The 57,153-nt window shown below is 39.0% G+C and overlaps 2 protein-coding genes across 7 annotated transcripts; both read left to right on the top strand.

The window, feature by feature from the left end:
- The first annotated feature begins 2,936 nt into the window (after positions 1-2,936).
- Positions 2,937-12,567, top strand: spi1b (Spi-1 proto-oncogene b). Its single transcript, XM_012850738.3, has 5 exons — positions 2,937-4,788; positions 5,321-5,411; positions 6,724-6,920; positions 8,924-9,074; positions 11,376-12,567. Exons 1-5 carry the CDS (start codon positions 4,747-4,749, stop codon positions 11,687-11,689), a joined length of 795 nt encoding a protein of 264 aa, XP_012706192.1. The 5' UTR covers positions 2,937-4,746; the 3' UTR covers positions 11,690-12,567.
- A 5,579-nt stretch (positions 12,568-18,146) lies between these two features.
- Positions 18,147-52,664, top strand: mybpc3 (myosin binding protein C3). Of its 6 annotated transcripts, none has more exons than XM_012850739.3 (32): positions 18,147-18,315; positions 23,085-23,354; positions 24,527-24,655; positions 26,320-26,397; positions 26,854-27,002; positions 27,427-27,544; positions 27,641-27,689; positions 31,320-31,379; positions 31,490-31,492; positions 32,966-33,138; positions 33,233-33,365; positions 33,512-33,514; positions 33,604-33,728; positions 33,807-33,912; positions 34,282-34,448; positions 35,430-35,595; positions 35,679-35,785; positions 35,894-35,923; positions 35,999-36,138; positions 36,548-36,619; positions 38,317-38,476; positions 38,566-38,670; positions 39,524-39,712; positions 43,920-44,054; positions 44,285-44,452; positions 45,312-45,400; positions 48,060-48,255; positions 48,365-48,504; positions 50,022-50,181; positions 50,274-50,410; positions 51,439-51,625; positions 52,275-52,664. In XM_012850739.3, exons 1-32 carry the CDS (start codon positions 18,291-18,293, stop codon positions 52,313-52,315), a joined length of 3,810 nt encoding a protein of 1,269 aa, XP_012706193.2. In that variant the 5' UTR covers positions 18,147-18,290; the 3' UTR covers positions 52,316-52,664. The 6 variants fall into 6 exon arrangements, with proteins under 6 accessions (XP_012706193.2, XP_021165264.2, XP_021165265.2 ...); XM_021309589.2 differs by lacking the exon at positions 23,085-23,354 and having other exon boundaries at positions 18,149-18,315; positions 52,275-52,338; positions 52,425-52,664; XM_012850741.3 differs by lacking the exon at positions 23,085-23,354 and having other exon boundaries at positions 18,150-18,315.
- The last annotated feature ends 4,489 nt before the right edge of the window (positions 52,665-57,153 follow it).

Below are 57,153 nucleotides of genomic sequence, written 5' to 3'. Positions count from 1 at the left end.
TGACTCTAACGAGCTGTAATTAGGTTGAATTGAGTGGTGGCAAAGCAGTGGAGCAGAAAATGGAGGGTAAAAGTTCAAAGTCCAAAAAAAAAAAAAAACACAAACAAACAGGCCTAGATATGACGATGTTGATATGTTGTGCATCTTTATTTTGCTTACATATTTTGTTCTACATTTGCTTGTTGTATGTGGTGGTTTTAGGTCATATTTTAATTGTGGGGTATTGTTTTAAAAGACAGCCAAAAATTATATGTGTTGCACTATCATCATTTCCAAGAGAGCCGGATTTTTTTTTTTTTTTTTCCCAAAATGAACGATAGGGAGGAGTTGAGTGGTCAGCAGAAAACTGAATCAGCAGATGGTTCAACAATCCAAGTACACAGTTTCTTAGTACAAAAGTGAAAATAGTGTGGGAGTGTCGTACATTGTGAATAAAATCATCAAAAGATGAGAAGAGTGAAGCAATCCTTGTGCACGCCTGGAAAAAACCCTGTTTGGGATCTGAGGCGTCTTGGCACTGAATTTAAAAAATACTATAATTTGTACATGGAACTTATTTAGAAAGGTTACGACTTGGTTTGAGCATATTCAAATGCAAATTAAGTCTCTCTCTTGCAAAGAATAAACTAAAATATATTTAAAGAATACATTCAAAAATACAGTTTGAGGGTCATAAAGTAGAGGGTCCATTAATCTGCTCCATGCTGGCATATCAGGCCATTTTAAAGATCTCCTGGTTTGTATCACATCAGCAAAAACACTGTTTATTAAGATGATCAGTGTTTTATTTAGATGTGGACACTCACATGGCAGTATCTGGAAAACTTGGCTGTTCTGTTACAACTGCTAACTGAATTAGTTTGGTGTATATTCAACACCATGGTCAGTGTTAGAAACAAATGTTTAAGCTGCTTTTAGATGTTATCCTTTCGGCTGTACTGTGGTGTGTTCTTTTTAACTCATAATAAAGAAGAACAATTCAATCAACCTGCTTAGGTTGTAAACGAAAATAGCTGTTTGTTTTTTAAAAGAAAAATTAGCAATCAAGGAGCCTTGACGCAACTAGCTGTAATTCTTGTGAAATTAAGAATGAACGTTGAATGAACAAGTGGTGCTTTTATAATGTCAGAAGTTCTTGCATTTTGCCTTCAGAACTGCATTGATTATTCCTTGGATAAATGCATAAATGCAGTGTTGAAAACATTCGTCTGAGTTTGGGTTAAAATTGACTTGCTTGGGTCCTGTAGCTGATGCTGATTCAAATCTCCTGTTCCACAATATCCAAAAGGTGCTTTGTTTCAATTAAGATCTGGTGATTTTGGAAGCTTTTAGAGTAATTTTCCAGTAAGCAGTTTGTGATGATCTGAGCTTTCAATGTGGCGCCTTATCCTGCTGGAAGTATCCATCATAAGTGAGTACAGTATAGTCATAAAGGGATGGGCATAATCAGCTACAACACCAAGACAGTCTGTGACATTTTAATAGTGCACTATTGGTGGTAACAAAGAAAACATTCCCCCACGCGATTACACCACCGGCAACATGCTGAGCAAGGTAGGATGGATTGATGCGTTCATGTCTACACCCTACCATCTAAATGACAGCTGAAATCGAGACTCATCAGATCAGTCACCAACTTTCATTTTTTTTTTTTTTCAATTGCCCAATTTTGGTGAGCCGTGGATTGCAACTTCAGTTTTGTTCTTAGCAAACAGGAGTGGCATTTGGAATGGATGCTGTAGCCCAAGGTTGAATGTGTTGCGTGTTCAGAGATGGTTTTCTGTATATCCTGGTTGAAATGAGAGGTAATTCGAGCTGCTGTTGCATTTCTGTCATCTCAAGCCAGTTTCCCCATTCTACTCTGACCTCTGACATAAAAAAAACACATTTTTTTTCCACAAAATAATCACTAAGAGGATATCTTCTCTTTTAAGAACCATCGACTGTAAACCTGAGAGATGGTTGTAGATGAAAATCCCAGTGGACAAGCAGCTTCTGAAACACTGTGACTCAAATTCCTGTCTTCCCCATTATGCTGCTGTGGTTAAACTTCTGCAAGTTAACCAGTGCTAAATGCGCTAATGCTTTAGGTTACTGCCATGTCACTGGCTATTTTGCAATGCAGAGTAACCAGCAACTGAGCAGATGTACCTAATTCAGCGATCAGAGACTTTAGCATGACCATCTAGTGTGTAAATATTTCGTCAACTTAGTCAATATGTACGATTTTTTAAAACATACATGTATCGCATCTCTCCACAAAGCTCAATAAAGAGCTCTGTCTACCTTTTAGAGCTCAGAAACAAACTTGCAAAAGGAGCTTAGAATTTGGTGCTTCATACCCAGACACCAAATTCGGCTGATTTACATGGATTTTACTTGTGCTAAAGTAGTTTTCACTACTGCACATGTAACCTTCATCATAAATAAATTCTGAACTGAGTCAATGTTACACTGGCGTGCACCGGCCTTCGTAGATGTCAGATAACATTATTCCTCTGTCACTGGCTCAATGTTTTATACTTTCTGTGAGAACATCATAGGAGTTTAGCTCATTTCGGTGATAACACAGCTGACACGACGTTTTATTTTCAGTCCGGCTGCATTAAGCAGGAGACAGAAAACGTCTTAAGTTCTGGACACACTGAAAATACTCGCAGTGGAAACAATGCCAGTCTAGCTGCAGCTCACTCTGTTTATTAATACAGTCGGAAAATGCTACTGTGTATTTCATCGGTTATGCTCAGCCAGCTGTGATTAAGACGGACCAGTGGAGGGGTTTGGCCACAGTCTGTGTGGTTTTAACAGCTCTCCGAACGGGGGGACTCTAACAATGATGTCCTCCCTGCAGTTGAGATAAAAACAGCTTTTTCACAGCCAGTCAACAGGACTGTTTATATATAAACATATCTTTATCTAAAACTCAGTCTGCTGAACAATTTCAGTGACAATCGCTCTTCTGCTTGCTGTATGTGTTTAAAATAAGGTTTGACTTTGTATTTTTCAAGTAAAGGAGAAATCTGCACTTATATTGACCCTGGTTAGGAGATCAAGATAACCTTTAGTATTTTAATCTTACAGCAAGTAATCTATTTACTGCTTTGCCTTATCACGGAGCTGCATTCTTCCTCTTGAACACGCAGCCCTACTAATAATACACTTTCAGATTTGTGCCACATGCTTACTGTACCATTCGACTGTTATTTCAGCATCAAGGATATGCGCGTTCATTTTCTCTGGTGCCATCCTCAGAGACTTGACGAAAACACGCCCAAACCAGAATGTCACCTGAACAGTGTGGCCAGAGTTTAGCAGAGCATGTTGCATACAAGTATGCTGGTTAATGAAAACAAACCACCTTTTCTCGGTTTCCTAGCATGATATCAGTGGTGTTCGCTTCCTCATGTTGATGGTTCCAAGCAGCGGCTTCTCTGTGAGCTGCTCCAACACTGTAATCCTAATCTCCATTCACGGCTCAGAGTGGTTACAGCACAGAGACTGTACCTACATCTTATCTTCCAGCTGTGCATGGGGCTGTGTGTATCTGAGGAGAGGATGGGACGGGGATGGCTTGTTTTGCTAATTTAAAGTGGTTTAGGACTGTAAATCAGAAAACAGTGGAATTTAATCCAAACATCTAGTAGAAATATGGGATGAACATAGGATATTTCTCTCAATTTTATATCTTAAAAGCAAGAAGGCAATTTTTCCTGCTATCTTCATGCATTGCAGCCATATTAAAAACGAAGCTCAGGGTTGATCGGCCTGCACCGGCTTTCCCAGCTGGAATTGACGTTTATTCCAAAGATTTGACTTCCGAGTTCAAAGAGATTGCATCACAAGTCAAAGTTTCTGGGATGAAGCTAAAACCTTCTTCCTGCCTTGTGAGTGGTCCCATGTGAGAGAAACAGGAAGGAGACCCTCTAGATTTGTTGCACAAGTTAACGACAACACGAGCAGTGGAACAGATAATGATTTTAAAATGTGAACTTCGTAGGAGATGAACTGGTTAATATGGTTTTAGACTCTCTTCCTTTGGCTTTCATGCACACTATCAAATGTTTTTGATTAAACCTTACATGTTTACAACTGTGAACAAATTAAACTGTCTTTAAATTAAACAAAAACTATATCTATTGTGTTAAATATGCACATAAATAAATGTCCTGATGCTATATTTCAGAAAGTAAACCCCCCTTTAAAATGTATGTGCAGAGTATATAGTTAACAAGTTAAATATATTCACACACTTCACAGTAGGCTGTGTTTATCACCTGTGAAGCAGATCATTGAGTGAGAAACTGTCACTGCAGAAAGCCCTTGATGATGATTGGCCACCGAGGGAGGAGACAGTTTATTCTCCGCTGATAAATGTGAAGCTTCATGGTCTTCTCTGACAAATCATCAATAGCCAGGAACCTGTAGCAGGCACACTTGAATGCTCCCACCCACAGACGTTTTACAGAAGTAAAAAGTTCCTTTTTCATTTCACCGGCAAACAGCAACGAGGCCTGGTTCACTTTGACTTTGCCTGAAAAAGCTTCAGGCCTCCGAGCGCAGCTAAGGTCACAAGCTCCGGCTATACAATAAGAGCGAGGGAGACATCTTTTTGGGGGGGTTGGTTTTCGTTGAGTGAGAGGAAATTTTGAAACATTGTGCAATGGTGCCACAAAAGTTTTGAAAGGTTGTGAGAGCGTTTTTGCCACTAAAGCGTCTGAGAGTCGGTTTGTTGGAGAAGAGGTCTCCATGTTGCATCCATACAGAATGGAGAGCTACCTCATCCCTCCTGTAAGTATATTTTATTTCTATATTTTCAGTGAAAACCCTCAGGAGACTCGGGGCGTGACAGCCGAAACAGATCTGGTCCGGTCTGATTTCACGTAGCTTTAAAAAAAAAAACGACCAAAACTCTTTATTTTATAGACATGAGAATGGATGATAGAGTTTTCTTTTCACATTAGTTGACTTATTGTGGTCTCTGCTTCAAGTTGAGTGAAAGACAAAAAAGCGTAAGAGTCTTTTATACTACAGGCGACATGAAAACGAAACTCAAAAGTTCGAGGGAGTTTCAGAACTACAGAGACAAGAAAAAGAAAAAAAAGATTATTGTCTGAAAATTATTGTCTGATCTCGTGTAAACATTGACAACTTTATTGCTTTTTTGAAGATTTTATAAAATAAAAGTCTTGTTTAATTCATTTTAAGGGTTTATGTGTGTAAGAACAGGCTCGGCACAGCATGAAATAACAGCAGTAAAAAAGTTTTTTTTCCCATATGTTTCTGAAACTGTTTTTTTCTCTTCTTTCATCTATTCTTTCAGCATACAGAAGAAATGTACGAGTCTGACATCTACAGACATCAAATTGCAGAATATTATAATCCATACGTACTAGATACTGATATCCAGGCAGGTGAGTTTTACTTCAACGTAACTTTTCGGTTCAAAATAGCAATGCTATATTCAGATTACAAAGGAAATAACAACAGCAAAAAAGCTCAACCACTGAAAATAAAAACAATATTATTCAGGTTATACTTTTTATGAAGTTATATGGTTTCCAAAAAATTGCTTTTTTTATTAGAAAATATTATTTTTCTTTTAACTTTTACTAAGTTAATCATACAGACCTTTTTTTTTTTTTTATTCTAAGTCCATGACCCAATGTGGAAACACAAACCTTTTGGTTTACTGTACATAAAAAGAAAGCATCGTGTGCAGCTGGAGCGCACCACATTAGGGTGTATGGAAACACAGGAAACAGATGCCTTTTCTTTCGGCCGCTACAACTACAGACATAGAACAACTTTCGCCCCTTGGGGTTTTGTTAATACATGAGAGGCTGCTTTACTTTCTCTCGCAATCAACTGTTTTGAATGTTGCACCAAAACAACTAAAATTCTAAAACTGGGTGTAGGTGGGAGGTAGTTTCTGGTTCAAATGGCTGATACTGGGTCTTGAGAAAATGTGTAAATTATCCTGAAACAGCATCCGATAATGAATAATGTGTAGTTGGATGGTAATGTAGTGAATATGTTGCTTTTATTTATTAATTTATTATTTTGGAAAATCTGCCAAATGCCAAAAGTTTGTATTTCATTTGATTTAAAAAAAAAAGTTGTTTGCGCTGTGGCACCCTCTATCTATTTTTAAATTTGCTACAGTCAAACATTAGGAGCAAGAAAATGGTCCAGACTCAAAAAAGTCTAATAATAATCATCTTTATTTTGTCATTGTAACATATTCTAATAAAGTCTGTCCTCTGCATTCAACCCATCTGCCTTAGGGAGCAGTGGGCTGCCCCAGTGCAGCACCCAGGGAGCATTCTGGGGCCAAGGGTCTTGCTCAGGGACCCAGAGTGGCAGTCTGTGGGATTTGAACCAGGGAACTTGCAGCCATGCTCTAACCACTTGGGCACCCCGCAAAATAAATTGCAAATTCACAGTGGAAGTGTTGTTGTTGATTCCAACAAGCATTATGAGTTAGCAGGGTGCAGTGGAGTTTACTTCTGATAGGGTATTTTTAAACATGCTCAGTTCTTCATCTGCATAAGTGTCCCCACTTTATCAACTTTGGCCAGAGACATTTTGCTTGTGTGGAGGTGCTACTCTAAATTAGTATCCGGGAGCTGGTGTCTGTAACAATGCAGGCGGTTCAATCTTGAGAAACAGGCTTCTGCTGCTGTCATCATTATTGTTTCTTTCTTCTCCTTCGACCTCGTTTAGATCACTGGGATTACCACTCGCATCCCCACGTGCACCCTGTCGAGTTTGAAAACCTCCAAGAGAGCAACTTCACAGAGCTGCAGAGCGTCCAGCCTCTCCATCCGCCTGGCCTCATACGACATGACCCCTTGCGATACGACGCGGAGACCCTGCTCGAGCCGAACCTAGCCGCACATCCACATGTGCTGCAGCAACAAGTGAGTCTTCCTGCTAGCAAACAGTTTGAGCAACACATTTTGGTTGTGTTGTTGTCAGGGGCAACAGTGAAATTACTCTTTTTGAGTCTTTTCGAGTTGGACCGATAATGTGAACTTGCCACATCTCTCTGTGGGACGACTAAGAAGTCGTCAGTGAACAGAAATCTTCGGCTTGATATAAACTTTCTCCAAGTACCCATTAACACACAAGGACTATTTTAGTTTAAAGTTTGGATTAAAATCAGGACGAAAAAGGAAAAAGAAAAAAAAAAAGATCTGAGGCAGTAAAGTCCGTTTTCAGGACTCGTAGCTAAAATCAGGAAGTGAATCTTCGGGTTACCAGAAACACTTTAATTCTGGTCGTCTTACTCTTTTTAATCAGCTCAAAAACAGCATTTTCTCCGAATAGACCCTGTCGACTCAGCTAGGCTCAGTCAAAGTCACATCTGTCTGCCTCGACCTCCGTTTGGGAGCCAGTGAGCTAGAACACAGGCCTTTACTGCGCCATGTGGCTGCAACGTTTTACAAGCTACTTTTCACATTAGTTTGAGAAATGCTTAAATATAAATAGCCTTCACTGTATCTGTGTGGCAAAATATACCACCAGGATTACTCTTTATATCTGAATCAAGATATAAGAGCTGGAAATAGGAAAGATTTTAACACACTTTTGGCTAAATGAGCAGAGGGCATGTGTACTTTCAGTTAATTTTGTAAGTTTCAATTTTAATGCTTTCTTCAAAAAAAAAAAATCTTTTTTTTTTCAATGTTTAATGTGAAGGCAACGTGTGTGCATTTCGGGGGAGGTGAAAACGAGAGGTGTCACTTCATCAATACAAATGTCATACAAAAATACATTGTGAAAACCGCTGTTCCATTGCGGAGCTGCAGTCCACCATGGACTGTTTTATTCTTTCTTTGACAGATTGTTAATAATAGATCGAGAAGCTCTACTCGGCCAGACGCGTCCACACATCACAGCTCATGCAGAGAAAAGTTTGTGCCAAACTCTTTGACTCAGTGACAAACACATAATAGAAACCCAACGGTTTGGTATTTTTGTCTGCTGCAAGGGGTATGGTGTGAAATAGTGTCAGTTACAGTGATGTATATCTCACCAGTCTGAACGCAGTCAAAAAAAAAGTTCTCAAATTTTAAAATTCATAACATTTAAAAGTGTCAGACATGAAGATAAACTAGAACAAACTTCAACAAAAAGAGTACATTTACACTTTCATACCTTAGATTCTCTTCAGCTTGTTTCAGTATTTTTTATTTTTTATTTTTTTTGCGACAATTGGGGCATTTTGAGATTTCCGTTAGAGGCCTGCAGTTAAAGCTGAACCCGTGATGGTCTAAAGTGAGATGCGCTGCAGATCTGAAACAGCAAAAAACTATTTTTAAAAGTAAAATTGCAGTTTCAGTTTCTGGGATAATCCAATATTTCCTTTACTTTGAATTTACAGGAGAGCAACATGAAATTTACTGCGCAGTTTAACAAAAGCTGACCCACACTACAGACAGTAATTTAGATTGGGAATTTAAAATAGGGTCTGTTATTTATTTGTTTATGTTGGACTACTATCTTAAAGCATATGACGATAGGTAAAAGGGGGGGGGGGGTGGTATGAGGGGCATCGTATCTCTTAGTGCAGCATGATGCGTGACGGCTCTGGAGCAAGATGTGCCGCAATCCAGATAAGTTTTGTTGTGTAAGAGGAAGATCTTTCTTATTTAGGCAAGATAGTGCAACTAACAGATATTTCAACAGCATGGCTTCTTAGAAAGACAAACTGCATTGTTGTTTGTACTATGAAAAAGCTACATACATTTTTAAAGAAAAAGTAAAATGAACAAATGTTTGAAACTGCTACCTTTGTAGAGATTATGCATACTCTGTAAGGTGCAACCCTCTAATAGTTACACCGGGGCAGGTTTTTTTTTAGGGTAAGTGAATTTGCGACTGAATTATGCTGATGTATGACTCTTTGATTCACACATAGGTAGCCTTCTACCCTCGGGCTATGTATCCACCTCGTGTATCTCAACGCAGCTCTGATGATGAGGAGCATGGAGGAAGGAGTCCCCCGCTCGAAGTTTCAGATGAAGAGTGCTTGAGAGACCGAGTCCCTTACGTCACATCAGCCGAGCTAGGTAAGGATCCATGTCACCTTCACGTTTGGTACGCAGTGAGAAAAATTCACAAAGCTGTTTGTGAGAGCTAAATGTCTGCAAAGCAGGATTTGCATATAAAAAGATCTGCTCCTAAAATTGCAGATTCAAGCTATCTCTCTCTGTACTAAACTTTAAATAAGGTTATTTTGGATACATTAAGGCACAGCCAGCACGCCCCAACCAAAACCAAAGATCCAATTTTCATTTATTTAGCAAAAACAAAATAATGTAATAAAAGTCAGGAAAGTCCATTTCCATTATTTCATCATGTTCAAACATAACAAATTAGCAAAGTGTATATCATTAGAGACTATGAGCTACGATTTCTGATTTGTTCCTGAACTTCAGCCACTGCCTTGTTATCTTGTGCTCTTTTATGTAGTGAATAAAGTTAGCTGGTGAATGATTTTTACAAGGTGTAGGGGTCACATTTAAAACATTGTCACTTTGGAAACAACTATACAGCTAGCTGCGTCATCCTGTCAGGGCCCTTAGCTCACAGTGAGCAAAGATTTCCCTTTGTCTTGTTGAACACCTCTACACCTGCTGTGTTTGTGGGCAACTAGGTCCAGATTGTTCACCTCCACTTGAATCAATGTGCGTGTTTGTATCTACTGTACATGCATCTATTTGCCACTATCTGCTTTTTAAATAGTGCAGGGTAGACTGACTGAGCTTATGAACAGTCATACTGAAGACTTAGAGCGCTTTTACACTGGAGACACATCCAACCAGCAGCACCCACAAATGTGCAATCATTCATGCGCAGATATGAAAATCGGTTTGCTTTTGGGGGTTAAGTGCCTTTACTGGGCAGAAAAAGAGATGTAGCAGGGGAAAGAGCTGGAATCCAACGCACAACTTTTTGGTTGCAAGACAAGTGCCGATCCCATTGAGCAAGTCCTTGATGCCTAAATAGAAGGCAAGTGGAAGTCTTTAATTTTCCAAAAAGACGTTTCTCTCATTCAGACTACATCAACTCTAAAAATGGGTTGGAAGTATCAGGCTTATACAAGGTGGTGTGAACAATTACACTAGTTGTCCACCCTTTAACGGCCCCTTCAACTTGTTAGCCCGACACTTTCTACTCATTTTTGGAACTGAAGAAGTCTTTTGGATAAAAGATGAAACATCTTCTGGAAACAAGAGTCTGATTGCCTTCTGTTCAAGCAGAGGATTGTCATGCCCTGGGTCACTGACAATTTACACAAACATACTAAGCTATAGTCACTCTGTGAAAACAGTGCAGAAATGAAGCAGGTAATGCACACAACAGCTAAGCAAAAAAATAAATAAAAAATGGAAAAAAATGGAAAAAATAGCACGGCTTTGTGAACTGACACCCATGAGTCAATATGTTGACATTTTGAGGTTTTTCAGACATCAGGAGTTTTGCTGCATAAGTGTTATTTATAATCTGTCAAGTAATACAATGTTTGTGTTGATGTTAATAAATGGCACCAACATACCAAGAAAGGAAAGAGGCAAAGTTGTCAAAGCTTTCTTTCTGAAAATAAGTTTTTTTTTATTATTATTTATTTATTTTTATATTTTTTTGTCTGTTTTGGAGCTTTGTCATATACCTTAGTCAGCCGTTTTTGACACTGCTTGGTCTGCATTTTAAATGTAAGTGGACCATAAAAAGTATTGTATGCGAGCACATTTTAAACTAACAAATCAAGTGCATGCACGCACTTGATTATGGAGCAAGTGAAGTTTGTATATCTTGACCTAATGACTTGTTTTGACATTAGAAAAGTTTGAGGGTTAATTTTACCTTATCTCTAGTATATATAAACCTGTTTGTGTAACTATGCTTAACTCAATCTCTTTGTCATGGAAACATATATGTGTTTTTGTCTTTGTGTTTATGTAAACTTATTTGCCACAGCAGGACCTCCGCTGTGTCTGTCAGCAAGGTTAAGGTCAAGCTATTTGAGAATAATATGCTCTTCTTATTTCATGCATTAGCTCATGTATTAGCTCTTCAGTTTTAGTTGTGTTTAAATTAGTTAGAACTTGTCGCAGAGCATATTTTTTTAAACTTTGTTTTGCCAGTTTTATTCTGAACTAGTCAAACAGACAAAAGGGAAAGAGGGTTTGTTGGGGGTAGGTGTTGATGATTTAAATGTGAGGAGATGCGTCATTGACACATGTGCCTAGTGACTATAGGCCTCCTCATAAACACATGACCAAATAAGTATAGAGACAAAGTTTTTCTTTTGTCAAAGATGTCAAGCAAACAAGTCCTAATGATGTCACGCCACCTTGTTTCCGAAGGTAACAAAAAGAAGATCCGGCTGTACCAGTTCCTGTTGGACCTTCTAAGGAATGGAGACATGAAGGACAGTATCTGGTGGGTGGACAGAGACAAGGGGACGTTTCAGTTTTCCTCTAAACACAAGGAGGCTCTCGCACACCGCTGGGGAATCCAGAAGGGAAACCGAAAAAAAATGACATATCAGAAGATGGCTCGCGCCTTGCGCAACTATGGCAAAACTGGCGAGGTGAAGAAAATCAAGAAGAAGTTGACGTATCAGTTCAGTGACGAGGTGCTAGGGAAGAGTCATCTGGAGAGAAAGTCTTACATTTAGGCTGTAAAGGTCTTCTCTAGTGTGTCTGTAGCCACATCGTTAAACCCGGTTATCTGTTAGATAGCATTATAGGAATTTAAAAAAAGATGATGCTGTACAGTACCAGCCCTCCTGAGAATATGCTAAAATTTTTAGTCATCATGCTTGCATGGTCTCCAGGCTCATTCTTCGAGAAAACGTGGAGGGAAACCACTTGGTGAGAGTTTTAAAAAGTCCGTAGAGGGGAAAACTCAGTACCTACATAAAAAAGTATTCCTTTAACGGAATACAATACTATCGTTAAATGAGGTGTTAGAAGCAACAGAAAGCAAAAGCAACCAAAGCTATTAGAAATGGGGTTTTCTCCTATTTCCTTCATATTTCCTGTAATCCATTTATCTGTCTTTTTATAAATAAAAAAAAAAGACTTCCTAGATTTGGCCAGAAGTGAATAGTACTGAGGACCCCATGATAAAGAGTTAAGAGTAGTTTTGTGTCTGTAGCTAATTTCTACCTGTAACAGTTATTCTGTCTTTTCTGAAACTGTCCCGATGTTATCAGGCTGTATATTTATGCATTAATACGAGCAGGCTCTATCTGAGTGGCAGCAAGTCCTCGGTCCTCACATCTTGCTGGGCCTTGCCCATTTTCTCCACCGTGTTTAGCACATGAATAAGTTCTCTTAGTTGTGTAAATTTACTGTGTTTATGTAGCCTCCTTATACGTGCAGGTTAGTATTTAAACAGCCTGAATGCAAATAGGTGATTAAGTAGAAATACATCCTCTGTGTTCAGGTAATATATATTGTGCCTTACTATATACCATGAACTGTACAAACTGTATGGGTGAGAGTTGCTTGTAAAGAATAAATTGTGCATTAAACAAATGTGTGTGGCTCCGTTTGCGAAGATTATGTCGAGCCAACTTCAACAAACTTCAGAAATAAAAAAAGAAGAAGAAGAAGAGACAGACAAACTGTGAAGTTAAAGAGTGTTAGGTTTTACAGATGAAGTTTATTATCTTTCATTACATCTTAAAGATAACAGCTACACATTGAGGAACTTTGAGGTTAATGAAGGCCTGAGGAGGCTAAGTGTCTTGTCACTCAATGCTTGCATATAACCGAATCCTGACAAACTGCAGACATCAGCTTTCCGCTCGTGGCTGGTTTGAGGACTCTACAGTGACACATCTGGTTTGTTCATGTCAGTCGCCACGAAAACAAAGTGTGTGTTGATTGCCTCTTTGTTAAGGGAAAGTGTTTCATTCAAGACATTAAAAAGACAGCGCAGGTTTGGTTTTACTTTACTCTCTTCTGAAGAAATTGTTTTGTTTTCTGCTGCATCACCAATGCAAAAGAGAACTAGAAAATTTTAATTTTTACAACTTTATTTGTTGCACTTCAAAACTCATTTAGGTATAATACACTTAGACTTCAAATAAACAGTATTGCTCTGTTATATATTAAAAAAAAGAGTTGCCAGTTTTGTTAACCTGTGCAGTTCAGCATATAAATTGTCCACAGGCTTCTCAAGAGCCCCACGATGGTCAGTATAGATCCATAATAACAGATGACCGGACTGAATGCTACAGTCTGCCGAGCTGATACATTGATTTATCTAAGATAGGCCAGTGCTGTACAAAACAACTCTTATTTCTTTAAAATTTTTTAAGTATTTTAAAATCGTCAAACATCTGTTCTATAGGTTTTCTAACACTCTGTCCTAAGACTCTGTGTCCTTAATAGATAAGCAAAGGGGACAATATTTTAAGTCTTTGGTTTGAAAAACCTGACAAAGAACCTAACATATGCATTCCTCACTGGGAATCACCTTGAAAAACATTTTCTTCTTGGAAGCTGAAATGTACAAGAATAAAACAAACACTGTTGACAAGTAGAAAAAATACGATATACCACACTCCAAATGTATTGACTCTCTGAAAAAAAAGTTTATAAAGCCTTAAAATTAGCTAACGTTTTTAATTAGTAGCAACACTTCTCACTGAATTTCATTTTTAAATCTCTATTTGGAGTATAAAGTATCTCACAAAAGTGAGTACACCCCTCATGTTTTTGTAAACATGTTATCCTATCTTTTCATGGGATAACACTAAAGATATGACACTTTGATAATGTAGTCAGTGTGGAGCTGACTACATTATCGCCGCCTTTTTGTTGCGTTCCAGTTTCCCGCTTGTCGGACAGTAGGAAAAAACATGGACGCCCACAGAAAAGCAGGTATTAAATATATAACTACAGCCAACCTGAGTCTCATAATGTGTTTTTCAGTCATATTTTACTGCATTTACTTTATTGTCTTTTTTTAAGCCATGCTGAACTGTTCAACTTAACATGAAACGTTAAACACCAAGAGGTGACACTTTTTCATTGCTCCGTTAGCCACCAGGGACACTGCTTTTAAAACAATAACAAAGACAGTAACACTGTTCTACGCTGTGTATCGTGCATATAAACAGCACAGAAAAATCCCGTCTGATGAACACTGAAAAGTATCTTGTGTACTTACAGGTCGGAAACTCCGACTAATGAGGAAAAATTGAATGCAGCATTAGCGTACATTTGATGTCCCCCCAAAACAACACACAGACATTAATGTCTAAACCGCCAGCAACTTAAATGAGTACACCCATAAGTTAAAATGTCCAAATTGTGCTCAAAGACTCAATACCTTATGCTTGATTATTCCAGCACCTTTACCCTCAGTTTCTTTAGCAAGACAATGGTCTTGGAGGTGTGTTTGGGGTCTTTTATCATTTAGAAAAACTGCCCTGTGGCACAGTTCCCAAAGGCAAGGGGATCATGTTCTGCGTCAGTACGTCACAGTCCATGTTGATGTTCATGGTTCCCTCAATGAACTGTAGGTTCCCACAGCCGGCAGCACACTCATGCTTGACTGTAGGTAAGACACATTTGTCTTTGAGCTCCTACCCTGGTTACCACCACATATGCTTGACACCATCTGAACCACATCAGTTTATCTATGTCTCCCCAGACCACAGGGCTACCATCCCTTATAATCCCTCATGGGGTCGTGGGGTTGCTGGTGCCTATCTCCAGCGTTCACTGGACGAGGACCACAGGGCATGATTCCAGAAATCTACGTCCTTAGTTTACTTGTCTTCATCTTTAGAGGAGGCTTTCTTCTGGGACAACAGCCATGCAGAGCAGTTTGAGTTTCAAACCTGGTAGCACTCATTCCTTTATTTTTTAAAAGACAACCTCTGTAAAAGGACGCTGAGGAGATGCACTTTCCTCCTTTGGTGGATCTGGCGAGGCCTGTTCAGAGTGGAACCCGTCCTGTTAAACCACTGCATGGTCTTGGCCACGGTGCTGCAGCTCCCCAGCAGGGTGTTGGCAGTCTCCTTATAACTTCCGCCATCTTTTATGTAGAGCAATTTCTTTTTCAGCGCCTCAGAGAGTTCTTTATCATGAGGTGTCATGTTGAACATCCAGTGATGAGTATGAGAGACTGTCAGAGTGGTAACACCAAATTCAACACAACCGCTCCCCATTCACACCTGAGACCTCGTTACACAAACTTGACATCCGGGGTTGGGAAATAGCTAATTGGGCACACTTTTGGACATTTTTACTGAGGGGTGTACTCACTTTTGCTGCCAGCAGTTTGGACATTAATGGCTCAATGTTGAGTTATTTTAAAAGGACAGAATATACACTGTTATACAAGCTTTACAACACAGAGGACTTTTTCAAAGTGATGGAAAATGGATGGATGGATGGATGGATGGATGGATGGATGGATGGATGGATGGATGGATGGATGGATGGATGGATGGATGGATGGATGGATGGATGGATGGATGGATGGATGTGAGGGGAACAATAAACAGAGATTTCTCAGTAATAATGTTTTTTGGGGGGGATGCCACAGGTACAATAAAATAATGTGTTGTGATGGAACCTTCTCGGTATCATAAACAGTATACTGGTTGTTAATATGGCCAGATGCATTTAATTTAATGGTTCTAAAAAGTTATTGCTTATAGGGTGAAATATAATACACATATTGGTTACAGTCAACAAAAAACATTGAATCTGTCAGAAAAGTTTAGATTTGCATGGCATTAAACAGGCAGTCTGTCACAAGATTCAACCAACGTGATCAGGTGAACAAAATCCTGTCTGATCCCATTAAGTTGATGTGAGTCATTCTATGGAGAAAGACAGGCCGGCTCAAATTAAGGGGGCGAGTCGGTCTCTGATCCATTCTGTCCAGATGCTGCCGGCCCCTCCATGGGCTCTGTGACTGCTATCTGTGGTGGGTAAGGGTGTAAGTTGAGTCTACCATGAGGGGGCGTTCAACTCCCTGTCCATTTATTTATTTATTGACTCATTTGCTTTTGTAAAAGGATTCAGGCCAATGTGACGTTCCTGTATCAGAACTACATCGTAATGCTTTTACTGTGATTTACAAACCCTCCAGTTTTCTTTGTTTTTTACTCTGAACCTTTTCTGTTCCACATCAGTTCAACAATTAACAAACATTTTTTATTCTGTCATATTTTTTTCCGAGTATGCTACCAATATATTACATTTCAAGGATGTATTTTACTGCATACCAAAATTACCTGATTTTTCAGGTGTATTCACTTACATGGTGTGATGTAATTTGGTAGGGAAAAACTTACAACACGTGGTTCAACACGTCCAACCATAAGTAATTAGACAAGAGAGAACTAAACCTAAAAATGCTTACGTGGACTAATTATATTTTTAGGTCTGTTACCTGGTCATCTGTGCCTCCTGCGTTGTCTCTTCCAGTCTTATCTCTGCGCCTCTTTGGTCACCTATTTTTTCTCTCTCTCTTCAACTGCTCCACTTACTCAGTCGCCTCCTTCTCCTTTTGTCTCTCTCTGCTATCATACTCTTCAACCTGATATTTAAAAAGCTCAGTTATTGTTCAAACATCTCATCAAAAAGTTGGGAAGCATTTTGTAAGAAAACTGGTGCCGACGTGTTAGAATATTAATTATTGGTGTTCACTTTTTTTGTGGTCAGGAACTGCAGAATTTATAGAGCACCTGGTTTTACTGTTCATCATTCCTAATAAATGACTTGACAGGGAGCGATAGGAGGGCTCTATCTTTCCGCTGCAGGGTGGATTCTTTCAGCTAAATAACTGCTACATCCTCCTTCTTTCTCTCTGTCACCAGAGTGCCTTGCCTCGGCTTGCTCTCCTGCTCCGCTCTGACTTCCAGACTGGCTCTGTCGTCCCTCTGGTGTCTGTTCTGTCGGAGCCACTAAGCTCAACTGTGGCTCTTAAAGAGAATGTGGTGTGTCTCCCACACTGGCTAATGGATGCTAAGCCTAAAAGCTACATTGATAAACACTAAGGGCTGCATTGCTGCTTACCTTGTTCTGGGTGGGAATCATGTGATTCCCTTCCTGCTGCACTTCCAGTCTCATCCTCATCTTTTTAATCTATATTTACTCATAAAAATCCCTCAAACTTCTCTGTTCATCTTTTCTTATCCTCTTTTCTTTCCTGTGCACCAGGAAAACCAGACATTCTGATGTTAGGCTCGAGCAGCTAAATTAACTTCAAAAGTTACAGTGAAAACCTGTCTCTTAATGGCCCATTAAAAAGCACACACAAACACACACACACACACACATATATATATATATATATATATATATATATATATATATATATATATATATATATATATATATATATAGTCATCCATCCTTTGTCATCCATCCATCCATCCATCCATCTTTCAGTAATGCATGCTTATCTTTCATTAGTTGACAAAATCAAACCAAATCTCCAGTCAGTTATATGCTGCCCCTTTTTGTCATGCTTAGAAAATATTTCTAACATTTAAATTATGTCAGAAAATGTAAACTTTATGCATTGACAACCGAACAAAGCAATACAATAAAATAACATGTACACATTTTGTTAGTTTTTCTTTATTGAAACATTCTGAAACCTTCAATGAACCATGAATTTGTAGCTGAGTTAAGTGATTTTTGGGTGCAGTTACACCCATAGTCGCCAGACATCTACCCACCTCTGAAGTACAACAGTGGTCGAGCTAAGTGTTTCAGCAATGCAGAGATTTCCCATTTGTAAATGAAGTCTTACAACTATCTTTCAGCTGAAATTAAGCGCACCATGCAGCAAGCATGGGGCAGATAGAGACCAAAGACAAAAAGAAACAGGGAAACTGAAGACCACCTTCTAATTCTCCTTGTTAGAGTTAGATGGAGACAGGGTGCAGCAGAGAACAAAAACTTCTTCTAAATTCTTTGTTCTAATTATAACCTCTGTTTTGCATCCCTTCCCCACACTCTCAAGGCCTATCATTCAGCTGAGGTGGTGCAGAAAGGATGGTCGAAATATAGCTCAAGGTCAGACATAAGCAGGGTGGGGTGGTGTGAGCTAGGTCATTGCCTCTGGTGAAGGAACAGCGGGTTTTTAATACACTGTGTGTTAGGTCTGGCCTGGAAAATGGCTGCAGGAGTGGGTTGGGTTTGGAAACAGGACCACTATTAAAGGCCGGGGCTTGACCCTGGGAGCAAACCGGAGCGGCTGAGTAACACTACAGAAGTGAGAGGATATCGTTCAGGATGCCAGAACCAGCCAAAAAAACAGGTATGTTTCATTTAGCTGCTTTGTGAGACGATTAATTAATTAATCGATTATAATAATAATCGATTAATTAATTAATATTCACTTAATGGATTACCTTGATTTACACCAGTTATTGTTACTGCTACACCAAGAGTACGTTTCTTAGTTAATGTGAAAAATAAGTGCAAGTCATTAGACTTTTTTACATGTTTATGTTAAATATTTGTAAGATATGAGACAAATCCAAAACTGCATAACTAAATAAAAAGCTCATAATTAAGTCAAATCCAAAATGCCGACAACATATAAGGTAATAACTATAACTAAATAAAAAAAATACTTTATTAATCCCAAAGGGAAGTTACACTAACATTTGCATTACGAGTTAAGCTAATCTAATTCTACTGAATTCATTTCTTAGTTTCGTAATCCATACGGCTTGGTTTTGTGATGTAACAGCGCTCACATGGGAGCCAAAATAAGCCCATACCAGGTGCAATAACGTGTCCAATGTTCACAGCACTTTCAGCAGGAAACAGCTCCGTCATGTCAGGAACTCTTGTCAACGTGCTCCTGTCAGCTGGAGACATTGTACGAGGTGAACCCGATACTTGTCACATTTCCGACATCGCTGCATACGCAAAACCATCCCGAGATCCAAAATCCCCAACAGGATTACAGCGTGACAAATGATAGCCACAGTTTTCCCTTTGCGAACGACGATAAGTTGCTTGTTTGTGCTATCAGATGGCACAGTGGTGTCCAAATGGGCCACTCGCATGTGGTAAGACCTGCAGTGTGAAGGATTTGAGCAGCACAGTAACCGTTTGGATTATCTTGAGCCTGTAGTTATACTAATAGCTGTTATTAACACCCCGCGGCCTCTGTGATGCAGAAATATTTTGGCAAGCAAACCTAAATTAGGAATCCACCTGTTAAACTTTTTTTTTTTCAAACTAAATCCATTCAGCTTTTAATTAGCTTAAGAAATAAACCCAAAGTTACAAAACTAGGGAACAAATAGATCGTCTGCTTTTGCTGTGGGCCGTGAGGCACACCATCCAGAGCGCCATGTTGTCAGGGGGCGTTACAGGTGCTCGGGCATATGGATATTGTGGATGTGAGACCTAGGAAGCGCGGTTTGTTGTACCATCGAAAGCATCTACTACATAGTTCATGCGGTGCCTTAAACCAAACACGTGGACCTCTAAGAAAAACCTGTCAAACTTTACACCACTGGTGAATAACAGTTCAAACACATGTATGCTGTCTTAACTGGAGATTATTAACATTTTCAAAGAAGTGTTGATCATGTTATTTTGGACCCTGATCAAGTGAAAAGCTCAGATTTAGACAATAGATGGCAATAGGTGCTGTACCATTAGTTGTAGCACCAAGTTTAGGTTCCTCTTTGGGTTGATAAAGGTCTTTTAAATATGTTGTGATGACTGACAATAATCTAAAATGACAATGCAACCTCGTTTTATTGTTTCCATTGATAAGATGGTTTGAATTTACCCTTTAGTTATTTATTGTTTGTTCCACGTTGTATTCCCGTGTGGAACTACCCCACATTCAAATCTGTAAATAGTATCTGTATCTATGTAACGCCTACATATAGGTCAGGATTCCAGGCGCGCTGTGCCATGTGTGAAACACCTCCACCATCAGAGCTTTCAGTTGGACTATTTTTAGACCCCTTTTGAAGATGGCAAGTGTTCGATAGTGACAACTTTTCCAAACAGGGCTAATGCAGGAACTTTAACAGATGGTCTATTACGCAGGCACAGTGAGAAGACCTTTACAAGGAAATATCATAGTGATCTTTCCATAGATCACTAAAGACACCTGACATTGCCATCGGTTCTAATATACATGTTGATGTGTAGTTTTCTAAAACATCACCTGTTCCTGATTTTATTTTAGAGCTTTATGGTTTCATTTCTGACTCATTATCAACAAATCTATGATTATTTTTCCTCCTAACCTCAACTTGGAATCATTTAAGCATAAATATGTTTTTTATCTTCAATCTGGATCTGAGAATACGTGCTGGTCAACATATTTTTACAACTTTTATAAACTGGACGGACATTGCTTCAATCTTCTCTCAATGGTTCTGCAAATACCCAAATGCTTGAAGAGGTTATGGGTCATCTTGTTGTTTTTAAATTTATTACATCTTTGGGAGACATGTCAGGGCACCAGACAGGCTTTTCCGATGTCTAAAGCTAGTTCCTCCTGTTAAAATAGTTGGATGGTCATAATGGAGGGACAGAAAATCAAGAAAGTTCAAACATGCAGTGTCAGTACACATGCCAAGAGAATGAATTATTACAAGAAAGGAGTACATCAGAGGGACTAATATAAAACTGATAAACTTTACATAATACTAACACTACAGAGGCAAATATAGCAACAACTGAGAAATCAAAGAGTTTGAGACAGGTGTGATGAATCAAGATCAATATGTGGCGCGTGTGGAGGCATAATACAAGCAGACAGAATTAAGGCCTGTACATACTCGGCATAAACCTAAGAGAATATTTACTCAAGATGGAAAGAACATTTTTATTCCTAATGAAGCATACGAGTGCAAACCTTTTCGGAAATCTGCACCAGCAGTAAAGCTGGGATAACCAAATCTCTCTTATACCAAACAAGGAAACACTTTTTGTTCAGCTAATTTTCTAGAACAAGCTGAGAGAATCCCTAACCTAGGGCTGCAACAATAAAGTTAAATTAGAAGTGAACATTGTTACAGAACGGGCAAACGCTGCAGAGGAAGGGACACAATGAAGACTTCGCAGGAGTCCTACACTTGAGTTCTTGTGAAGTATGATATGTCCAGGCCAGAAATGTTCTTGTTCTTGTTCTTGCCACCTTGAGTAAAGGCCAATACATACTACGCAAGAACAGAGTACGCGCTGCCAGGGCTGTAAATATGAGAACAAAATTCTTTCTGACCAGGACATTTCATACTTGACAAAAGCCCAAGTGGAGAATTGGGCCTCTCATGCTTCTGCACAACAAGCTGCAAAAAGTCCAAAACCTGGCCTACAAGAAAAGAGTGAAGTTTATTCTTGCAGCCCTGGGATAGCAATCAAATTCCTCTGTTCGTTTGAAGTCTGTACAGGCTTCGATGGAGTACATACAGCCTTTAACACACAATGAGAGTAAAATGTATGTATTTGTTGGCTTCCTAAAAAACAATTTTAAAAGTTATCAAGGGAACAGTGTTTGTTATAAAAATGTGTGTTTGTAGTCTTGCAATATATTCTTTCCAACTTGCTTTAGTGTATTTTAAATTAAACTATAAGCCCCAAAGGGACCTAAATGTGATTCCACATGCTTTCCTGCTTATCTTTAACCTGACAACAGCCAGCTGCATGTATCGCTCCGCCTAGCTCCACTCACATACATCTGGGACACGGCCATAGGAATTGCCTTTACTGAAGGCTGGGCCTTATCAAAACTCCTTGCATATGATTGGATAAGCCACTTGTCTGTCATCTTTATCGACGTGCTATTTCAACCACTCACACCGAAGCTAACCCGTGACGCTGATGAGACCGACGCAGGAAAAAAAAAACTTTTTTTTTTTTTTATGTGTTTGCGGCTCTCTAGTGCAGGGTTTCCCGCAGCGCTATCTCGGCGAGGCGGCCGCGGAAAACGTGTCGTCCAACCCCCCCCCCCCCCCCGCAAGTCGGTCCGCCTCGCATAAGCAAATTCCTGCGGGAAACACTGTAGTGGCACACCTTTTATTGACAGTGAGCTGACAGGAAGAGGGGGGAAGACAGGCAGCAAAGCGCCGCGGGTCGGAGTCGATCCCGGGCCGACCGCGTCGAGGACTAAAGGCCTCCCAATATGGTTCGCGCTAACCGCTAACCGCTCCGGGGCGCGTCCGCGTCCGCGCCCCGGAAAACAAAACTTGCCAAATCCGGTCGGGAGAAGGGCGAAAACATGGTTTCCACCAACAAAAACCTTCAGAGCCGTTCTCTGATGTTCTTTTAATGAAACAATATCAGATAGATTGGACAACACGGAAGAAATAGCAGCATCAATGCTAACGCTTGCTTCCTCGACGCGAGCCGCCATTGTTGTTGGAATCTCACGGTGGCTTCTCCACTACGTCACATCCATGAAACACCCGCCCTGCGTCCTGATTGGCCAGACCAAAAATTTGGTTGGGGAAATCATTTTCAATGAGCGATGTCCCAGATGTATGTGAGTGGAGCTAGGCGGAGCGATACATGCAGCTGGCTGTTGTCAGGTTAGCTTATCTTAGCTCCTCCAAGACAAAATCTGTGCTGAGTCACCTGAATACAAACTAGAGATAACTTTCACATTCACCTTTTCCTTTACCTTTTAACTGGCCTTTAGACGAATGCATTGCAGACCTGAAATGTCAAAGAAAAAGAGTATTCATCTTTACTGCTATGGCCGCGTAATATACTGTTCTAATTACTTGAGAAGTGTTTAAGGTTAATCAGAAGAACTGAGCTTTAAAGGTTTCCCTAAACAGTAATAAACATGCTAAACTACAGCACGCATAATCAAAAACCTAGTGAATGGTAAGAACCTGTGATTTTATAATATTCTTTAAGTGCAACAACACTTTTTCAGATTTCGTCTAACTTGTGTTTGGTTACAGCATATCTGCTGAATGATCTCACATAGTGCTCAGTCGATCAGCGAAACAATGAAAAGCTGAGTTTACTGATAAAAAGATCACAGTCCCATTTTTTTTTTTTTACGCTTCAAAGTGTTTACTTCGACCCTGTCTCTAGTTTCAGCTTTTTCCAAGAAACCAAAGACTCAGGAGGCAGAGGTAGGCTCCTCCGTGGCTTTTGAAGCCGAGACCGAGAAGACTGACGCTAAAGTAAAATGGCAGTGCAACTCGAAGGATATTGCCAGTGGCAACAAATATTCAATCACAGCAGATGGAAACAAGCACTCCCTCACTATAAGAGACATCAGCCTGGAAGATGCCAATGTCTATGCTGTGATTGCTGGGGGCTCAAAGGTCAGGTTTGAGCTGCGGGTCATATCAAAGCCAGGTGGGAGATTTTGATGCTGCAGCTGTGCATTTGAGGCCTCTGATCATAGCTTGTGTAGTCATCACCGAGCACAAAGCGGAGCACTCAATTTAGAAAACCACTGAGGCAAGAAACACTGGATGCACGGCATGCGCTTGATGTTTCTCCACCGCGTTCTCCATCCTTTGATGAAATCTGTGAAGCACTACGTGCTTTCTGTTGGCTTTTGATAGCTTGGTAGGAAATGCTGAGATATTAATAACTTTTCAATTAATATATTTAAGGCTAGGCTTCAGTATAAATACTGAATAAGTTATTCAAATTGCTAGTCTAAACACTTGGTTTAAAGCTGGTAAAAAATGTTAATAATGTCTCATCAGTATGATTTCCGAGGGCCATAGTAAAGCGCTTAGTGAAACATCCAAAGCTTTGCTGTGCACCAAATTTTAATCCCAATACAACACTTCTTTATAACATTTTACATGCTTTTAAATGGTTGTTTATAACTCCTTTACACAAACAACTAAATTCATAACGGAGAGCCCACAGGTACAAGTATTGAAATGTATGGAAGTAAACCAGTATCTGTGGTTGGGGGAAAAAACCTGTTGATTATTTGCTGTAAATGTGCTCAATTTCTGTTTTATGTTCTCATTTGTTTAAACAGTCCTCAAATTTTCCAAACACTTAATTTAAGACTGCTGATGCTGAATCATTTTCTTCAGAGGATATGAGCACTGTAGTTTCCAATGTTTACTTTGTGCCTCTGAGCAACATCGCACCAGGAGACTGTCAATGTGACGTGCTAAGGACGTTTTCATCTCATAAGAAGAAAGCAAATGTTTTGCAAAAAAAATAAATGGCATGCTGCAAATGCATGGCTGCAGCTGTCCACGCCCCACTTTGCCGCCACGTTATTTCCTCATGACTAACCACCACTTGACAGACCCTGAGCACCACAATGAGAGGCAGATGATAACATGTGGAAAGTTAGCTGGCCATTTAGAGATGATAAGACGAGGAATATTTAATAAAACGCTAAGCTCAGCATATTTTCACTTTAACAATAACATGACCCGTTAAAGCAAACGGTCACCTCAAAGGCAGAAGCAAAGTATGTTTTTTTTTATTTTTTTCACTGTTTTTTATGTCTTGTGTGTGCTTTTGATACCGCCATGATGAAATCGACGCAGAGGCTCCAGCTGAGGCCCCTGCTGGTGGACAGGATGATGTTAAGGCTGACCCGGCCTCTGGTCCGCCTCCTGCAGCTCCCACGCAGGGAGAGACTTCTGCTCCAACACAAGATGCTCACCCAGCTGAGGGTGAGTTACCGGGTACCATTATCAGGGCTCCTACACGTTTTATATTTCAAAATGTAAAACTTTCCCAGACTTTTATAGAGGAGATTTGGATATTTGCCCACAATAAGGGCAAAAGTTTGGGTTTAAATATTAGCTGTATGATCTATAAATCATGAAACAGCTTCATTTATTGATTTACTTATTTTCAGCACACTAAATAAGGTCTGTTTTTAAATCTATAACAGATTTTTGTACTGCAGCATGTTAATCACTGCCATATTTTTCTGTTAAAAGCAAAATAAATTAGGATTTTCTTGCTTTGTTTGATGCTTAAATCAGACCCACGCTCAAAAAAGTGACCGATAAGTTACCTACGTTATATTAACAATTAAATTGCAGTTAACACATAAAAAAGGTGTTTGTTTTGTTAAAAGCAATCATGTAATGCTTGCTAGGAAAATCTATTTAACCCAACAAAGACCTTTTTCATGTGTTAACTGGAAATTGAATGTTACTATCAAGTAAACGGCTGCCCTGGTTCACTTTTTCAGTGTTTAGTTTCAAAAACGTGTCTGGTCCAGCGTAATAGTTTGCTCTTCATTTTAGCCTTTTCAGAGGACTAGGAATTATATTCCACTGTTTAATAACTTTCCAAACCCCAAGCATAGTTTATGCACAGAAAAGATAAATATGTCTGCTGGAAATTAGATATTTTTTTCTATGCTGGATTATTAATTTATTCATTTATTTATTTGGGTGGGGATGTCTTAGTTTCAGCACCCCTTAGACTGAAATATAAAACTTCCACCTATATCCAGGTTGTCTTAAATAACAAAAACAAGAAGGACTCATGCAGCTTAAGCGAAAATTCAGACCGAAGAAACTCTATTGCCTACCTCCATCAATCAGGGACTCATCCACCTCTGACACAAGCCAATCAGCTTTGAACTGCTCCTCCTCAAAGCCAATAAGCATCCTGGGTTCATCTTAAAAAGAACTCCACATCCTCGTCTCGGCCTTCTGCTCAGCGAGCAAGCAGTGGCTGCGCGTGTTTGGTTTGGACTCTGTCGACCGGATTCAACCCACCTCCATCCCCTTCTCCACCATTGTAGCAAGCTCCGCCTGGCTTTCCTATGGTCCTCCTTCAACCTCGTCCCTATCAGAGTGTAATTCCTCCTGGACTCTTATGGAATTCCCAGTCACTCCTTAAAACGGTCCGGCAGAAGACCGCCATGCTGAGCCTGGTTCTGCCAGAGGTTTCTTCCCAAGGGGGAGTTTTTTCTCTCCACAGTCGCTTCATGCTTGCTCATCATGGACAGTTCATGAAAACCTGTGTTTATCAAGTTGGACATCTAGCTCAAACAGATCATCATATGGACAGAAAAAACTTTGCTTATCTCCACTCCACCACCAGTTTCAGACCCGGGGGGAAATATCCCTGTTCTCATACGCCTGCTAATGCATATTCAAGTATAATTCAGCGTGAATTTTTCCTGCCGAGGTCTGAGCGCCAAACTCTTAAAATATTGTATCAATAAAATTCTTCTAATTGCCTTTTCTTTCTGTGTGAGTTTTTCAGATTGAATTGATCCGTTGTGAAGTCATTATATTCTGGTTACAATAAATCTAGTCTTTGATGCATTGACTTTATGTGGACATATTGACCTTGCTGGACTTTTCTTCAGAGGCGCATCCTCCAGACACCAGACAGGACCTGACTGGACTCTTCACAGAGAAACCTCAGAGTGGAGAAGTCACTGTGGGTGAGTTGATTTAAAACACCAGACTTGTTTTTTTTTTTTTTTTGTTTTTTTTTAAAGACTTGTTTCTAAATAATAATGAAATGCCTTATCTTTCATATCACAGTCTTACCAGATTAAAAAAAGTTATATATGGATGCCAACTTTGCAATGAATGCTAGTTACAGTGTTACCTAACACTGAATCAGACAGGCTAAATTTCAATGCTACAGAAGGTGCCATCATTTTGTTTCTGATTCACTGAAAAATAACATGACATGTAAAACGGACTATTCATTATCATTTGGTATTTTTTCCAAATCTGCATCTTCACGTGACTGAAGCAGCATTAAGAAATGATAGAATACAAAGCTAGAAGTCTAAATAAAAAATAAAAAAAATGTAACACTGCTGATAATCTTCAGAACTTTATCACTGGACGTAAAACCAAATAACAAAATGTCTGTTTGTTGTATGTAGGTGAAAACTTCACATTTGTGGCCAAAGTAAACGCTGAATCCCTTTTGAAGAAACCCAGCGTGAAATGGTTCAAGGGGAAGTGGATGGACTTAGCCAGCAAGTGTGGAAAACACCTGCAGCTAAAGGAAACCTACGACCGCAACACCAAGGTAGACTGGTGCTACTCAGAGATGTACATTGATTATTAGTCTGTTCAGTGCCGATTGGTCTTATTTCTACACTTGAATGGGCCACAAGAAATAAACTAGAAGATGCAACATTTTGCAACAGGGGCAACATATTTGTAACATATTCTGTCCATTTCCCCCAAAGTTAGGCAATGCGGTTGCTCAGATACATGAGCTGATGACATATTGAAATACAACCAGGTTATATTGGAGTGGTAATATCATGCTAAGTATACCTTAAATCTACATTTGTTAATTAATTGTTAACAAATGTAGATTTAAATTCTGTAAAATAAAAAAGCAAGCTCAGAGTCCTAATGATCTTGTCTGTTTTACGTTGTCTTGCTGAGAAACGTCATTTAATCTCTATTTCCTTCATTTTGTGTCGTCATGCCTGTGGTTTCAGGTGTACACCTTTGAGATGCACATCATTGCTGCTAAAGCTAACTTTGCTGGCGGTTACAGATGTGAGGTTTCATCCAAAGACAAGTTTGACAGCTGCAACTTTGACTTGACTGTACATGGTGAGCGTTGTTTATGTTTTGCTTCTCATGTATTTTACTTGTGACTAACGATGTTTCAGGACAGCTGATCAGTTTAGCCTCTGCTCTGCCTTTCAGAGGCCCGGGCTCCTGAAGGTCTGGATATAAGAGCAGCTTTCAGGCGCACGTAAGTGACTCATAAAAAAGGGAAAAAACATTTTTAAGCATAATTTACATCAAATTACCAAATTTGGATTAAGGTTCTACTGATCTTTTCTTGACTTTGAGCTAATATAACTAACAATGTTAACAATGTTAAAAATTTTTTTAGAAATCCACATTCAGAAAATAAATGTACCTAAAAACAGAATCTTACTTCTTAAGTTGATCAGTGTCTAGAAATTTTAAAGAAACATTAATGGTTTCTTGTTGATCTGTGGTATAAATGTATTTAATAATTAAAAAGGATTCCAATATGTGATACAAAGACAATTTCTCTGGGCCACTCTTCAAATGGAAAAGGCAAAAGAAAAGAAAAGTTTTTTTTAATTCAGGAAATGGCAACATTAAAAGTGAAATAAATGTCTTTGCTTGATGCAACTTTGACAAATATAATCTGCCTCGTATTGTAAACATCTGTCTTGAGACCAAGTTGATAAGTTGATTGGTTAAAGTTGAATATTTTAATGCCTTATCCAAAGCTAAGAGAAAAAGAGGGGTCTGGCTTATAGAGCAACACCAATTTATGGCAAATAAATCTTAATGTTCGTATCACTTTTGTTATAGAAGTCTAACCGGAAATGGTTTGAGTGCCGAAAAGCACATATATAGAGTAAATGCTACTTTGCAGTTGCACTTGATAATAAAAGCTTAACAGTAAAACAATCATCTCGATTTTCTTCAAATAAAAGAGCCTTTTGTTGGGTTGTGCAAGCGCTGAGTTTAAAATGAGATTGCATTACTGCAATGGTATGTGTGTTCATTAACTTTGAAAAATGCTAACCTATCAGGAGTGAAGGCGGTAAGAAGAGAAGTGGACCAGCTACAAGGTAGTAGAGAGATTTGGCACAATTATGGAGGCTCTTGGTCAAATTCTGAAGATTTGGATTTGCTTAATCACAGAGCAATCTGGACCAGGAAAAGAGGCCTGGGCTCTTTTTCATGGACTGATTATTCTCTGCATTACAGCCAAACAATCCAGTGTTTTGCATTTCACCGTCACCAGTTGACCGAGTTTTGAGACTGACCACAGGAGGACGATCAACAGAGAGCTAAACCCAAAAGTGAAAACATTAAAATCAACATGACGTTAACCTTTAACTTTACGTGGGCTAAGATTTGGTCTGCAAAACTGTCAAACAGCTTGAAGTAGCGTGTGTGTCAGCTCCTCCTGATCCCCTCCTGAGTCTGAGTCAAAACAGCCGAGGCAGCTGCACGAGCAGCCATGTGGCTGAGTGAGATTTGAAGGTTGTTTTATCATACTGAAAGTGCAGGATGTGCTAAGACATCCAGGCTTTTCAGCAGCAGACCTCCTCTGGGGAAGGGGAGGGAGGGGTGGGGGGTTGCCACACAGAGGAAATGCAGCTACAGTGTGTTGTAACTTCACCACAGACCAGAGACTCACCTTCAAATGCTGTTACATCAGAGGTTGGACATTGACTCATCTATGCCAGAGTTTTTGTTTTATTTTTTATCTTTGATCCCACCGTCACTGATAGGAAACAAGCACGCTCTAAAGGTTTGGTGCCTGCCTGCTTTGCTTCACACTGACTGTTTTGTCATTGCTTGGATTATGGCTGCAGCTTGATGCGATAGTTTTGTGCTTCTGGGATTTGCGATTCTTCCAGGAGGTCTACACATCCCGTTTTTAAGTCCTGTCTTTTTTGCCCGCCACCTTTTTTTCCCCTTATTCGCCAGGAGCCATGTGACCTCCCAAAGGAACGGTGACCTACTACAAGACATGATCAAATCTTGAGTTGTTAGCAGCTGATGCTGATGAAGACAGGGTTCCTAGACATTTTCCATTTCTAAATTCCAGATGTTTAGAAACTCAGGTTTTCAAGTAACGGCTCCAAAATGGTGCACAAAAGCCAATTCGTAAACCTAAAAAAAATCACACATGTAATATTACAATATCTCAAGCTTGTTTTGTAGTGATCATGGCTCCATATTTTAAGATCTTGTGGTATGAAGACATTTCAAGCTTATTTGGTAGTGATAACATTTAGATTTTTCTTTGACGTCACGGTTCATTAGCTCAGTAATTTGAAACAATTAAGCTTTTTGTTGCTGTAATCGTTTTATTATGTCAAGCTAACTAAACAAGGTAGTTTTTCCCAATGGTGGTTTCAGTATCTAATTATCCAGAGAACACAATGCTTTAAGCTTTGATAACAGTTCAGCTATCTAAAACAAACAAACAACAACAACAAAAGCCTAACTTGTTTTGTCTGGATAATGAGATAATGAGATAATGAGATTTCAAGCTTTTTGGTTGTTATAGCAGTTTAGTTAATTGATTATCTAGAGATAACAAGATCTCAAGCCTAATTAATCAGAGTAACGTTTTCATTATGACATCATCTTTAGATAAGACACATGTCTGCCTCATAAAAAAAATAATTTTGGTAACACATAATGACAATGAAGCTTCTTGATTCTTGATCAAACCACTTTTGTTGCAGCTCCTAATATTATTATTTATGTGAAATCTCAATATCTTGTTTTATTAAGATACAGTAACTGTTTTTCAATCATGTTTGGCAAAAAACACATGGTTTTCTAAGTATCTTGGTAACATGGCCTGCAACTCATTTTGAACTGGTTTCATTATCTCATAGCACTGAGATAGTGAGATATTAAGCTTCTTGATGTAACAGTTGAGGTATCTGAGTATCTCAAGGTAAGAAGAGCTTGATCTTGTTTTGTCTTGATAACTGTTTTATTATTTCATCATCTTTTGATACTAAGGCTCTTTATTAAAGTAATGGATGAGTTAAGTCAGAAATCACTACGGCGAGAATGGCAACTGGTTCAGTCTGAAAACCTCCATTATTCATCACTGCATTGCTTTTGTAGAACACCCCTACAAGGGGAATGAAAGCAATATTAAATGCTTAAACTGGCTGCAGCTCAAGAACTGCTCATTTTTGCATGAAAATAATTTTGTTATCTCAAAAAAGGAGTGTTGTCTTATAAAATAAAGAGATAGTCAATTCATAAAGTAAAGGAACTGGCCATAAAATTAATCTCAGCTGGTTTGCAAATATTGGCTTTTGAACACTTTTTTCTGGTGTTCTTAAAAGATGAGCAAAGGCAGAGAATGTCTCCCCAGAAAATTAATGTAAATTTTATATTTTTCCACACTTATCTAGAGTCCTGTGTAAGAATCCTGTACAAATAGTTAAATTGGATTGGATTTAGGACTGCAAAACTAACATATAAACGACTGCAAGCTAAACATTTGTCTTAAGAGTGCTTTATTATTATTATTAACAAGTTCTTACATTTGCTTCAGGTTGTAAAATATTTTTTTTTCAATGTGATTTCTCTATTTAAGATGCAGCCTCCGTATTAAAACCATTTCCAGGAAGGTTTCCTCACTTTCTTATATCTGTCCGTTTCAGATGTACCACCCAGCATCTTTAAGCATGGATTTTAGAGCAAAACCGATCAATCTCGATTTGCTATAAAGCCAAGGGAAAATATCTAGTTTGGTTAGAATGAAACCACATCTGCAACGACACATTTCTGTTCATTGGAGGATTAAAGTGAGTAAGCCATATGCTGTACTGTTGATGCTTTGTGATGTCTGCAGTAGCACAGATGGTAAAGAAGATTCAGGAGAGCTGGACTTTAGCGCCTTATTAAAAAAGAGGTGAGGAAATAAACTTTTTAAAAGTTATATTTAGAACAATGACTCTCATTATTATTTCATAATAATGCCTGTCTTTTCTTTGTTCTTTCTGGATGATCCTCTGTCACCAGAGAGTAAGTTACTTTTGCATTTGCAAACTGATGCATGTAACATTAATCTGTAGCAAAACAAACTCAGACATAAACTTGTGATGCACGCTGACCCTTTGATCACTAATGATAATTTTCCTTTTATCTTTGTACTAACAGTCAGTCCTTACAAAAGTTTCCTCACCAGCAAATCAAGGATCAGCTGTATCATCATTCTCCATCAGAGGATAATTACTGAAAACATTGCTAAACAAAATTACAGTCCTAACCTACTTGTTGCATGATTTGAGCACACGTTTGATCTGACTCACGACATGCAGTGTGGAGGTTTGATTTAAGCGGGGGTAAAAACCACATCTACTCCTAATCACCTTCTATTTGTTTTAGTAGTTCGAACGCTGCTTGTGTTTTACAATGTTCTTCTCTCTGAATGGACGAGATTCCGCTGACATGTATATATTTTATCTTTAAAAAACTTTGAACAGGATATCAGTGCTGTTATTCCATCCCAGCTGGATGACTGTAACTCTTTACATGTTGTTGCGCTGCAGCTCGTCTTCTGACCAGCAATAAAAAAACATGAACACATTTCCTCGCCTCTTGCTTCCCTTCACCGGCTCCCTGTTCATTTTAGAGTTAATTTTCTAATTTTGTTGTTGACTTACCAGGCACTGTACTGACAGGCTCTTGGGCATCTGTTGAGCTCCTGCAGCTCCTATGCGCCCTCTAGTTTTCTTAGATCTAATGATCACTTGTTCGCTTGATCAAAACAGCTTTTTTATCTTAAAATAAATTGCAAAAGATTTACTTTGGCTTTGAAAAAGCGACTTATGAACATATGTGGGAATCAGGACATGAGACTCTGTTGTGGAACGTGTCAGTCTTGATATAAACCGTTCCTCTTGGTATTCGTACCACTCGTATCATAGCTATTTATGCTGTGGTGTTATTAGCAGTCAAAACCATGGGGATAGTGAACCTGCAGTCTGGCTGATGCAGATCATTGAGGCACAGAGCAGAAAGAGTTTTGGTCTCGTAAAGACCACGACTGCTGCACCACATGGCAGGGCGAGCTGGTACAAGGTTCTGCACACAAGACAATAGGGCTTTGGAGCGGACTGTCTTGTGCACGTCACATTTGGCCAGTCCTCACATTCCTGTTACGTCCAACTCTGAGCCGCTGTGACGCCTGGGAATTGCACAATATTACCACCATTGGAAAGCCAAAATTGCATCCATATCAAATGTCATCTCCTTTCAAATTGAATCATTGACATTCAAAATTGCACCAGTCCTTCCAGGCTCTTGGCATGAATTTGATTAGCTTATTTACTGGTTTTAGATGATTCATTTAAGAAGTTTAAGATAGAGTGAAATAAGGTCCTAATATCTTCTATTAGTGCAACTCCAATCTTCTTGTTAAGCTTTGGCATTGTGTTTCTGTTTCAAAGTATTTGCTTCATGCCTTATTTTAACTTCATTCTCTGATTACCCTAGGTCCATTAAGCCAGTGCATGCGAGCACAGATCCCGATCTTGATGTGTGGAGCATCCTCAGCCACGCACCCCCTTCAGAATATGAAAAGATCGCCTTCCAGTACGGCATTACCGACCTGAGAGGCTTGCTCAAGAGACTGAAGAAGATGAAGAAGGAAGAGAAGAAAAGTGAAGGTCAGCATACTGGGATTATAACAGCCATTGTTTCCTCTAAACCTACAAAAAAAAAAAAAAAAAAAGACTGATTTGGTTTGTGATTCATGGCTAGCCTTCCTCAAAAAGCTGGACCCCGCCTATCAGGTGTTAAAGGGACATAAAATAAAGCTTGCAGTTGAGGTCGCCAATGAGAACGTGGAGGTGAAGTGGCTTAAGAATGGACAAGAAATCCAAAAGTCTGGAAGGTATGACTTTACCAGCACATAATAAGGAATACTGCACACATGATTATAATACAATCTACAAAGATGGAAATGTTCTCTACTGTAAATGTTCACTTTTCTCCCCTGCATCTGCATCTTGGCGACTTATCCTTTGATTGCACCTTCAGCAAGTAAGTCTCATCCAGGTTTTACTTGAAAAAAATGAATATAAAATAATGCCCTCTTGTTGTGCTGTGAGAATGCTCTTGTTCTTTTAAAGGTACATATTTGAGAGCGTTGGCAACATGCGCTACCTCACCATTAACCACTGCTCCCTAGCGGATGATGCCGCGTACACCTGTGTGGTGGGAGATGAGAAGTGCACAACGGAGCTCTTTGTTAAAGGTAATGCAGATTCAGAGGCAGTATGGAGCAAACCAACCAACACTTAATATTTTTTCCCTCTCATTCGATTTCCATCAGAGCCTCCTGTCACGATCGTGAAAAATCTGGAGGATCAGATGGTGATGAAGGGTGAGCGGGTGGAGTTGGAGTGCGAAGTGTCCGAAGAAGGAGCCAATGTGAAATGGTTAGATGTTGTTCTCCACTCCTCTCTACAAAGTTTTCGTTAGTTTCATTTTTACGACAACAGCTCAGTAACTAAAAGGTGCAAACAATGGTTGTAAACCATCTGATAACAAATCGTATTTTCCAAAATAAAGCTTGTCTGTTAACAAATCGCCTTTTCCACTCGAGGCGTACAAATGTAAAACGTATGTTTTGTAAGGCTTACTGAAATAAAGTTTTATTTCAATAAGCCTTTTTCTTCTTATTGACTGCTAAAGGTAAAATGGTAACATTAAAAATGAATAAAAGAAAATGAAACATTGAGAGATGTGAAAATGCCTCGAACATCTTCCGCTAACGTCGTTATCTAATGAGGACTTTTGCTGTGCAGGGAGAAAGACGGTGTTGAGCTAACCCGAGACGAATCTTTCAAATATCGCTTCAAGAAGGATGGCTGCAAACATGTGCTGATCATTAATGAAGCCACCAAAGAGGACGGCGGACACTACAAGGTCAAAACAAATGGAGGAGAGTCTGTGGCTGAACTGTTGGTGCAGGGTGAGGGTCATACTTCGGCTACTTTTCCTGCCAGTGCTGAGTTGTCCAAATGCACATTCGATGGTAGCTAAAGATGTTCTCATAGCTGAACAGTAGCCGGCTGCGCAGCCTTGTCATTCTTGGCGCGTTGACTTTGTGTAACTTGCGTAGTTCTGCCCAGGTTCCAGCAGCAGGACTCGGCCTGCGTCAGCTAAAGCTAGAATGTATCACCTGAAGGGCAGATATCTGTAGAGTAGCTTTTGGAAACTTTTACTGTCTTTGATTTTGAGTTATCTGGTTGGAAATGAGAGGGAAGAATGTGAGGTCAGAGGAAAACTTTTTCCTTCAGTCGGTACCTTAGAAGCACACAAGCTCCTTTTCAACTAAAAACAAAACTTGGCTTCATTCATCTTTTTTTCTTTCTTGTTTTCATGGAAAAGTCATAATTTATTCCTGTTTTCACACCGGTGAGAGCCTTTTTGATTAAGATTTTGATCATTTTTTTTGTCTCTGTTTTTTTTTTTTTTGTTGTGTAGATTTAGGCTAAGTAGTTTCCTGCTGTTTTTTTCAGTCAGGTTTATATGCTTTGTTAATTGAACTCCAACCTGCCAAGAACGACCAGCTGCCACACCGCGACAGGGATCAACACCTCAGACCGCTCCAGAGTTTCTATTATAATGCCATTCCCACCATATCTGCTCATTCCGACTTGGCTGACTAGTGTGGCCTTTGTATATCAGATCACAGTGGGGTAGTAATATCTCCCATGCACATCCTTTCTCATGATATGTAGAAATAATTCAATGCAATCCATTTTGTTTTTCATCAGAAATCATACAGATTGTTTTTGTGTCTGTTCCTATGCTGCATCAATATAAGAAACACATCATGCTGTCCCTTCCCATACAAATGCAGTATCTTTTTCCATCAAATGTGTGAAGGCATCGATTGTTTGCATTCTGAGCTCGCTCAGCTTGTGTATTTTTTCCCCTCACTGTGCAGAGAAAGAGCTGGAGATTTATCAGAGCATAGCAGACCTCACGGTAAAGGCAAAGGATCAGGCGGTGTTCAAGTGTGAGGTGTCGGACGAGAACGTGAGGGGAACCTGGTACAAGAATGGCGTTGAAGTTAAGCCTGATGCCAGGACAAACATCTCCCATATTGGGAGGTGAGGACACCAGACGTGCCAAATTCCACATTTAACACCACATGGATCCAACTTTGTACTTTTCTAAATTTATGAACACACAGAATCCACAAACTGACCATCGACGAGGTGAAGCCAGAGGATGAGGGAGACTACACTTTTGTGCCAGATGGCCACGCTTTCAACCTTTCGGCTAAACTCAATTTCCTGGGTACCAATGTTTCTTAAGCTTAGAAATTTCAAAGACATGATTTTAGCCCTAAAAGCTAAATGTGTAAAGATTTCTGCCTCTTTCTTTCTTTCTTTCTGTATTTTTCAGAGGTGAAGATTGATTATGTGCCTCGCCAAGGTACACAATTACTAATTTGCTCTCTTGTAAAGGAACACACTCAGCCTTTTGTAACCGTATGCGTTGCTTTCAAAGATCCTCCCAAGATCCACCTTGATTGCATGGGCCGCACCGCCGATTCAACTATCATAGTGGTGGCTGGAAACAAACTGCGCCTGGACGTCCCAATCACTGGAGATCCTGCCCCCACAGTGATCTGGACCAAAGGAGAGAAGGTAGGAGAGATGTGACGCCTGGTTGTATTAAAGTGCTGATGGCATCTATCTGTCCAAAGAGTTTTAGGTGAGATCTGACATCGGAGAGCTGCTAAGGAAGCAGCGTGTCATTCTCCAATGCTGCAGTTTCAGGTCCAAACAAGAAAGCCCAAGCGTGTTCTAACAAACCATGAGCTCAAAGGATGCTAATCGCTTTTAAAAGCTGTTCCTGCTTCAGTTTGTATTAGTTGTTGCTACTAGCTCGCTGTGCCCTGCCGATGTCAGAGAAACTAATGCATTCCTCCTTTGCTTTCACCAAGCCGAATGAGCAGAGTGCAATCATTATCTAAAAACAATAATCTGAGGTGAAATAGGTTTTCCCACCCTCCCTATTATCAGCTTTTACCGCTTTTGCTGTCCTTAAATGTAGGCTAGTTCTGTAAAACCTGAAGGAGAAGAGAATGCAGGGCACTCAGCCTGTTGGACCCTAAAAGATGGAGAGGTAAGTGCATGTTCCGATGCAAGATGCAAACTATTTTTTTTTCAGTTTTGACCTCTTCAGCACAAGTCAGCATGATGCCAGCATTGGGTTTCACTAATTCAATATTGTTACTGTCTTTGAAACAGAAGGAACCACATTTCCAAAAAATAAAAATAAAAAGGGTTTATTGAAAGAAAGATGTAAATTATGAGAAATGCAATGATTTGCCAATCAGTTAAACTTCTATGCACAATATTTTAATAAAAATCAATCTTATACCAGAATCTTCATAATCATTTAAGGAGAATATTTGCCATCCGTTAAGCAAAAATTGCTCATCATACTATTAATGTTTATTTCTGTTTTTATGTTGAAAAAGTCTTCCCCTCTCAATGCAGTTTTTAGATCTAATCAGATTATTCGTCTTTCTTGTTCTTTAACTATTTTTTTGTAATACATATCCTGTATCTAGTACTAGTGATGATGTTAAATGGGGAATATAAAAATATTTGTTTTACAATTTTGTTTCTTTTTGATCATTAAAAAACCTTTTAAAGCAAGAATGATTGCCTTTGATGTATAATGAAATCACATGAATCAAATTTAAAACTAACCGTATTCAACAATAAAAAAAGCCTTTTTAATACAATTGTAATATTTGCTTATGTCAAATTTTAAGGTTTAAAACATTCACTTTTTTTGGAAATTGGAATCCTGTTGTCTCACTTGCAATGTAACTAAACTAAAGACATAGCTATTTAGAAAACTCCATCATTATCTTGAAAATTTGTCACCAATGAGCTTTTAAATGTAGTCAATTTGTTTCTTTGTTTTTGTTCAGTTATAAGCACCCATAGAAGAGCATAATACTAACAGCATGCATTATCCCTGATTAAGGTAAGCTCATGCATTGAAACCTCTCTCAAAGATGACAGGAGACCGAACAGTAAGTATCTTTTGCATAGTAGTTTTATACAGTGACACAATGGGGGAATAAAGTTTCATCTAATTTTGTACTCTTTAAAATACCTCAAAAGCCTGTATGCTGATATAAGATGTGGATAATTCAAATGTTTGATGCAGAGCATTCTTTTTTGTTTGTGTTTTTATTTTTTATCTGGTGTGTTATGAACAGGCCTGGAAAATATTATAAGAATCAAATAAACTAATGACATGAATATTCTAAAGCTGTGCTGCATTCATTTTTAAAGTCCATAAATGTCCGGCTGCACAGTAGGGCAGTTGGCAGCACTGTTGCCTTGCAGCAAGAAGGTCCTGGGTTGAAATCCCAGCATGGACTCCTTCTGCATGGAGTTAGCATGTTCTTCCTGTGCATGTGGGAGATCTTTCTGGGTACTCCTGTTTCCACGTACCAAAAACATGACTGTTAACGTTGAGTCGTCTCTTTAAATTGGCCTGTGTTGAAATAGGTCCCATGCCCCTCATGACATTGAAGCAACGCTGGAAATGGGTATAGATGACGGATAGATTATGAAGTCGCACATCAAATGTCTTACATTGATGTATGTCTCTGGCAATTTATATACGTAGTAGAAAAATCCATATTTAAGCACAAATATCAGCTCAGGCAAGTTGTTGTTTCTTTTTTAAGTTAGTTATCAACGGTGAAATATAAAAGTATTTTACCACAACCAGAATTTCTGCTTACAATAGAGGTCCAAATATAAATAATGAGTTACCTAATTTCTAATGATTAGGTCATCACAGAAGGAGACGGCAGAGTCCACGTGGAATCCACCAAGGGCCACTGTATCTTTACTATTGAGGGTGCTGAGAGACAGGACGAGGGGGTCTATTCTGTGGTGGTTCGAAACCCAGCAGGGGAAGACACAGCCGACATCAATGTTAAAGTTGTTGGTAAGAGAGAGACGCCGCTGCTGATAAAGATAGAATAAACTTTTAAACAAGCATGTTGTTTTAACTACATTGCTGTTTCCCCCCATTAGATGTTCCAGATCCTCCCCAGGCTCCTAAAATCCTCAGTGTGGGAGAAGATTCCTGCGTTGTTCAGTGGGAGCCCCCTCATTTCGATGGCGGAGAGCCAATCATCGGTAACAGTATTACTTTATTGTTGAAATTCAACAATTTATGTAACCCATTTACTAAATCTAGTTTCAATGCATTTTGAAATGAAAGACTTCTACGACTTGTACATATCTTTAACTTCTTTATAGTTAAAAAGCTGTTCTGATGAGGATCTAATAGGTTTTTTCCAAATTTGTACAATTATCTGTTATAGCTTGAAGCTTTCTCACTTGCTAATTGTTTTAAAGAGACAGTTGTGACAAATGTCATTGAAAATTCTTTCTGATTATTTGTCCTTCAGTCTTCTTTTCTATTGGCTCTCAAATGTTTTCACAATTATTAGCTTACAACAGATATCAATTTTCTAGTCGATGCAAATAAAATCTGCATGGAGAAGAAAGAAATGTGCAAATGTTCATTTGGACATCTATCATCGCTATAAGCAGAAGAAAAACAGGAAATATTGACATTATTTGTACTAAAATGAAGTATGTGAAAGAGAAGTGGATTGACAACTATGCCCTGTGTCATCACAGAAAAGGATTTGTTTCTTTTGACTATGAATCAACCAAAAGGTGAAACCTTTTCTTCGTTTTGTTTATAAAAAAGTAAATTATGAGCTGTGCCGGTTAAATGAAATGACTAACAAAACCTTCGGATGTAAAATGCAATGATCAACACTAATACTCAGTGGCAAGTTTTTTTTCTGTACTACGATTGGCTAAAGGGTCTTTATTGACCAGATTAGAAATAAGTCTGCTACTTTTGCTCAAAAGATGGTTGCATATAGTCAAAAAGTTTTTATTATTTTTTTAAATTGCTTTCCTTACTGTTATTCCATATAGCAAGGGATATAATGTGCTTCTCTTGAATGTTCAGGGTACGTCCTGGAGAGGAAGAAGCTGAAGAGCTATAGGTGGATGCGACTGAACTTTGACCCTTACCCGGAAACAACCTATGAGGCCAAGCGCATGATTGAAGGCATGACATACGAGATGAGAGTCTATGCCGTCAACAGAATTGGCATGTCTCACCACAGTCCAGCCTCCCAACCATTTGTGCCAGTTGGTGAGTGTTTATGAAGAAGCTGACTTTTATCCACATTTTTTTTTTATTTAGACATAAATTGTACCACCTGTTTATTCCGTGCTGTCTGCTGCTGAAAGTGCTTCATGGAGATAATTTGATTATGTTAAGATTGGAGCGTTGTTATTAATAGAGTAACAGCAGTAACTGCTAATGGCAGAGCTGTCTGTATTCAGATCCAACTCCGTTCCTTTAGGTCCCAGAGGTTGGGTTGTGAGGGGGAGGGGGGGGGGGGGGGGGGGGGTTATTTGTGTTACAAAAATATGCCTGCACTTATCTTAGCAACATCGCACAGGCGGGTGTTTGTGTTTTCTGATTGAGGAATTAACACTGTGTAATGCAAACATTTTTGTGCCAAATGACAAGGGAACAACCAAAATCGTGAAGCTTTAACTTGCACATGAGCCAAGTGTACTCTCAGTTCCTCCTGAAATCCCGCATAACGTTAACGTATGTCGTCATGGTGTTTAACTGATGCAGCATTATGTTCCTGTGAGTCGCACTGTATAGATAGTTAAAGACTTTTTATTAGGAGTGTCCCGATGCCAGTTTTTTTCAGACCGAGTACAAGTACGAGTACTTTGGTTTAGATACTTGCCGATTATATTTACCGATACTAGTACTTAATAAATTGGTACTTATCATAAATAACTTAATATCATTGACCACTGAAAACAACTGACCATCAAGGGCGATGAATTGGGTTAGAGCTTCAGATATCGTCTCTCCTTGTTTTTCTTTTGGAGGGTCAGCAAACAACTTCTTAGTGCATGGGTCTTCAACGTTTTCCAGGCCAAGGACCCCCAAACTGATGGTGAGATGGAGCGGGGACCCCCTAATTATATATATTGTATAAAATTGTGTTATTTCAAACTGGTCCTATAGTGTCATGTGTAAATGTACCTTGTTATTGTGCATTCAATACTAAGATACTCAAATAATACACAGGTTCATATATTCATGTTTTTATTTTTATTTTAATTAATGGGAAAAAATTGCAGGGGGGGGGGGTGTATAAAAAAATGTCTAATCAACCAAAACTTTCGCGACCCCCATGCAGTACCTCCGCGGACCACCTAGGGGTCGCGGACCCCCTGTTGAAGACCCCTGTCTTAGTGTATAGCACCATTACCTGGTATAGAGTGGTATCTAGTGTTTGATTTGCAGCGCAGCCATGCCCAGGAGGAAAATTGGTATCGGTTCAGAGTATCGGATTGCTTTTGCAAATACGAGTATGAGTACTTGACGCTGCTATCGGGCCCGATACCAGTATCGGTATCGGGACACCACTACTTTTTATGGTGCAAAACTGATACAACCAGGGATACTTAAATTAAATCTATCTATGTATCTATCTATGTATCTATCTATGTATCTATCTATCTATCTATCTTAATTGAATTCAGTTCATTTAATCATAATTCACAACAAATGCCAAACAAATGAAATCATGCATACAGCTTTAATAGCTTTGCGTCTTTGTGGAGTCTGAGTATGTTCTTATCCAGAATCCGTTCAAGATTAATTGCAAAAGCTTTGAACTCTCTGTTGACTTATCTCTGTGCAGTGCACTGAGCAAATCAAGTTTCCTCCTCCTTGCATCAGTTTTTTTTGTTCGTGTTATGCTCACAGAGTCGGAGGATATTGTGAACACAAGCAAAGAAGTTGACATACTTGTCTTCATACAAAGTGTAAGGTTCAAGCAATGGATACAAACTATTAAAAGCAAAGACCTTTAAATTGTTGGTAAAGGGTTATTGGGGAATTTTTTAAATTTTTACTAGGAATAAAGGCTAAGAAAAAACAACATGGGACATTTGGTTCCAAATTAGATTTACCTTTTTCCGGTTGTAGCTGGTAATTTAAGCTGTGAGACTTGAATTAAGACCTTTTTTTCCCACCTCTTGCTCTCATCAACTTGCTGATTTATAAGGAATCATCAGTACGTCCAGATGGCAATCACAAGTATGCCATTAGGATTGGGAAACAATCCATGGCATCTATCTCTATAAATATTAGCTGAGAAGCCAAGGAATCTGCTTCGGCCAGCTGCTAAATGTAGAAGGATTAATGCCACTGTGGAGGTTGCCTTCTTGTGCTTAGCAATGAAAAGACGATAGAGACTGTTAGTGGTACAGAGAAGATGAATTCAGAAAGTAGATACACTGGACTTGATATACAGCCATACACTCACTGGTTAAATGATAAATCCTAAACTCCCAAAGGTAGTCGAGATGAAACCAGCAGAGGATTTGATGCTTGTGGAAGCAGAGGAAGAAGCCAACAGAGCCAAGAGCTCTTTAGTTTCTGAAGCCAGCAGTTTATCATCTGCAGCACACCCTGCAGAGTTAGCCTTCATACTGGAGGTGGGAGATCCAGCTGAGAATGAGAAACCAGCAGGAAGGGCTGCCTCTCTTCCCGCAGAGAAGGAAACAGGGGAGACCTTCGTGGATTATGCTACAGAGTCAGAGCCGCAACCGTTTTGCAGTAGGAACTGTTGTCTTTAAGGGTCGACTTGTCTTGTCTTTCATATTTGTCCTGCCAAAGAGTACAGAAATATTTTGGTCTTAATTTGGATTATGGTTTATTATGGATTATTATTTAGCTAAACTACATGTGTATGACTCCCCGCTGCAGAAAGGTTCTTCAAACTTAACCAAACTGATTTTTACTGGCTGTCCCATAAATCCATTGCACCGTTTTGCTTAGCCTGTATCTTTCAAAGTGGAGTATAACTTTCAGGACTATACCATACCTTTTTTTCCAGACAGGTTGTCAACAAAATGGCACAATCTATGAAAAATTGATGTTTAACTAAATATTAATTCAGAGTAATGCTTACCACTCTAGGCTGCAATATTTATTCTCAGGGTGTTACAATACACACCACAAGAAGTATGTCTCCAGATAGATTTTTTTTCCGTTTGAATCTCATAGCTCATGTGGTAAGTTAAAGTGATTTTTAAGATGAGTGACCAAGGACTGATTATGTATCCGGCAACGGATGAAAACAGGTTTTCAGCGCTTGTCAACCCCCTCTGCCTAGCTAAATTTGTTTAGCTGACAGATGAACAATGTAAAGTTAGAAAAATAAGTCGGCTGATGCTAAATTAGACTGGTTTCACTGCAAAAAACGGGAACTAAAAGTAGGTAAAATCTTCTTGAAATGAGCATATCTTCCTTTGATATAAGCAGCTAAATAAAACAATTTGCCAATGGCATTAGTATTGTTTAACCCTAAAATAAGATAATTAGATATTCTGCACTTGAAATAAAATGATGGCAATGAATTGTTCCTATTTTAAGTGCAAAAATCTTAGTCCGTTCGCAAATAGTCTTATTTACCTGCTCAAACGAAAAAACATTTCTCAAATCTCAAGAAAACTTTACTTACTTTTAGTTCCCTTTATGCTATGTTCCAAAAACTCACGACCGGAGCTCCCTTTAGCAATCTCTCAAATGCTTTGTCTGTTTCCCTATGATAATGCGCTCTCTTTTCATTTTGCTCAAACATGAGGCTTAGCTGTGACAAAGTGCTGTAACAGTGGTCTGCTTTTGGCACTTCTTCAGTTGGAGCTTTGCATGGGATATAATCAATGAACCAAGGTCTTTTTATGCACATCAAAATCATGTCGGTTTTATCCCCACTGGAGGCACTGCAGGCACTTAGACCTCAGTCCTACAGTGAACTGCAGGTAAGACAATAGGAGTTCATATTTCATTGTATGAAAGAAGGCGCCACTTGCAGGCCTACAGGGCACAAGACTGTCAGACAACTGGTGTCCACCTTAAAAACAGGCTGATGTTGAATCCACCTGCTGTGAAAATCATCAAGTTGCCACCTTTAATCCTCAGAATTACTGAAATAAATGTAAAATGTGTGTTGCACGTTAGTAGCTTTCCAGATCACACACGGGTTGTGACAACAAAATGGTCTATTGTTGTGCCTGAAGGAGATAAAATAACCATTTTGACTCATGTACTTATCAATTTATTCCCTCCTGTGCATTAAAGACCGCGCTGTGGCCTCTTCTGTAAAACAGAAAAAGCACTGCCGGAAAGGTCTGCAGGCATGTTTGTGGCTTTTAATCAAGATCGGCCACTCGTTCAACTGTTCAACAAGAATATATTGCTTTAATTCCTTAACCGCCTAAAGAGGCCATTTATCTCCCCTCCGCCGCTCTCTCAGCCCCCACCAGCGAGCCCATCGGACTGCACGTCGAAGACATCAGTGACACTTCAATCACGCTGAAGTGGCGAGCTCCGGAGAGGATCGGCGCCGCTGAGCTCGAGGGTTATGGGGTTGAGTACTGCAAGGAGGGCAGTAAGTGCCGGAGCCAGCCACCTGCATGCTTCTGATAAGGACAGCGCTTTATACAGTTTATCAAAAGAATGGCATAACTGCAGCAAAAGTGGTGCATCTTTACTCTTAAAATGAAATGCCCGGCTTGAACAGGTCATGTCCATCAATAATATTTATCTGTCTTTGCTATTAATCGAAAATGAAAACAGGAACATTATGAGATTTTCATCTTGCGTTCTCCCGGGTTGCAGCTGACGAATGGGTGCCAGCCATCCAGGGTCTTACAGAGAGATCTTCCATGACCATCAAAAACCTGACAACAGGAGACAAACTCATGTTCAGAGTGCGGGCGTACAACATGGCGGGGCCCAGTGCTCCGGCTCTTCTGGCTCAACCTGTGACCATCAGGGAGATCATGCGTGAGTATTCCTGCAGCTGATTCTCCACAACAGTTTTTTTTTCTTTACGTAAAAATAAAAATGAACAATCTGTGAGGTGGGTTCTCCTGGGATTAAGTTAATACTTTTAAAGGCATTTGGAGGCTCCAAAACAATGTTTTTGCCCTCCTGGCCAGTTTGTTTAAGCAGCAACCTTTATAGGTGCTGAGCAAAAGTTTCAGTCCCTGATTGGATGATATTTTCATTCTAACTTTCATTTTCAATTAACTAGTTTGACTAATTTCAGAATTTTTTTTTTTTTTCGTTAATCTGCTTACTTTTTACCTATCAGTTATTTGTCTCATTGGACATGAAAAATAAGGATGATGGTCTGACATACATAAAAAAACCTTGCTGCATAATAAGAGATGGGTAGAGGAAAAAAAAGTTGCAACCAATAAAGAAAGTTTTTCTCACTGTGGAGAGTAATCACTTTATATGATATCAGAATCTCATTATGATTGATTTATGGTCTCCAGGGACATCCATAGTCACAAGTACATCAATTTACAAAGATTTTTCTAACTCTATCATTTGTTTCAGAAAACAAACTTTTCTGTTCTGCTTTTAATCCCATGCATTCAAACACATCTTTGTGATTACTATCTAGTTTTGCTGGTAAAGAATTTTTCCTGATGTGTTGAAATCACATTGCATAATAAACAGCGATGATGAGAGTTTGTCCAATCACGGGTGAAGTAGTTTTCTTAAGGTAATTGTGTATTTCCACGAAATGCGTGGTTAAAGCAGAAGTTCTCCTATGACCCGCATGGGTTTCTTCATCATGTTCCACCATGTTATTCTTTTTTTTTTCTTTGTTGTTGTTGTTTGTTTTTCACAGAGCGTCCAAAGATTTGGCTCCCACGAAACCTCCGCCAAACTCTCATCAAGAAAGTTGGAGAAACTGTTAACATCATGATCCCTTTCCAGGTGACGTACATTCTAAGAATTGAGGTTGTAGCATTATGTTTAAAAGAACGGCGTGCAGGAGATCGCATGAACGCCTCCTACGCAGACAGCGAGTAAATATTCTAGATACATATAAGATAATACTGCCAGAGACACGGTTTAGTGGTGTGATAAACTCCACATAATGTATTGTAGTTCAGGCATGTAGCTGTGGGGTGTACAATGATCTTGGCATCATAGTATGTACGGCGCTATTACACATAAGTGTGGTGGACAGACAGTGGTCTATATTTGATGTTGTTGTTTTTTTAATTTGTACATGAATATTGCGAATTTTAGGCTAGTGTACATGAGTCTGTCTGACAGCACTGGGATAAAAACTGTCCCTGAGCCCGAGGGTTCCTGCTGGAAGGTAGCAGGAAAGGTTGCAGTGTGATGGCAGTCTTTCATAGTGCCCTATAGCGTGCCAACGATCCTCTGAGCTTTGCCCTTTTTCCAGGGCTCTCATGCCCTGAGCAGAGCAGCTGTCAGACCAGGACTGTGGCGGACACTCTGGACGGCCTCGGTGGTCAGAGGACGCGAGGGCATTCATGAGCCTGCTTTGTGGTAGCTGAACTCTTTGGTCCTTTGTGGTTCATGTGTTCTAGGATGCAGAAGCTGCTAAACCCTCTCCAGCATCTCCTCAAATCCAGATGTGAGCATGAGCCACACCCTGTTTACTGAAGTACAGGATCCGCTTCTTAGTCATACTGACGTGGAGTGGAAAGGTTGTGGTCCTGACACCAATCTGCCAAGAGTTTGACCTCCTCCCTGCAGGCCCACAGTAGTAGCATCATCAGCACACTTTCTGCTGGCATTGGTGCTGAGTCAGGGAAAAGAGCGCGTATGAAGAAAACAGACATGGATTCACAACTGATGTTTGGGAGGATGTCCGGGTGGAGGATTTTCTTCCCCATTATATACTGTGGCCTATTGCAGCTGCATCTTAGGAAGTCTGCATTGTCCTGGTGAGCCAGAGTGATACGACTAGTGTGTGAATCTCCATCCTCTATGGTTCTGTTGGAACTGTATGCAAACTTCAGAGTGTCTAGACCAGGGGTGTCAAACTCATTTTGGTTGAGGGGCCGCATACAGCTTAATCTGATCTCAAGAGGGCCACACAAGTAAATTCATTGCAAGATTAAATAGAACTAATAAATGTGGACTTGTTGATTTTTATATTAAGTTAATTTCACTTTTACACAATATATTAGGAATAACCTCAGCGTTTTTAAGAAAAGTATGTGCAATTTCAACAATACTTTTACTCAGTTAAACATTTACTTGTGCATTATGCATAAGAACTGATCACAGTGATTATACAATGTTGAAAAACATTTATTCACATTTTTTGGAACTTTAAAACACTGTCCTGCATGACAAAATACATCAAACAGATAAAAATTAAGAAATGATTTGAATTTTTCCACAACTGAAGCTTAATCTGCTAATTAAAACACAGCGCCCCTCGTGGACAATATAGGAACTGCATATTTTCAATTAAACAAAGTACATGTTTTTTTCAATAATTGTTTTATCATTCTCTTCCTTTTATCTTGTCCACTTGTGAAAGTCAAATCTGATGAGCTCTTTGTGGCATCTTATTGCCACATTGCCAGAAAGGACACTGGAAAAAAAAAATAATAATAATTTTTTTTTTTATATAATGATAATGCATTTATTAAATTGTTCCTTCTAAATTGTTCGGCGGGCCGGATCCGGCCCGCGGGCCGTATGTTTGACACCCCTGGTCTAGACCGTCTGGAATGCCGTCTATAATAGATGCCAGTGCTACTTGGTGGTGGCTATTAAAGCCCGATTCTTCTTCTTTGGCTTGGTGGCATTTTTAAAGGTGGTGAGAACAGTTGTGCTCCATAAAGATATGTTATGTATATGTATAACTCAGCGAAGACAGACGACTGATGCTTACAGAAAACTTAAAGGATACGGGCTGACGTTCCATCTTGAATGGTTTTACTGAGAGATTTGACTGAAATGAAAGTTATTTTTTACATCCACAGGAGAAGCAATGATACGTACATAGGTCCTAATTCGAAGTGAAAGTATGCACTTGTGAGTCCTAGTTTGTGAGCTCAAAGCCTGAGTAAATATTACTTTAAATGAAAAATTACAATGTTAATATGTCAAACATATAACATAAAATATAGACCACTGTCTGTCCAACACACTCGTGTAATACCACTGTACATAATATGATGCCAAGCTCAGTGTACACCAAAAAGCTACATGGTAAAGCTAAATAATATATCATTCAGAGCTTATTGTACCAGTTGACTGCGTCTCCTATAGTCCATCGATAGATAGATAGATAGATAGATAGATAGATAGATAGATAGATAGATAGATAGATAGATAGATAGATAGATAGATAGATAGATAGATAGATAGATAGATAGATAGATAGATAGATAGATAGATAGATAGATAGATAGATAGAGTTTATCAGTTGTAAAGATAGTGTTTAAAGGACTTTTTTGCTTCAAATGCCACAAAACAAACCAAATAACATTATATCTAAGGAGTCACTATCTATGCCTTTGTTAAATACTATTGTGATAGTAAAGTTCATGCTGAAATCTACCATAGTGCATTTTAAGTTTAATCCTGTCTTGGTCCGCAGGGTAAACCACGGCCAAAAGTTATTTGGAGTAAAGACGGAGAACCTCTGGACCCCTCAGTTGCAAGCGTGAGGAACAGCGAATTTGATTCGATCCTCTTCATCAGAAAGACTGAGAGAAAACACTCTGGGCAGTATGATCTCAAAGTACAGATCGAGAATGTGGAAGACACAGCAAAAGTCATGCTGCAGATTGTTGGTGAGTTGGACTGAATTTAAAGCGACCTGCCTTTATTTTTTTTTTTGCCACAGATGGAAACACAGTCTCTGTTATCTCTTAGTTATTATAAAGCATGTTATCCCTGTAGATCTCCCAGGGCCACCGGAGGCCCTGAAAATTGCGGATGTGTGGGGTTTTAATGTGGCACTGGAGTGGAAGCCACCAAAGGACAATGGTAACTGTGAAATAAGTGGCTACACCGTTCAGAAAGCTGACAAGAAGACCATGGTGAGAATCCATGCATTTTGTTATAATGATCTGTCATTATGAGACTAAATGGGAGTAAATCTGAAAATAATATTTTGTTGCTTGCAGCAAAGAAACACAAAGCATGGCACATTACTGCTACACGTGGGGTACTTTATTGTGATCAAATTATTTTGAATCCATTTATTTACGATAAAGGATATTATCCCTGTAGATCTCCCAGGGCCACCTGATAATTAGTATGATAAAATATAAAACTATATTTTAAATGTAAAATCTATATTCTTTAGACCACGCAATATGTACTTTGCATAATAAAAGAAATCGACTTCTCAAAACCTATGTGCTGAAACAGACAAAATCTGCAACTATATGACAAAAAAACTGGACTTTTGAGCCACTTGAGTTTTGTTAATAGGAAAAATTACCCTAAAGAAAACAAGCAAAACAAATTCTAATATATAATAGTGGGAAACCAAAGTGAAATAAATGGTCACAATAGGACACCAATGTAAACTAAACTAATAAATAGTCTAAAACTTGGGCTTTTGGTATTTTGGTTTGAATAAACACATGAAAAACTCAAGTAGCAACTGCATCAATACACCCTTTACTAGTTAAAGGAGCAAAACATGTTCTCGCTCAGCTGCAAGTACAAGAACACACACACACATCCTTGTGACGACCTCCACATCCATAGACTTTTATTAATTTTCCAGCATTTCTATTTCCTAACCTTAATCTTTACCAATTTATACCTAATCCTAACCTAAACTTAATTGACACCTTAGTGTTAAACCTAACCCCCAGCTCAGAGTCCTCAATTTACTAGTAAAAGGAGCAATACGTGTTCTCGCTCAGCTGCAAGTACAAGAACACACACAGAGACAGAAAGAGAGATTTCTGTCTCCTTCCTGACATTTATTCCTTAATTATCTGAAGCTGAACATGCTGTCCAGTTTGACAACCAGTAATGATGAACCAGTTGGCAAAGGGCTCCACCTGCCACCGTCCTCCACCTCGAGCTGCCAACAGCAACGCTGCCCAGGAATGTCCTAATCTTATCCACTGAGCCTTGACCCGGTCCAGATAGCCTGTGCAGTGACGCAGAGACATTGTTCCCCAGCCAGCATGGCGGTCGGCTCGTGTTTCACCACAGTCATTATTAGATCAGATTTATTTCACATGCAGCACAGTGAGCTTTGAGGTGGTGGTGGTAATCGTGTTACCAATAAGCCTACCTGGTACACGTCGGAGATAGAACCGCCGAGATCACATGCACTCTAAGGCTGCCTTTTGTCCTGTTTCTGTCCCGCGTCTAAGAAACGAGCTGTTGCAGGACCCCTTTAGTTTCAGCAGCAACACGAAGGCCAGTGGAAGTGTTTCCCACGTTTTAAGTTAAGAACTTTTATTTATTTTTTTCTGCTCAGTCTCTGCTAGTATTGTTATTTTTAAATAAAGAAACTGTGAATGCAAAGAACAAAAAGATCACACAGATTCTAAGCCTCATTGACGTATTTTATGTGATTCTTGTAAAGGAGTGGTTTACAGTCCACGACCACTACAGACGAACACACTGCGTGGTGTCCGACCTCATCATGGGGAACGAGTACATCTTCCGAGTGTTTTCCATCAACCTGGTGGGCCTCAGCCCTGAGCCCTGCACCACAAAGGACAGCGTCTTCATCCACAAATCAGGTTTGCTCTGGCTCATAACCAGGGTTGAAAGTATGAGCAGAAGAATGTAATGAGGGAGAAAAACGGTAGCTCATCTTTCTGTGTCTCTGCAGGTATTGACTACAAGTCTCCCACATACAGGGAGCATGACTTCTCAGAGGCTCCCAAGTTCACACATCCTTTAGTGAACCGGTCTATAATAGCAGGGTACAACGCCACCCTCAGCTGTGCCGTGCGAGGAATACCAAAGGTATGGATGCTCAATGTAGCGCACACCAACGGGCGTTCTGTATTTGGTTAAAATTACAGTATGTTGTTAATAGCTGTAATTTAATTCAACATATTGCCATGGCTTCAGGTCACAGCAGAAGTTCTCTCAGGGGGCTTTACAAGACAAACAGGTTTAATGTGTATCCCCAATACACAGAAATCAGTCCATTTTAACTGAATTAAGTCACCTTCAAAGTCAAACAGATTTAAATCCAATCCAATTAGCAACCATCTTAATCTAGTGCAATCAGATTTAGTGGATTATAAAATTAACAATTACTAAAAACCAGTGTATCTATTGGAAATCAGCAGACTGCATTGATTCCTCACTTCTGTGTAATCGATGATGCTGAGCAAGCACAAAGCAACAGTGGGGAGGCGACCGTCACCTGGCTCAGGATGAGCAGCCATTTACCTCAGCCGACTCCGAGCTGGTTGGTGCTAAGAGGGCAGAGAAGAGTCAGAGACAAAACACAAAGGTGCAGAAAGAAAAATGGAAGAAAAAAAAACAAAAAAGTTAAGTCAAAGAGTATTATTACTGCGTAGTTATAACGGAGTGAGGACAAGTGGGCATTGTGTCTACCAGCGGTTTGAAGCTTTCATACCATCCAGGCAGTAGACGTCATCATCCAGTAGGGATCGGTACGGCTCCCCACTGACCTCTGCTCCAACTACTTGATTTTTTTTTTTTAGCTTCCTGTTACACAGTTGTTAATGAAATTACAAATGAACATTTTAATCGACACAGTTTAGACACATGGATAAATTTTGAAGAGTAAATACCTGCTCAGTAAGAGACAGCGACCAAAATAGAAAAATAGCTCCCAAGCAAACAGGAACCTGCTGATATAAATATTAATCTAGATCAAACAATTACAATCACTTTAATCCACCATCAAACGGATTTCCAGGGGTTATAGATCAAACCAGTTCTAAATGGTGGTTCATGTAAGTGTTTTAATGATAAAGTATAAACATATCCTGACCGGTATGCTTTGTTCCTGTTAGCCCAAAGTTACCTGGTACAAAAACAAAATGGACATCTCCAATGAAGCCAAGTATCGCATGTTGTCTAAGCAAGGCATTCTGACGCTGGAGATCCGTAAGCCATGTCCCTTTGACGGTGGCGTGTACACCTGCAAAGCTGTCAACGACAAGGGGGAGGACGTAGTGGAGTGCAAGCTGGAGGTTCGACGTAAGTACACTGCTACTTGCTGCAAACAGGCATTCTGACTCGTTTTCATCACCGCCTCAATCTGCATCCATGCAGTGGGCATCCCTCTATTTACATCACCACACACTGTCTGCTTTAAATGGAGCTGAGAAACAAAATATGATGGCAAGAATTTTGAAAACATTCTTCTGAAAAACGGTAAATCTTCATTGTAAGGTAAATCCTCTATCAGCTCCATTCTGCCTCGAATTTTCACATTGTTGAAAACATCATTACGGTTTTTGCAGGTCTTGCTTTGAGAACAACAATAACAGACATGCAATATAGGGGCTCAAAATTAAGTATTAGCACTTTATATTTGAAAGACTAAATAAATTTGGAATTAAAACTGAAAACCTGATTTTATTTTGTTACACATATCTTGATATTTTGATAAAAGGTTAATTCATTTTATCTCAAATCTGTTAAAGCAGCTGCTTTCTAAAACATGAGCCTCTGCTGATAACACGTCGGCACAACGGCCTCTTTGTTTGGTCTCTGTAGGTTCAGACACAAAGGGTTGTAGTTTGTCACATTCAAGATGATTGTACTCTTTTTGCACTTTGTTTGTAATCTCCCGTAATGCTGCGGTCTTTTATAATGTCAGTGTATGTTTATTCCTGACTCACAGCCCAGATCGCTAAAGAAGAAAAGAAGGATGCCAATAAATGAGGATGCTGTCTCTGAATGAAGAGGTGATGGGCGAGTCTTCGACATGATGCTTAAGTTACATCACTAACTGCGCTTAACCAGCAACCTCTTTGTCTTTGATCATCTGCAGACGTTATGGGGTTCCTTCAGTGTCACGACTGAGCTGTTTGGCTTCATCAATAATGATCACTTAAGTGTTATTTTTGCAAGCAAGTGCGGATTTTATCACAGTATTCTCGGCTCTTTTCAAGCTTTAGAAAGATGGGTTTTCTTTTCTGTTTAGAAAACATATCTGATGGAGAAAAAAACTAATCAAGTGTTTGATGATAATGTTTGGATCAGTGTGCGAATAAAACTATATAAAACCAAAGTTGACTGCTTTTTTTACTTATTGAACGGTTCACCATGCATAAATGTAATTTACTGGGACGCATAATGTGTGCTATGGACTAGATTAACACAAACGCGTTTTGGAAGCTTGCAAAGCCTCAATAATGCCAGAGGTGTGAGGTTTTGTCCTAATGCTGCACAGCAGGATATGTGTCTGATGGGAAGGATTATCTGGGATGTCTCCCAGTGAAGACATTTAGTAAGCCAAATGAAACACATGGTGTCTTCCAGCTTTCACAGGCTGATGCAAGTTATTCCTCTGATGCCTGCGAATGTAAATATTTCCTGCCTTGACGTACAGCTGCAAAGGATCCACTGAGGCTTGCACACGTCTCGCTGGTCACATAAAGAGCCAACAGCGTCTCCGTGTCTGTCAGGTGTTTTGACACTTAACCAGAATTTACAAATCACACGTGCAAAGCTCCGCGAGGTTGAAAGCGTAACAAGATTTGTCAAACTGCAAACCCAGACGTTAAGTTTCCACTCGTCTTCAAAAGAAAAAGATGGCAGCCGTGGTGGATAGCATTACCCCGCTGGACAAAACCACTCGAATGCTTTGGACCAGAGCCACAAACAGTAGTTCTGCCGGACAAAATTTTGTAACAAGTGGAAATGCTCTAATAGTAATCATTTTTTCTGATGTTTCCAGATTTAAAACGAAACTGGTAAGCCAAAGCTGCATTATATCAGAAGAAAACATTCTTTTTTTTTCTTTTTTTTTATGAGAAACACGGACCTAAATCCCAAAATTAAGTTAATACTGTAAAAAATGTTTCAGGTTTCTGTTTTAGGTCTCTGCATCCAAAGTAAGTTTTTTTACAGCAATTTAATATATGAAAAATTAAATACTTAATACCATGACCTCTATATGCAATTGTTTTAGTAAACATTTTTTTTATAAAGATATAAAACGATTGGATAGTTTTTTTTAATGTTGGTCAAGTTTCAGGTTATAAAATAATGTTTAAAGCTAAGCTATCATACTTTTTATGATAGTAAACAGTTAAACACAGCAAGTGTTCTGTTAACAACAAATATGTTTTGCTATGTCTTGAATTACTGGTATAATTAACATCAATAAAACTGTAAAGAATAACTGCACAATTATTCATGAGAAATTCTGATGATATCAACATAATATGGTTATTTTGATCCAAAGTTCACTGCTTTGCCATTTTAGTTAGTTAAAGCATTACTCAAGTCTTGAGGTGTGTGGCTGACTTAAAAGAACGCCAGCAGGAAAGAAAAGGTCAAAATAAATGATGTTAGCAAATTTCATTCAGAGGTGGGTGCCCATACAAGTAATACATCTAAATGAAAATATTCAATGATTTACATTTAAGACACATAAATTAAAATTGACATGAAACGAGACAATTTAGGAAAAGACAGATTGTAAACAGATTATATTATAGACACTTCTAAATTGTATATTAGGTCTTCTAATAGATTCTGAGCTGCAACATGCTGTCACTAGTGCCAATATAATCTGGCCAATATTTTCTCAGTAGACAGCAAAGGTATTTTTCCCTGGGAAACCTGTCATGAAAGCTCACAGTACTATGTTAAACATTAAGTCCGACTTGCCCCTGCTTCTCGAACTATTGCTTCTATCCATCCAGAGGGGTGTAGAGTGGTTTCTATCTCCAGCTGTCATTAGATGAGAGGCAGGGTACACCCGGCCAACATATCACTCAAGGATAGTGGAAATAGAGCAGCATCCTCCGCAATGTCAATATTTAAAAAAAAAATACTAAATGTAATCTGGTCAATATTGTTTTTGCCTCAATTGTGGCAAGGTGGCAAAAAAGGGGGGAAAAAAAGCACAAAAACAGAATGTAAATAATCTTGTGAATGTTTCCTCATTTAAATCAAGTTAAATTGCTACTGTTCTAACTTCCTGGAGCAGCTAGCTGTGCTGCAGTGCTAACGCTAGCTTGCTTACGAGATGGATAAGTGCTATAGCTGTTTTTTTATTGATGTCTACCTCTATACTAGTGCTAGCTAACACTGTTAGCACTTTTCAAAGAGCTTACAGTATTTATATCTGATCCAATTTTATTTCCTGTTCTATTTCTTGGTAGTTTTTATCTGATTTTATGTATCTATGGTTTCACTTGTTTAGGTTTTTTATATCCTGTTTTTAATTCACTTATTTTGAATTGTATTTTTGTGTCCTATCTGAGCTGTGTTTTAACTCTGCACACCACTTTGGCCCATTTTGGTGTTTTAAAGTGCTCTACAAATAAAAGCTTGATTGGATTAGATTGTTGGTAGAATCTCTTTGTAAAAAATATTCTTTTTAGCTCCTAGATTGTGTTGGTTATATCATCACTTAAATGTGAGGACAACATCTAAAGTGAAAACCCTAAGCATTTAAATTAGATTTTCTTTGTCAAAGCCAAAAGGTTAGCTCAGAAAATGCTAAATTTGCTCTTGTCTGTTGAGCAAAATGGATCCATCGCCACAAGGGGGAACTACAGCTCCTGCAGCCGTCTAGCTTGCACTGAGTAAGCATTGTTCTTGAACACAGGATTAAGTCTAAAGAATATAATTATTTTTGTATGTTTAACTTAAGGAGAGTTTCCTACGGTAATCTGTATTTTTTTTTTATCTTTTGACTGACTATGAAAACAGAGCAACTCACTAAAGGCAGGAGGTGTGGTGGAGAAAAACAAGTTTCAGTGTCCAAGGATTACGCGTGTCATTCTCCCAACAGACTGACCTCAGTACTCCTGACTTTACAGAGATGAAAAACAAATGTAGATTTTTCAATTAAATAACCAAACAAATATCTTAAAAGATCCTAACATTTTTCTTATTAAAATTTAAACCTTTTTAAATAATGCTTTATACGCTTGCATGAATACCTGTTTTATGTAGCTAAATCTAATCTGGTGTCTGCATTTTGAGAAGCATTTGGTCAGGCAAGGTCTTGGCTTTTGTGACTTTACTCATCTGAAATTCCTATAATTTAGATTCAGAGTTTAGTGAGGTCAAAATGCCAAAACTGTTTGATCAAGATTGAGAAAACATCCCAGAAATAAAGGATTTCAGGTACCTAGCATGCTTTTGAAAAAGCAAAGCTGTATTTCAGGGACACTGGACTGGACTCTTCTGGCTTTGAAACGCTAGGATAGGATGCATTTAGGCATGGCCTTGGGCTGATTTTAGGGCTCAACCCCGCAAATTAACATAACAGAATAAAATGAACAAAAATGCTGCAATTCTTTACTTTCAAAAACAGAATTTGCATGAAAGAAGATTTGTGTATTTTCCAATTTTATTCATTCACAATATAAAGAACTGATTTACCTATCTGAACAGAAAAAGGAAGGGAAATCTGACAAAAACTACATTTAAGATTCAAATTAAACAGAAATTAAGTAAAATATTTTAGATAATTTGTAGTCTACAATTTTGTGTCAATAAAAGACAAGGGGGGAAAAAAAAGTCATATTTAGGGTTAGGTTAAAAAACAGGGGGAAACAATAAAATCACAGTATACAGTACATAGATTCCTCCCACAACTTTTGCACGTAACTAATATGATTTACAGCCAAAGTTAACGTCATAAAGCTGAGGATGCAAACAGTGAAAAATAAAATCAGACTCTCTTTTACAAAGCACTGCTGGCAGCCTCAACAATCGAGGAGGTAGCTTCCTTAGTAAGCATCCCATTCTTGAGTTTCCTTTTCAAATAATTTACACGAGAAATATACAAATAATTAAAGCACTGAAAGATTTACACATATTCAGCTGACAGGAGATCAAAACAGAAAACAGGACATTTTGGTAGAAGGAAGAATTTACACGTCTAAATTCAGCACAGATTTGGAGCCTAGAGATGAGAACGTCTCGGTGCTGGAGAAAGGTTCCCTACATTGCCTGAATTCCTGAGCACTCGCATGGCGTGCGCTTGTGGATACATGCTCCGAGGGTGTAACCATCTCAATGCGTGCAGTCATGCTTGAGCACACTAAACATCCGTCAGACTCTGTCACGCCCAGTCTCACCCAGGTCAGGAGGAAAAGACGTCTACATTTATTTACCTTGTAATACAATAATGCTCTGCTTATCACACGCACACATAACAAAAAAAAAAAAAAAAAAAACTCTTTTAAAATACAATAAGAAATCATCAACAATGACAATGGAACTGAACTGTTAAAGAAAAGAGATTAATTATGTTATCTAATGCCTTATTATTCCATTTCTACCACTGTGTATAAATTTAAAGCCACAGAAAATGTGGATTTATGTTGGTCCTTTGTATTTTATTTGGCACAGTTTTCCATACCTTCTTGTTGACTCAGCTGGCAGCCAGGCATTAACTGGCGTGACAGGAAATTGGCATTGCATTCACGAGTTATATAGTTAAATAGTGATTCATGAGACCGAGTTGTTCTATAACCAGAAAAATCACTTTAACTAAGTTGAAAATGAACTGAAGATGCAGGTCAAAAACT

The sequence above is a fragment of the Fundulus heteroclitus genome, unplaced genomic scaffold, assembly GCF_011125445.2.
Source record: "Fundulus heteroclitus isolate FHET01 unplaced genomic scaffold, MU-UCD_Fhet_4.1 scaffold_38, whole genome shotgun sequence".
NCBI classification, from domain to species: Eukaryota; Metazoa; Chordata; class Actinopteri; order Cyprinodontiformes; family Fundulidae; genus Fundulus; species Fundulus heteroclitus.
Note: the sequence above shows the minus strand (reverse complement) of the source record. Positions and strands in the feature narration are given on the sequence as shown.

Bases quoted from the DNA above. Each gene is read 5' to 3' on its own strand.
- spi1b (XM_012850738.3), top strand. From the start codon at position 4,747: ATGTTGCATCCATACAGAATGGAGAGCTACCTCATCCCTCCT. The intron at 4,789-5,320 runs GTAAGTATATTT...CTATTCTTTCAG, and splicing joins AGAGCTACCTCATCCCTCCT to CATACAGAAGAAATGTACGA. The intron at 5,412-6,723 runs GTGAGTTTTACT...GACCTCGTTTAG, and splicing joins AGATACTGATATCCAGGCAG to ATCACTGGGATTACCACTCG.
- mybpc3 (XM_012850739.3), top strand. From the start codon at position 18,291: ATGCCAGAACCAGCCAAAAAAACAG. The intron at 36,139-36,547 runs GTAGGAGAGATG...CCTTAAATGTAG, and splicing joins TCTGGACCAAAGGAGAGAAG to GCTAGTTCTGTAAAACCTGA. The intron at 38,477-38,565 runs GTAAGAGAGAGA...TCCCCCCATTAG, and splicing joins CATCAATGTTAAAGTTGTTG to ATGTTCCAGATCCTCCCCAG.